Source organism: Mixophyes fleayi, chromosome 4 (genome assembly GCF_038048845.1).
Source record: "Mixophyes fleayi isolate aMixFle1 chromosome 4, aMixFle1.hap1, whole genome shotgun sequence".
Classification (NCBI taxonomy): domain Eukaryota; kingdom Metazoa; phylum Chordata; class Amphibia; order Anura; family Limnodynastidae; genus Mixophyes; species Mixophyes fleayi.
The window spans coordinates 28,048,960-28,121,048 of NC_134405.1; the positions used below are offsets into that span (position 1 = coordinate 28,048,960).

The window sequence follows — 72,089 nt, forward strand, 5'->3', positions numbered from 1 at the left end:
TGAGCCAGTGTCAGCTATGCAGTGATCATAAAGAGTACATCAAATAAGATGCACAGTATACCAGTAGAGATGTATAACCAGTGAAGATGTACAGTACGGCAGTGTAAATATATATAGCAGTAAGGATGTACTATACAGCTATATAGATGTATTACAGTGAGGATGTACAATATGGCAGTGTAGATGTATAACAGTGAGGATGTACAGTATGGCAGTGTAGATGTATAACAGTGAGGATGTACAGTATGGCAGTGTAGATATATAGCAGTAAGGATGTACAGTATGGCAGTGTAGATGTATTACAGTGAAGATGTACAGTAGGGCAGTGTAGATGTATTACAGTGAGGATGTACAGTATGGCAGTGTAGATGTATAACAGTGAGGATGTACAGTATGGCAGTGTAGATGTATAACAGTGAGGATGTACAGTATGGCAGTGTAGATATATAGCAGTAAGGATGTACAGTATGGCAGTGTAGATGTATTACAGTGAAGATGTACAGTAGGGCAGTGTAGATGTATTACAGTGAGGATGTACAGTATGGCAGTGTAAATGTATAACAGTGAAGATGTACAGTATGGCAGTGTAGATGTATTACAGTGAGGATGTACTGTATGGAAGTGTAGATGTATTGCAGTGAAGATGTACAGTATGGCAGTGTAGATATATAGCAGTAAGGATGTACAGTATGGCAGTGTAGATATATAGCAGCAAGGATGTACAGTATGGCAGTGTAGATATATAGCAGTAAGGATGTACAGTATGGCAGTGTAGATATATAGCAGCAAGGATGTACAGTATGGCAGTGTAGATGTATTACAGTGAGGATGTACAGTATGGCAGTGTAAATATATATAGCAGTAAGGATGTACTATACAGCTATATAGATGTATTACAGTGAGGATGTACAATATGGCAGTGTAGATGTATAACAGTGAGGATGTACAGTATGGCAGTGTAGATGTATAACAGTGAGGATGTACAGTAGGGCAGTGTAGATGTATTACAGTGAGGATGTACTGTATGGAAGTGTAGATGTATTGCAGTGAAGATGTACAGTATGGCAGTGTAGATATATAGCAGTAAGGATGTACTGTACGGCAGTGTAGATGTATTACAGTGAGGATGTACAGTATGGCAGTGTAGATGTATAACAGTGAGGATGTACAGTATGGCAGTGTAGATGTATTACAGTGAGGATGTACAGTATGGCAGTGTAGATGTATTACAGTGAGGATGTACAGTATGGCAGTGTAGATGTATAATAGTGAGGATGTACAGTATGGCAGTGTAGATGTATTACAGTGAAGATGTACAGTAGGGCAGTGTAGATGTATTACAGTGAGGATGTACAGTATGGCAGTGTAAATGTATAACAGTGAAGATGTACAGTATGGCAGTGTAGATGTATTACAGTGAGGATGTACAGTATGGCAGTGTAAATGTATAACAGTGAAGATGTACAGTATGGCAGTGTAGATATATAGCAGTAACGATGTACAGTATGGCAGTGTAGATGTATTACAGTGAAGATGTACAGTATGGCAGTGTAGATATATAGCAGTAAGGATGTATTGTACGGCAGTGTAGATGTATTACAATGAGGATGTACAGTATGGCAGTGTAGATATATAGCAGTAAGGATGTACTGTACGGCAGTGTAGATATATAGCAGTAAGGATGTACAGTATGGTAGTGTAGATGTATTACAGTGTAGATGTATTACAGTGAAGATGTACTGTAGGGCAGTGTAGCTGTATTACAGTGAGGATGTACTGTATGGCAGTGTAGATGTATTACAGTGTAGATGTATTACAGTGAAGATGTACAGTAGGGCAGTGTAGCTGTATTACAGTGAGGATGTACTGTATGGAAGTGTAGATGTATTGCAGTAAAGATATACAGTATGGCAGTGTAGATATATAGCAGTAAGGATGTACTGTATGGCAGTGTAGATGTATTACAGTGAGGATGTACAGTATGGCAGTGTAGATGTATAACAGTGAGGATGTACAGTATGGCATTGTAGATGTATTACAGTGTAGATGTATTACAGTGAGGATGTACAGTATGGCAGTGTAGATGTATTACAGTGTAGATGTATTACAGTGAGGATGTACAGTATGGCAGTGTAGATGTATAACAGTGAGGATGTACAGTATGGCAGTGTAGATGTATTGCAGTAAAGATGTACAGTAGGGCAGTGTAGATATATAGCAGTAAGGATGTACAGTATGGCAGTGTAGATGTATTACAGGGAAGATGTACAGTATGGCAGTGTAGATGTATTACAGTGAAGATGTACAGTAGGGCAGTGTAGATGTATTACAGGGAAAATGTACAGTATGGCAGTGTAGATGTATTACAGTGAAGATGTACAGTAGGGCAGTGTAGATGTATTACAGGGAAGATGTACAGTATGGCAGTGTAGATGTATTACAGGGAAGATGTACTGTATGGCAGTGTAGATGTATTACAGTGAAGATGTACAGTATGGCAGTGTAGATGTATAACAGTGAGGATGTACAGTATGGCAGTGTAGATGTATTGCAGTAAAGATGTACAGTAGGGCAGTGTAGATGTATTACAGTGAGGATGTACTGTATGGAAGTGTAGATGTATTGCAGTGAAGATGTACAGTATGGCAGTGTAGATATATAGCAGTAAGGATGTACTGTACGGCAGTGTAGATGTATTACAGTGAGGATGTACAGTATGGCAGTGTAGATGTATAACAGTGAGGATGTACAGTATGGCAGTGTAGATGTATTACAGTGAGGATGTACAGTATGGCAGTGTAGATGTATTACAGTGAGGATGTACAGTATGGCAGTGTAGATGTATAACAGTGAGGATGTACAGTATGGCAGTGTAGATGTATTACAGTGAAGATGTACAGTAGGGCAGTGTAGATGTATTACAGTGAGGATGTACAGTATGGCAGTGTAAATGTATAACAGTGAAGATGTACAGTATGGCAGTGTAGATGTATTACAGTGAGGATGTACAGTATGGCAGTGTAAATGTATAACAGTGAAGATGTACAGTATGGCAGTGTAGATATATAGCAGTAACGATGTACAGTATGGCAGTGTAGATGTATTACAGTGAAGATGTACAGTATGGCAGTGTAGATATATAGCAGTAAGGATGTATTGTACGGCAGTGTAGATGTATTATAATGAGGATGTACAGTATGGCAGTGTAGTTATATAGCAGTAAGGATGTACTGTACGGCAGTGTAGATATATAGCAGTAAGGATGTACAGTATGGCAGTGAAGATGAATAGCAGTAAGGATGTACAGTATGGTAGTGTAGATGTATTACAGTGTAGATGTATTACAGTGAAGATGTACTGTAGGGCAGTGTAGCTGTATTACAGTGAGGATGTACTGTATGGCAGTGTAGATGTATTACAGTGTAGATGTATTACAGTGAAGATGTACAGTAGGGCAGTGTAGCTGTATTACAGTGAGGATGTACTGTATGGAAGTGTAGATGTATTGCAGTAAAGATATACAGTATGGCAGTGTAGATATATAGCAGTAAGGATGTACTGTATGGCAGTGTAGATGTATTACAGTGAGGATGTACAGTATGGCAGTGTAGATGTATAACAGTGAGGATGTACAGTATGGCAGTGTAGAAGTATTACAGTGTAGATGTATTACAGTGAGGATGTACAGTATGGCAGTGTAGATGTATTGCAGTGTAGATGTATTACAGTGAGGATGTACAGTATGGCAGTGTAGATGTATAACAGTGAGGATGTACAGTATGGCAGTGTAGATGTATTGCAGTAAAGATGTACAGTAGGGCAGTGTAGATATATAGCAGTAAGGATGTACAGTATGGCAGTGTAGATGTATTACAGGGTAGATGTACAGTATGGCAGTGTAGATGTATTACAGTGAAGATGTACAGTAGGGCAGTGTAGATGTATTACAGGGAAAATGTACAGTATGGCAGTGTAGATGTATTACAGTGAAGATGTACAGTAGGGCAGTGTAGATGTATTACAGGGAAGATGTACAGTATGGCAGTGTAGATGTATATCAGTAAGGATGTACAGTATGGCAGTGTAGATGTATTACAGTGAGGATGTACAGTATGGCAGTGTAGATGTATTACAGGGAAGATGTACTGTATGGCAGTGTAGATGTATATCAGTAAGGATGTACTGTATGGCAGTGTAGATGTATTACAGTGAGGATATACAGTATGACAGTGTAGATGTATTACAGTGAGAATGTACAGTATGGCAGTGTAGATGTATAACAGTGAGGATGTACAGTATGGCAGTGTAGATGTATTACAGTGTAGATGTATTACAGTGAGGATGTACAGTATGGCAGTGTAGATGTATAACAGTGAGGATGTACAGTATGGCAGTGTAGATGTATAACAGTGAGGATGTACAGTATGGCAGTGTAGATGTATTACAGTGTAGATGTATTACAGTGAGGATGTACAGTATGGCAGTGTAGATGTATAACAGTGAGGATGTACAGTATGGCAGTGTAGATGTATTACAGTGTAGATGTATTACAGTGAGGATGTACAGTATGGCAGTGTAGATGTACTACAGTGTAGATGTATTACAGGGAAGATGTACTGTATGGCAGTGTATAGCAGTGGAGATATAGACTAATGAAGATAAACAGTATTGCAGTGAAGCAGTCCAGCATTGACGATGTGTCATACGACAGTGGATATGTACACTAGTGACGATGTATCATATTACAGTGGATATGTACACCAATGAACATATACAGTATGACAGTGGATATGTAGCTGTGAAGATGTATAATACAGCAGCAGAGATATATACATCTCCATTGTATAACATTAAAGCTGTACAGTATGGAAGTGGATATATAGAGCAGTGAGAGTTTTCCTTCCTCCGTGAAGGATCTCCACAAGCCCTCCAGCAGGCTGTATGAAGCACATGACAGACGTTTCTCTGGGGCCACAAGCTTTCAGCAGAGTAAGTTGCACCTCACTTCTGCTCTACACTGCGTAGCTCAGCACTTGGTCTCTTGCCCATGAACCCCCGAGGGGTCAACACTTCCTGGCAATGTAAACTCCAGGCTCCTCATACGGTGGAAAGTAACCTCCATCTGGGCTGGGACAGTGGCGTTAGGTCCAGTCAGATCAGGCCTCCTTGGATTCTTCACACCTGTCATTCTTGGGGAGAGGGACAGTTTGTGGTGGGCTCCTCAGATACTCCCCCTTCTATATTCCAGCAGCTTGACACCACCTTCTTCATAGCATGGGAAGTAACCTCCATTAGTGCTATGAATACTTATAGTGGGCTCATCTGTAATTTTTCACCTATATCCTGCAGACAGGCCTCTGACACTGATGTCTATTAGATGGGTAATGTTATAGGCAGGAGTAATTGGGTTCATTCTTCTAACTCTCACATGTGTCTCTCATAGTGTACAGCCAAGCTCTCAGTGGCCGTCTCTTTCATAGATCACGTTCAACTTCAACTATGGAATAAGTATTTACAGTCTCAAGATCTCACATGAATGTCTCCTAGTCTGTACTCATCTTCAGCTGCCTTCTTAGCAGTCCTTATTTCATAGTCTAAACAGGATCTACTTTAATCTTTGACTTCTCTTTCTGTATCTCTATCTCAGATTCTGGGGCCTCAGCACATTCCTCTCTCTCGATCTCTCAGCATTGTCTCTCGGAACTCTCCATTTGGAACCCTGACCAGTCCGAACTCTTGAGTCTCTCCGTGGAACTCGACACTCTCATATCTCTGTACTCTTTAAACTGCATACTGCTGATTACCCTCTTCATTACACAATACCTTTATAACTGTTAACTTAAGACTCTAAAACCTTATCTATGAAATGAACACAATGACAACTTAATTTGGGCAAAAATGAACAGGTCACGGTTTATTAATTACAAATTATAAATGGTGATGACGAGAGCAATCCAATCAGCTAATGACTAATAGCAATACCGAGCAGTGTATGGTCCACAGGCCGTAACCACTGGTCCCAGGACCTAGGCCTTTACTAAGATCGGCCGGTGCTAAATCTGACTTCATTGTGACTACTCCCCTCTGGGCTCACAAGGATGTACACACACAGAGCAGGTCGAGGGGTTCCTCACACAGAGGCCCCAAGAGCCAGGGTGCTTCAAAAGGAGTAGTGACGTGCGGCCAATCAGCGATAGCTCCGTATGAATTAGCCGCTGATTGCAAAAGCTCCTCCGCCCACTGTGCCTCCTTCAACATAGGAAAAGGAAATATAATTAATTAAAATTCCAGAACCGGGAGGGTGGGAGGGAATTAGTGAAGTAAAGAGGGAAAACGTCCAGTGAGGGAAAAATATATAAACTCAGCAGAGTCCCTCCCCCCTGCATTCATAGGCTGCAGCATGTCACCTGACTTAGCCCTGTAAGGTAAGCAGGGGAGGGCTGGAAAATTTCAGCCAGGGGAGCAAGACTCGACTCGGTATCCTATTTTAAAGGCAAAAAAATGCAGGTGGTCCAGTGACCCAGCGTAAGGTAGCCCACTATGATGCCCCCCAGCCCAGCCTGCCCCTGAAGGTAAGTGCCTGATTCGTGACAAGCAGATGCGTTTATCTGCATTCAGCTTAAGGCCTCATTTGTCAATAGTTCCAGTTATGCAACTGCTCTTCCGACAACCCAGACATCACAGTCTACCTCACCACAAGTACTGTTCACACATTTAAAAAAACAACCACAATTGTCATAATAATTAATAGAATGCGGTTATTTGTTGTAAACAGGTTGGACATGTTCAAGGTTGGGATGATGAAGATGGGTGTAATCAGATAGATAAATTCTATGTGGCGTCATGATATTGTATCAAGAAACATACAATAATATATTCTCAATGCAGTGCTTCCTATACATTTGTAACAGTGTCAGTATGTATTAGGCTGCCCGGACCTTACACAGAGCAGCCACTGTTGTTCATGGTTTGCAGTCTTCTTTTATCTATGTCTGTTCAAAACTCTCCCCGTCCCTCTCTCTCTACCCCACCTCTCCCCTTATTCACAGCTTAGCTCAGGCAGATGCATGACTGCACTAGCATAGAACGCTGTTAAAGCTACCCTTTAAATAAACACAAAGTGTGACATTATGTTGGATAACAGTGGTCACAGCATTTGTTTCACACTTATACAATCATCACATTTTGATATAAATGGCAACCACAAGGGACTTCAATTGAATAAATTATAAACCAGTAGCTGTCATTAACATTTTAAACATTTCCCAGCTTGCTATTAAATGGAAAAGCTATTGGCAATGCCACAATTAACATGGGAAGATAGTCAAACCAGACATCCGCCGCACAGATTGGACATGCCAGGCGGGCACTTAACTCCTTCACAACACCAATTATCACCATTAATCCACCCTGTGTCCTAAAAACACTCTACTTCCAATGAGTCAAATATTAAGCAATTACTATATTAAAACTAATATCCAGGAGAACGCAGCCTATCAAATCTTTGACAGTACTGAGGCACTTCTTAAAGGCAGCTAATCTGTCTTCTGAGGCGGCTACATTGTGAGCTGAGGAAGCCATAGTGTGACCTCAAATGTGTGTTTATGACAAGTGCACGTTAGCTTAATTTTTATATATTACACATCGCAAAGCCTTGACTTAAACATGTTATATACCTGATACTGAATTGAACTTGCGCCAGTTTGCATAGTGTAAGTTGTGCAAATCCGCACTGCTCGTGCCCACAAAGAGAAAGCACGCATATGGGCCAATGCAGACGTCCATTTGTCTGACACTTGCCCCTTCTTATGATTGGAGAGGTGGAGCAGGGGAGGGATGAGTTGTACAAACTCAGTCCAAGTACAGTAAGGGCAGACCTGCAGAAACACCATACTTGCCTACTCTCCCGCAATTTTCGGGAGGCTCCCGAATTTCGTGCAGACCTCCCGGAAAAATAGGCGACCATCCCGGATTCTAAAATTTGCTGAAATTCATGGCATTGAATATCGGGGGTGGGGCTTATTTCAGTCATTTATCCATGACCCCCGTTATTCAATGTTGTGAATTTAGGCATTTTATAGTGGGGGCGTGGCTGTGATGATGGAAATACATCGCCACATCCCCTCCTACCCCTGTCACTTGACCTGTCCTCCCAGAGGACAGAGTCACAAAGTAGGCAACTATGAGAAACACACATTTACACTGGGTAGGAGGCATAATTTTTGCACCTGCTACAGGGTAGGCACAAATACTCGCTGATGATGAGGACTTGCTGCAAACCAGGAACATATACTGCTGACGTGGAGCCGAATGCATCTTGGGATGTGTATGGCTCTGCCTATGTGCGGAAATCTGCAGTTTTAGCATGCTCCTTTACTTGAGTATTTCATGCCCATTTTACACCCATCTCTTTATCAGACCCATTATGAGGAAAGATAAGAAATAACTTATGTTAGGATCCCGGTTGTTTTCTCCATAAACCTCTCCTCTCATATCCACAGCATTGCCCAGGTTTAGTCAGCTAGGGGTGTACAATGCCGACAGGCCATTCTCTTCTCATGTGCCCCCGTCATCCACAGCGCTGTGTCCTGGGCTTGTTGCCAGTCACAGCTGGTTGAGTGCATTAGGCTGACATGAGCTGTTTATGTGACCGTGGCCAGAACGATGAGAGGTGTCTCATGGACTCTCCATACACTTGTTTATACTCAATTGTATTAGCTGACATAAGCCTAACTTGTTGCGGTGCACTGGTAAACCGGCTTCCTGCGTTCCGGCCAGTGACTGTGATCTCACTTCTGTAGCCTGGGGCACGGGCGTAACTAGGAATGTCTGGACCACATAACAAAACTGCGCATCATGTTAAAGTCATACCCACCATAATGTCTGCTCCCCTCTCAGTCAGTATTCAGCAGGGTAAAGCGCTAATGACATTAGTATCCATCTGGTATGTTATTCTGATTTACATATACAGCTATTTCCTCCTCATTATTATCCAAATAATGCAACAAATATACAAATGTATTATGAAGACATATTATTGTTTATACTTTAAGGCACATCTCTGGACGCGGTGCAGTTCACCTAAATGGGCAGCACGGTGGCTCAGTGGTTAGCACTTCTGCCTCACAGCACTAGGGTCATGAGTTTGATTCCCAACCATGGCCTTATCTGTGTGGAGTTTATATGTTCTCCCCGTGTTTGCGTGGGTTTCCTCCGGGTGTTCCGGTTTCTTCCCACACTCCAAAAACATACTGGTAGGTTAATTGATTGCTATTAAATTGCCCATAGTCTCTCTTGTTCTGTATGTTAGGGGATTTAGATTGTAAGCTCTAATGGGGCAGGGACTGATGTGAATGAGTTCTCTGTACAGCACTGCGGAATTAGTGGCGCTATATAAATAAATGATGATGATGATGTGCACAATTTGCGTATATTCTCCCAGGTGTCACACGATTAGAGATGTTTGAAAATTTCAAACCAGGCCGAAATTCGATAGAATATCATCGGTACAATGGCAACAAACATGTTTGCAATACAATCTCCTATTGACCCCAATTGGAATTTGTGGTTTCAAATATGGGTCACTGAGCACCTCAACGCCCACTTGTGCTGTTGATAGGAGTAAATGTTTTGTATTACAAATTTAAGTCAGCAGATGGAGAGGCAATCAGTATCCTGCAAAATAGATGACAGTCCTAAGGGTAAGAAAACTACGGCAGTCCCCTTAGGCCCCGAGCTTTTGAAAGCCCTGTCCTCTCTAAAGGGTAATGAAATATCGCAGATTTCCAGAAACTGCCCCATGTTCACCAAACTGTTTAAAAACTGCAAATATGTGCTCTCACTTTTGGGTGCAGGAACAGTTGGTCCTATCTTAGGGATTGGTGTTCCCAGTAGGATGAGCAGGTGGAATTCAGTCGCCAATAAAACCGCCAGTGATAAATTTTACACTAGCCCCCAGGTTTTTTTTTTTCTCATACACTAGCCATAAATACTTTGGTCTGCTTTCTGCTGTAGCCACCAAGACTGGACTATGCCTACTGCACTAGTCCAGCAGTGGCCAACTCGCTGCTTTTGAGCCACATGCAAAGCTTTGTACTTTAAAATATTGCCCTCGGCCGGGAGCGTGACTGCAGCATGGTGCTCTGGGCGACGGATTGGCCAGATTGGGCCCCAGTCTGCTGATGGGCATGTAGAGACGTCCAATGCCATGTGGGGAGATCAGATCACATGTTAGGAGGTTAGGTGGGCTTGTAAGGGGCATGTGGGGAGGCTAATGGCCTGTGAGGAGGCTGATGGCATGTAATGAGGCATGTATGGGGCATGTGAAAAGGTTTGTGGGGCATGCTGGATAGCTGATAGGGGCATGCGGGGAGGTCTGATAGCATGTGGGCAGTCTGATTGCATGTAGAGAGGACTGCTGGGCATGAAAGGGGCATGTGGAGAGTCTGCTGGCATGTGTAGAGGTTTGATGACATGTGGGGAGGCTGATGGGCATGTAAGGGGCATGTGGGGAGGCCTGATGGCATGTAAGGGGCATGTGGGAATGCCTGATGTCATGTAAGGGCCATGTGGGGAGGCCTGATGGCATGGAATGCCATATGGGGATGTCTGATGTTATGTGAAGGCCATATAGGGAGGCCAGATGGCATGTAAGGGCTATGTGGGGAGGCCTGATGTCATGTAAGGGTCATATAGGGATGTCTGATGTCATGTAAGGGGCATGTGGAGATGCCTGATGTCATGTAAGGGGCATGTGGGGATGTCTGATGTCATGTAAGGGGCATGTTGGGAAGCCTGATGTCATGTAAGGGGCATGTGGGGATGTCTGATGTCATGTAAGGGGCATGTGGGGAAGCCTGATGTCATGTAAGGGGCATGTGGGGAAGCCTGATGTCATGTAAGGACCATGTGGGGAGGCCTGATGGCATGTAAGGGGCATGTGGGGAAGCCTGATGTCATGTAAGAGGCATGTGAAGAGGTCTGAGAGGCATGTTATATTTTTAATATATGTGTGTACGAATGTGTGTATACTGTGTACATGTATATGCACATATATAAAAGGTGAACTTGTCTCTTTATGGGATCTATAGCTATTTTTTTCCTCCTAGTCACCCCTGCACTGGTCACTATGATTTAGGTCTGTATTGCGCACTATCCATCAGCTCAGAGAGTACAAACTATCAGACCAGACCTGTAGTGTACAACAGCCATCACATGGATATCAGTACTGAATACTATCGACCATATCAGGGTTTGCTTTGTAGCCACAGGGTCATCTTTTCCATTGGGCACGATGGGCAGGTGCCCGGGGGCTCCACGGGTAAGGGGGCCCCATAGGCACGGCTCTTAATTAGAATAAATAATCCTGCAAGAAAAAACCTACAAAAAAAACCTTCAAGGGTCACTGAGCAAGTACATCTATCTATCTCTATCTCTATCTCTATACATCTATATCTATATATAAGTAGGGGCCCCGGTGCACTGCTTAGCCCGGGGGCTCATAATGTTGTTAAGATGGCCCTGTGTAGCCATACTACCCAGCTTGCTGCTGCACTGGCCAAGATTTGTAGAAAGGCCTTATAGGCGCAGGCCTAAGTCAGCAGAATTGAACGGACATCATTTTTATTTTTTTATTTGTAGGCTAATAATTAATTCCTTATATAGTATTAAGATTTGACATCGGGTTAAATTAGGGCTGAATTATTCCCTTGTATTAATTAAATAGAGATAGGACACAGCACAGAAAGGTGTCCGAGGGGTATCGCAGTCTGCCCATCTATCATCTGATTGGACACAGACAAGCAGACTAAGCACAAGAAGAAACACAACGTTCTAAAACAATTACCAGGGCACCTAGATGCCTGTGAGACCGCGTGCGTCATACACATCGATGAGCCTTGAAGAACTGCAATATCCATCATCATCACGTTAACAGAGTTGGATCGTTAGGTTTTCCTTTTTCCATTTTGCTTAATCCTCCTCAATAAATAGATTAATATTAACTGATAACGCCTGCAGAAGAAGAATGGATGGTAAGAATTGCCTCTAACGTGCAGTAAATGAGGAATTTTATAATTATAATAGGATAATACTTAAAAATAGGGACAATTCTGGGACCAGAAATTTCCATGTACCAATAAAAATTACCAATCCTAGAAGTTAGACTTGGGATGGAAGTTTTTTTTTATTTTATAATTTCAATATAAATGTCATTCTCATTATATATAGAGCTTGCTGTCTGTATTGTGCACATACAAGTGATAGACGCTATATAGGATTATCATTGTCTCTACGGGGGATTTAAATCCTCTGCATAGGAAATTTCCATCCTCTTTGTATTTAGTATTAACATAATTAGTATATGGGATCTCTCTATAGGATTAGGCGGCTATTTATAGAGAATCTATATATAGGATTGGCGATGGTATTCAAGCATAACGTGCACATTTAAAACTGTTCTCTCTCCCCTATCTGTTTCTTGCCCTACATAAATGACTGATATGTAAAAATATGCCTACCACTAGAGGGCGCCCATTCTATTGCTTGTCTGCCCTCTATGAAGTGTTTAAAGTTTTAAATAATATTGTCAGTCTCTAATATTTGCATTTGTCTTTTTGTACAGACATTGGGTGCTCGATGGCGTTTAACGCTACATGAGTTCCATATTTGTTAAAGATACAAGACGACCTTTCAAATAGCATCAACTTGTATTATATATTTAGTGTCCCTTTAAATGACACGTTATGAAAGCAATGCGATTATGAGATTTGTTTGTCTCTGTACTCAGGGGAGTGCTGGCAAATATTATCCCGGGGGGAGAGGGGCGAGACTCTGCTCAGTAACTTATTAGGATTATTTTAAAGGAAAAAAATGCAGATAGCCCAGTGACCCAGCCGAAATTAGCCCGATATCAGCCAGATTCAGGGGGCAGATGTCCCCCATACCAGCCAGCTCCTGTCTGTACTGTACTGACCTAATATCTCTAGGACACCTGTTTTGTATAGCAGACAACCAGTGGTTCTCCAGCAGCTGTGGAGCTACAAGTACCAGCATTCTGAGTCAGGTAGTGCCAGGCTCTATAAGTCCACAGAACCACTTGTATAGCTTGTGTCTCCTACCTATCCCCTCATTGGCGCAGTCTTCTCTCACTATTCTCCAGTCTGTGCCAATTTCTCCCCTCCTAGAGACTTACAGATTGCTCAAACCCCCATAGACCACATCAAGCTGACACAGCCAATAAAATCCTTTAGAGAGGAGGTGGTGAGTGACCACATTGCCTTGTGGCCTGGTGGTCCAGTCTGTCTGACCCCAGGGGAAGGACGAAACGCTTATATATTAATAGGCTGATAAAGCCACGCGTCCTCTGCTTGTCTGCTACTTCTTTCTCTCTGTCGCTTCTTGTCTCTGTGTCTTGTGAATGCCCTGTTAGTGTCTGCCCACTTCTGTACCCCCGCTCTACATCTCAGCCTCAGTCCTTTGCTCTATCAGCGCTGCAGATCACCCCTCTAAAAATAATGTGGATCCAGTTTGCCCCGCTCAAGGTCCCAATGAGCAGGAGGCTGCAGACGGCCGCTGTCTTGCAATGGACCTTCTCATTCCTGGCTATGGGTGAGTTCTGCAGAACATTGCACCTCTTTCTATTTTGTGACAGATTCTTATTACATTACTATGTCAGTAACCGCTGTACTCATAGCATGCCTACACTCTGCCTGGCTTCCCCTGGCAACCAGGGTAAACATATTGATACAGACCCAGCCACACACTGCTTGCACGTGTCAGCAAGCTGTAAACCTATGGTACAATGTTATATTTAGTGAAGTGATGTTTGCACAACTATTGAAGCACTCCATATAACCTACTAAAATGTGGCTAATTGCTTTAACTTTGCACTATACTTGTGCAGCTAAATGCAAATGACTATTGATTGCACCGAGCCATTTTAGGCTCTGAGTGGCTCCCTGTCGTATCCTAAGAAATAAATAAACTATATCTGGTGTGTATGTAAAAAGATCTGTCCCGATACGTTATGCTTAATCTAAAATGTGTTTAGCTCTTACAAGTTCCTGACTTGTAATGAAATCTCTTTGAAAGTTATAGGAACTTTCATGCAAAGTAACATACATATAAGTTTATTGGTTCTTCAGATAACTGTAAAAACTATGCAATGTACAAGAAGGACAATCAAGTCAACTCCACCTGTAGCTGTGCAGAGTCTTTCTTCCTATACTATCTTGTAGCAAGAGTAACACTGAGGATGACAACAGAATCTCCCCTTCTCTCTTTAGCTCAGTGCTGTATTCTCCTCTGCATTCTCCTGGTGTGCTCGCAATACTGGTTCCTGGTTCTCCTCTATACGGTCTGGCTGTATATAGACTGGGAGACCCCATCCCGAGGGGGTCGGAGGTCGCAATGGGTCCGGAGTTGGACTGTGTGGAAATACTTTGCCGATTACTTCCCTATCAAAGTGAGTAGAATAGACCTGTGACAAGAAAAAAATCGTCCTCAGGTATTCCCATTTGATGGTGGTGGAAAACTTTCAGGGTCGCTGGTGATGCTGAGTGGTTTATTGAATTATTTTTGATGCCATAGGGCTGATTTCGTATTAAATTGCAAATAAATACTCTAAAATCACAGCAACCAGTCACCAGTTAGCTTTTATCTGTCTAGCGCATGGTTGACAATGAAAGCAAACGTCTGATTGGCCGCTCTGGTTTTAGTGCTGATTTGCTTCACTCAAGTAAATAACCCTCAGTGTCTTAGGTGCAGTATATCAATCAGATCTTATTGGTTATTACGAGCTATTGCACATTCACCCTCTTCTAGTAAATAGAATATTTTGGTCACATTCTGCACCAGTATTATATACAGTTGGTCAGTTAGATCTGCTTGAAACGACGTGTGGCTCTCCAGCCGTTATCAAACTACAGGTCAGAAAAGAAGAAGAGAAAAAAAGCTGCTCCTATTGGAGGTACTCCAAGTCTAAATTAAGCCTGGACAAGCGCTGTCTCTCAAGGTGTTGTGAAACTACAAGTTCCAGTATACCCTGCCAGCTATTGTCTGGTTATCAGAAGGCAAAGCATGCTGGGGCTTGTAGTTTACAGCTTGCCCATGCCTGCTTTAAATCAACACCGGTCACAAAATCAAAAGTCCTAAACTTTATTATCATTCAATAAATACGACATACACAATCAATCATATGGGTTGTCATTAACTATACAAGTGAAATATTGGTAAACTAATTGCTTAAAATATAGTAAATGTGCTTGTGATAAAAAGAGTCCTAAAATGTATTAATTGAACTAATGAGTCAGTCCTCACCAGAAATATTCTAAAATGAACTTCTTATATATATATATTCCTTTATTGGTATTATATTTTTAGGGCCCTGGATGTATATGAAATTCTGACATATAGCCCTCGTAAACCCTTCACCAGAAAGAGTTAGTCAGAGAAAAACCTTTATTGCAGTGTAATATTTAAGAAAATTTTCCTCAGATGTGAAACATAGTGTATAGCATACTTAACCACTGGAATGTCTCAGAAGACTTCAGAATTCCAGGTAGGTCTCCCAGACTTCCAGGATAGCAGGCCATTATCGTGCATCCTGCCCACTTGGGAACCTCCTTGACGTGATTGAATCGTGGGATTTTGACCCATCCCCAGGAACAAAATGACATTTTGCATCATTGCATAACGGTGGCGGGGTCAAGATGACGGGATTTGCAGTGTCCCGCTCCCTTGCATCCTCACATTTCACCTCCCCTCTGCGATCTCCCAGAGGGATAGAGTACAAAGTTGGTAAATAGGATGTATAGTATATAGCGAGAGGACCTCAGAGAATAGTTTGCAAAAGGGATGCACGAACCAACTGTATTAATAATTGAGATGCAATGTAATAGATAGTAAGCCAGAGAAGAGGATACAGACAGAGTAAACTCTATCAATGTAATGAGAAGTTAGCAGCGAATAAATAGCACAGACAGTGGACTAATTAGTAAGGATTGAGGGATGTGGGAGAAATCACTGATAAAGAGGCGAAAGAGACAATCAATATAGATTACAGGGGCGGATCTAGACAACTGCTTTACCCAGGGCGATTTTAGGGGGGGCGATTTAGGCCCCGCCCCCTTTCTGATTTCTAAGGCTGCCGGCGGCTGCACAGTATGTGCAGGTCCGCTCGGCAGTGACAGTGTGCTGCCTGGCTGCTCTGATTGTGTTTAAAACACAATCAGAGCAGCCGGATAGCACACTGTCACAAACTCCACACAGGTCAAGGTCGGGAATCGAACTCATTACCCCAGTGCTGTGAGACCGAAATGCTAACCACTTAGCCACCGTGAGATAGACACATTCTAGTAATTAAGATATTAATTGGTGGCTTAATTGAAAGCGATACAAATATATTCATTGTGACACACCCTAGCTGTGCATTTGAAAGGTCCACTTTTTGCTGGGGTTATCCAATCGGTTGATATATGATTATGAGCAATATATCAATAAAGTATTAAGAAATTCCCCCTCTTGTAATTGCATAGTGAGCCACGTCATCTGAATAATATTTGGTTAAATATTATACTGCAATAAAGATTTGTCTCTGATTAAAACTATCTGGTGAAGGCTAGAGGAAGGATATATGTTATAATTTTATATACATCCAGGGCCCTAACAAAATATATATATAAGAAGTTCCTTCATGAGTATTTCTGGTTATAAAGGAAGAGGCCCACTTTTGATTTTGTGATTGGTGTTCATTTAGAGCGGAGTACCTCTAATAGGAATAACCTTTTTTCTTTTGTGAATGTTACATGTATTCAGGAGAGAAATTCCCGCATAAAATGATAAGAATTTATGATTCAATCATTTATTGAGTCTATTTATAACTTATAGTTCCACAGCAGTAAGGATGCCACAGGTTGCCTATCTCTGATGAAGATAATGAGTTTCCATCTAAACGCCCTCCATAGACAATAAATGCACACAACTCTATCTACACATTGTAGAAAGTTACCCTAAAACTTAAATTACATTTTACCAAAACATACCATTCCTTCTAAATATTAATAATTTCCTGTAAATGGCCTCTCTTACAGTTGGTACGGACGGCTCCATTGGACCCTCGCTATAATTATATATTTGGATTCCATCCTCATGGGGTTCTCGTGGTTGGAGCATTTGGCAATTTTTGCACTGAGGGTACTGGATTCTCGAATCTCTTTCCTGGTCTCACTCCCCATCTGCTAATGCTGCCGGCCTGGTTCCGAGTCCCATTTTTCCGGGAGTACATCATGAGTGGCAGTATGTATCCATTCTGATTATTAGTCATTAGTATTTATCTGATTGCCAGAAAATCTCTCTCCCCTTTGTCATTCTCACATTCTCTCTGGCTCCCAATGACTCTCTCAAACTCTCTCTGACTCACCGTGATTATCTTGCACACTCGCTGGCTCCCTGTGACTCTCACATACTCTCTGATTCCCTGTGACTCTCTCACACACTCTCTGGCTCTCTGTAACTCTCTCACACTCTCTCTTGCTCCCTGCGACTCTCTCAAACTCTCTATGACTCCCCAAGACTCTCTCACACACACTCTCTGACTCCCCATGACTCTCTCACACTCTCTCTGGCTCCCCATGACATTTTCACTCACTCTCTTCCTCCCTGTGACTCTATCACACACACTCTGGCTCCCTGTGATTCTCTAGCACACTCTGTAGCTCCCCATGACTCTCTCACACTCTCTCTGACTCCCTGTTACTCTCTCACACTCTCTCTGGCTTGCCTTGACTCACTGGCACACTTTCTGGATTCTCGTTACTCTCTCACACACTCTTTTTGCTGCCAGTGACTGTCACTTACTCTCTGGCTCCCTGTGACTCTCTCACACTCTTTCTGGCTGCCTGTGACTCTCTCACACTTTCTCTGTGCCCCATGAATCTCTCACACAATCTCTGGCTCCACATGACTCTCTCACACAGTCCCTGGCTTCCTGTGACTCTCTCACATTTTCTCCGGCTTAACTTGGCTTTCTCATACAGTTTCTGGCTTCTTGTTACTCCCTCGCACACTCTCTTTGGCTGGCCGTGGCTGTCACACACTCTCTGGATCCCTGTGACTCTCTCACACTCACTCTGGCATTCTATGACTCTTTCACACTCTCTCTGATTCCCTATGGCTCTCTCACACTCTCTCTGGATCCCTGTGACTCTCTCACACTTTCTCTGGCTCCCTATGTCTCTCTCACACTTTCTCTGGCTCCCTATGTCTCTCTCACACACTCTCTAGATCCCCGTGACTCTCAGACACTCTTTGGCTTTCTGTGACTCTCTCACACTCTCTCTGGCTTCTTGTTACTCCCTCGCACACTATCTTTGGCTGGCCGTGGCTGTCACACACTCTCTGGGTCCCTGTGACTCTCTCACACTCACTCTGGCATTCTATGACTCTTTCACACTCTCTCTGATTCCCTATGGCTCTCTCACACTCTCTCTGGATCCCTGTGACTCTCTCACACTTTCTCTGGCTCCCTATGTCTCTCACACTCTCTCTGGCTCCCAATGACTCTCTCACACACTCTCTGGCTATCTGTGTGTCTCTCACACACTCTTTGGCTCCCCATGACTTTCTCACACACTCTCTGGCTCCCTGAGACTCTGACACTCTCTCTGGCATTCTTTGACTATTTCACATTCCCTGTGACTCACTAGCACTCTCTGTGGCTTCCAGTGACTCTCTAACACTCTCTCTGACTCCCTACGGCTCTCTCACACTTTCTCTGGCTCCCTATGTCTCTCTCACACACTCTCTAGATCCCCGTGACTCTCAGACACTCTTTGGCTTTCTGTGACTCTCTCACACTCTCTCTGGCTTCTTGTTACTCTCTCGCACACTCTCTTTGGCTGCCTGTGGCTGTCACACACTCTCTGGCTCCCCATGACTCTCTCACACTCTCTCTGGCATTCTGCAATTCTGTCTCTGACAGATTATGACTACAGATGAGTGAAGTTACTGCGCAAGCTGAAATTTTGGTCAGGAACAGGCTATCTTGCAGAGATGCAATGTTCCATGCCATTCCACTCTGTATTTATAAATTCGGCATTCCATATTTCAATGAATGTATAAATAGAGACTATAAATAGAGCTAGGACGTGATGTCAACTCACTCTGCTGTGTGTTGTGGTTTGGGTAGGACTGGGATTTCCTTGTGGAATGAAAATGATAGGGGGAATGCAGCAGAGAACACTTACGGCCAAATTCCACCCAAGATATGTGCAAAATTTAATGTCCAAATGCAGAATAAGTCGAATATTATCCTTAACAGTCTTGAAGATTTCATTCATCTCTACCTATGACACTTTCACAGTGACTGTCTCCCTAACTGTGAGGGCCTCTTTCTATGGTTTTATGGGACGTTTTCTCTGTTTCTGGCTGCCTTTGACTATACTTCTCTGTACGTTGATGTCAATCTCTCTGGCTTCATCTGACTCTTAGGGGTATATTTACTAAACCTTCTAAAAAGAAAATGTGGAGATGTTGCCCATAGCAACAATGATAGCTAAAATCCAATTGGATGCTTTGAACAACACCTTCACTTTTCCTTTTAGAAGGTCTAGTAAATATTCTCTTTAGTCTCCTTAACTATGTGTATCTGAGTATCTTGGTCTCACAGAAAATCCTCATCACTTATTTCAAATCAGTCTTATCATAACTCTTTAACCTTGCACCCTCCCCCTTTATTTCCAGGTCTTGTGTCCTCAGACAAAAGCAGTGCCTCTCACCTCCTCTCACAGAAGGGTGGAGGGCATGCTTTGGTGCTTGCAGTAGGAGGCCCTCCTGAGGCTCTGGATGCAAAGCCTGGAGAGCTGACCCTTCAAATACTGAAGAGGACCGGGTTCATTAAACTGGCCCTGACCCATGGGTAAGGAAATTGGGAAATGTGGAAGCAGGGAGAGAGAGTGTAGTATTCTCACACCCTCTGAGTAGAGCTTGTCCAACTCTCTCATTCCTCCTCTCAGAGCTCACCTAGTCCCAGTTCTATCATTCGGAGAAAATGATCTCTACTATCAGGTGAATAACCCTCCAGGATCTCTGCTTCGAACCATGCAGGATAAGTTGCAAAGGATTATGGGTCTTGCAATTCCCCTGTTCCATGGGCGTGGGGTGTTCCAGTACAGCTTGGGGCTGCTACCACACAGAAGACCAGTATATACAGTTGGTAAGTTTCATAGAATACATTTCCTGAATGTAAAGTATTAACAACTAAAACAAGTTACTATGATCCATTTGAAAAAAAAATAATCATATCATTCAAACAAAAAATACAGTCAAAATTGTGCAACCAACTTTTTTTTCCTAAACATTTATACTTTTTTTTCTCAATCTTCATTTTCTCTCCTATTATATTTCTTCCAAATGGAAATGAAAATCCTGATCAGATAAATGTTTCCCTCAAAAACTGGTAATGATCATTTATGATCTTGGCCAAAAATGTTCCCCCATGGGGCACCACATTGTCCATCTGAGGCTTCCCAAAAAGTTGGGAAGAACAGAGTACAGTAGCAGTCCGTAACAATGGAAATGAATGTTGAAGACACCTGTAGAAGGGACAGAAACTGGATAGGCAATGCCTACACTTTACTTTGGTAGAATGCTCAGATCTCCACACCAATCGAAATGCGTTAACAAGGCCATAGCTATTTATCAGTTTTCCACTTTTCTCCAGACTAGTAGATGGCTGAGGTTCCCAATCCTGTATGAAGCAGCAAACCCCATACTCACTCTAGGGATCTCTGCCAGAGAGCTGTAGGTGGGGAAATGACAAAATAGCTTGTGGTAGGACTCATTCCCTCATCCACTCAGGAGCCTGCAGTCATTTTAATCAGTCTGACCCCTCTTCTCCAGCAAACTTCTCAAGTACAAATGAGTATTTGACCACAGGACACAGTGGTAGACATTTAGATGGTTGGTGCCCCAATGTGTTGTAAATTCTCCCCAAAAGTGGAGAAACATTTTAACCTTGGAACAAGTCACTTGATGGTGTCCTCTGAAGAGCTTTCCCATGACAATGCTTACTTCTTATTGTCTGTTTAATGTAGATTAGTGGTGCTCAACCCTTTACTTACCTGATGCCCCAAATGAAAGTGTAACGTTATTCCATACCTCAAATGAGGCAGTTTTCAATAGAATGTATTGCATCTAACAATCAGGGAACGCCAACAACAGATTGTAGTACTTCACATGGTGTCCCTGAGACAAAGGGCAATATTTCTCTGGGACATAGCAAATGTTTTTCAGCTATATTGTCTCTTTTCATTTAGTTTGCAGTTTGATCTTTTTAATTAATAACTTTCCTTCCCTTTCTTATTTTCCCCGCTATTTTCAACCTATTTACTACCTCTCTCCTCCAGTGGGATCTCCTATACCAGTTGCAAAAACGGCCTCTCCTTCTTCAGAAGAAATATCTTCTTTACATTCACTATATATCGAGAAACTAAAGGAACTCTTTGAGACCCACAAGACTATATACGGCATTCCGAAAGAGTGTCAGCTTGTGCTGTGTTGAGACTACGATGCAGATTATGTCACAAAGGTACCCTTTTTAAAAACATTATTATTATTATATCTACACTCTATGGAGCTTGGGACCACAGAACGACCCTGGAGGACCTCATCTTGTCAATGACTCTGTCCATGGTACCCTCTAAGAAGGTGACTTGGAATGTACAGAACAATCCACCAATTTCTTGTGGTTTTTACGTAATTTTTCAGAAAGCTACTGCCACCCTGTGCCACTCACCACAAAGAAACCCTTCGCCAGGCAGTCATTTTAGCTACATTGCTAGTTTTGTCTACAGACTTCAGATGAACAATTTGCATATCCCCAATTTTGGGGATTTTTTTTGAGCAACAAACCCATCCAAGAACCTTATCAAATTAAGATGAAATGTGCAAAATAATCTAATCCAGTGTTTCTTGGAGACCTCTAACAGTGCATGTTTTCCATACATTCCAGTTGGAGCACAGGTGTATTCATTAATGATTGGCTCATTAGTTATTGTGCTAAGAGACCAGGAAAACATGCACTGCTAGTAGTCCCCAGACACTGCCTGACCTACTCTACCTTTGTCATTTTTTTTTCTAATGAATAATCTCCTGTACTAATTATAGAAAGTGAAGAAGACAGCAATTTTTTTTAGGGAATAATGCTTGGTATGTGAGATCTGGGAATTTAAATAAATCTAAAAATAACCAAAATATTTGTCCTGTATTTACCAAGAACATAATACCAGAGCCAGAATGAGCTCACTTGGGGTCCCTTGTAACCCAGGATCTGCAAGTAGGATATTAGGATCTTACTGTATATTATTTATAAGGACAGATTTGTACATATAAAAATTTATTGAAAATGATCACTATATTACAAATGAAAGTGCATAGCAAGAAAATGTTCTGGGATTTATCCTGTAGATGGAAATAAAGTCTATTTTTAGAAACCATGTGCACTGGTTGTTTGTATAAATCACTCGTACTTTATTTGCAGTCATTTTTAGAGTGCGACAAAATGTGGGCTGTGTCGTGTCATCTGCTGCCGTAAAATAAGAGGTAAAGTGAAAGTAAAAAATGACTTGTATTGTATTTAAAAATAAAATAAAGTTGTGAGTGGTTTTGCCAGTATTGCCATTAAAACTGAGGCACTTTATTAGCCTACGGAGGCAGCTGCCTAAGGCAGCATTGTTCATAGATCAGCGGAAATGCCCACAGTGCGCAGTGGTCGGCCAATTAGAAGCTGACGGCTGGTGCCTCAGTGTCATGTGACGTGAGACATTGGGCACCAGCAGAGGACACAGTGGAGGAGGTGGTATTGATGGGGTAAAAAGCACTGCTGGGCAAAACAGGAGGTATCAGTAACCATACAGGAGCAAGGACTACAGGATATTATTATTATTATCTTTTATTTATAAAGGCGCCACAAAGGGTCCGCAGCAACTTACAAGACATATACAGAAAGCAGTTATCCATAACACATAACATGATACATGAAGAACAAAATACTGAATGAATAAATAATCAGGTAACAAGGTAATACAGATCAAATTATATGAGGGACAGTGAGTGAGAGTAATGGTAGTAATCAGTAGTCCTAAGCTTAAAATAACAGCTCTAGAGAAGAAGGCCAAGAGGTACAGGGGGTGATGGAATAGAAGAAGGAGAACACAAGGAAAGAGGGCCCTGATCCTGAGAGCTTACATCCTAAAGGAAATAGAACTGAGGGATGCATTCAGCCCAAGGTGAAAATAAAAGCTGAGGTTTGTACATAATGGTGTGGCTCACTGAGGGTTAACGAAGCAATAAGGTGCAGTAATAACCAGGCATAGTGTCATAAGGGGAGGAGCAGAGGAATTAAAAGAACTGGGAGGAGTGGGAATAGCTCTCTTGGTTCCAGGACAGGAAAACCCTCCCTCCTATTACCGACTCCTGGATCCGGTTCGCTCTATGGGTGAGATGTCTCATTACCTTCTGTTTTAAAGATGCAAAAACTGGTTATCTCACAGGGAGGTGCTGAAACAGCAAAGACAAGAGGTTGGGCCACGGGTGCATGTTAAGCCCCGTAAGTAGGTTGGGTCATCCTGGAGCACGAGCCGTGGTATGGTACAGGTGTGCTGGTGTAGCCCTGAAAATGAGTTGTGTCGATTTGGAGCGCTGGCCTTGGTTATTGGTACAGGTGCTGGGTAAACCCTGGATGTAGGTTGGGCCGACCTGCAGCGTTGGCCTTGGTTATTGGTACGGGTGCTGGGTAAGCCTGGGAGGTAAGTTAGGATGATCTTGAGCGCTGGGCATGGTATTGGTTTGGGTGCTGGTTAAGCCCTGGAGGTAGGTTGGGCCAAACTTGAGCGCTGGCCGTGGTATTTGTACTGGTGCTGGTTAAACCATGGAGGTAGGTTGGGCTGACCTGGAGCCATTGCTATGGTATTTTGTATGGGTGATGGTTAAGCCCCGGAGGTATGCTGGGCAAACCAAGTGCGCGGGCCTTGGTTTCAAGCGTTGGTGCAGTTTTAAGGTGGCAGGTGGACACTGTACAAGATAAACACAGAGGGCCTGAGTTATTAAGGGGAGCGACCATAAAAAAGGACTAACTTTGCACCCGGGCAAAACCATGTTGCATTGGAGGAGGAGGTAAACTTATAATGTGTGAACAGATTTATAATTGGGGTAGGGCATGTACTAGAACAATTTTAAATTTTAGTGTACAAATAAAGCTATCAAGTATTTGCGTGCTAGATGAAAAAACATCCAGTATTTATCTTATGTGCAAAATAATAAACTAATTTGCTCCCCTAGCATTGTAACATGGTTTGTCCCAGAGAAAATGTACTCCTATTTTTGCCTTACTTTCCTTAATGACTCAGACCCAGTGGGTGAAGCACACATTCATAGTAGCAGCTTTCGGAACCCATTTCCTTCAGGATTCGGCTTAGGTGCGGTGCAAGCGCAGCTCATCTGGGCTGGCTTGTGGAGCATTACGTTATCCCAGAGGGGTGTGGGTTCCGGGGCGCCTGGGGGACGGTTGTCCTGTTAACATACAAATGCTAAAGGCGCTTACGGATAGGCAAGGCACTACAGTGTTCTCCTACCACCATAATAGCAGTTATTTAAATAAAAGAGTTTAATTTGCCAACAAAAAGTCGGTGTGGTGTCTTTTATTAAAGCACATAAGGTTTAAGGTTAAGACAGAAGGGTTTTTGTTATGTCATCAACCGCATTTTAAGGGGGAGATACAATAAGGTGGTACCCACTGGGGGACAGGGGTACGACTCCTTGCCACAAATGAAGAAAGATTCTTACATGAATCCATCACTCTTTTGGTAAAAAAAGTTATTCCTTATATTACCTTTCAGTCTTTTTCCCTCCAAACGTGTCTCCTTATTCTAGAAATTCTTTTATTCTGAAGTATACGGCCATCCTGAACTATTAATATTGTCACGTTTCTATCACTCCCTTCTGTGAGGTGAGCGTGGGGGAGACCATATAGAGGCGAGTGTGGAGGAGACCGTACAAAGATGAGCGTGGGGGAGACCGTACAGAGGTGAGTGTCGGGGAGACCGTACAGAGGTGAGTACTGGGGAGACCATACAGAGGTGAGTGTGGAGGAGACCGTACAGAGGTGAGCGTGGGGAAGACCATACAGAGGTGAGCGTGGGGAAGACCATACAGAGGTGAGTGTGGGGGAGACCGTACAGAGGTGAGTGTGGAGGAGACCGTACAGAGGTGAGCATGGAGACCATACAGAGGTGAGCGTGGAGGAGACCGTACAGAGGTGAGCATGGAGGAGACCGTACAGAGGTGAGTGTGGGGGAGACCGTACAGAGGTGAGCGTGGAGGAGACCGTACAGAGGTGAATGTGGGGGAGACCGTACAGAGGTGAGTGTGGAGGAGACCGTAAAGAAGTGAGCGTGGAGGAGACCGTACAGAGGTGAGTGTGGAGGAGACCGTACAGAGGTGAGTGTGGGGGAGACCGTACAGAGGTGAGTGTGGGGGAGACCGTACAGAGGTGAGCGTGGAGGAGACCGTAAAGAAGTGAGCGTGGAGGAGACCGTACAGAGGTGAGTGTGGGGGAGACCGTACAGAGGTGAGTGTGGGGGAGACCGTACAGAGGTGAGTGTGGAGGAGACCGTACACAGGTGAGCATGGAGGAGACCGTACAGAGGTGAGCGTGGAGGAGACCGTACAGAGGTAATCATGGAGGAGACCGCACAGAGGTGAGTGTGGGGGAGACCGTACAGAGATGAGCATGGAGGAGACCGTACAGAGGTGAGTGTGGGGGAGACCGTACAGAGGTGAGTGTGGAGGAGACCGTACAGAGGTGAGTGTGGGGGAGACCGTACAGAGGTGAGTGTGGGGGAGACTGTACATAGGTGAGCGTGGGGAAGACCATACAGAGGTGAGCGTGGGGGAGACCATACAGAGGTGAGTGTGGGGGAGACCGTACAGAGGTGAGCGTGGGGGAGACCGTACAGAGTAGGGATGTGCACCGGCGACTTTTGAGGTCTCGTGTTTTGTGTTTTGGATCCGGATTTTCGTTATTTTTGGGGTTCGGATTTGTCTCGCAAAACACTTGACGAAAGGTCTCGGTTCGGATTTAAGGTTTTGGATTCGGATTTTTTTTGAAAAAAACATAAAAAGTTTAAAAATCAAGTTTTTGGGCTTATTTTCACTCCTAGGCTATTATTAACCTCAATAACATTCAATAACAAGCATTTCCACTAATTTACAGTGTATTCTGAACACCTCACAATATAGTTATTAGTCCAAAACGTTGCAACAAGGTATCTTTCTGGACTGCGTAGAGGAGTGGGTCACCACAATATATATTAAAAACCCTGAACTTTTATGATTCGCACCAATAATTGTACCTGGACTGCGTAGAGGAGTGGGTCACCACAATATATATTAAAAACCCTGAACTTTTATGATTCGCACCAATAAATGTACCTGGACTGCGTAGAGGAGTGGGTCACCACAATATATATTAAAAACCCTGAACTTTTATGATTCGCACCAATAATTGTACCTGGACTGCGTAGAGGAGTGGGTCACCACAATATATTAAAAACCCTGAACTTTTATGAATCGCACCAATAAATGTACCTGGACTGCGTAGAGGAGTGGGTCACCACAATATATATAATAAGAAAACCATCAACTTGTTTGATTCGCACCAATAAATGTACCTGGACTGCGTAGAGGAGTGGGTCACCACAATATATTAAAAACCCTGAACTTTTATGATTCGCACCAATAATTGTACCTGGACTGCGTAGAGGAGTGGGTCACCACAATATATTAAAAACCCTGAACTTTTATGATTCGCACCAATAAATGTACCTGGACTGCGTAGAGGAGTGGGTCACCACAATATATATTAAAAACCCTGAACTTTTATGATTCGCACCAATAAATGTACCTGGACTGCGTAGAGGAGTGGGTCACCACAATATCTTAAAAACCCTGAACTTTTATGATTCGCACCAATAAATGTACCTGGACTGCGTAGAGGAGTGGGTCACCACAATATATATTAAAAACCCTGAACTTTTATGATTCGCACCAATAAATGTACCTGGACTGCGTAGAGGAGTGGGTCACCACAATATATTAAAAACCCTGAACTTTTATGAATCGCACCAATAAATGTACCTGGACTGCGTAGAGGAGTGGGTCACCACAATATATATTAAAAACCCTGAACTTTTATGATTCGCACCAATAATTGTACCTGGACTGCGTAGAGGAGTGGGTCACCACAATATATATTAAAAACCCTGAACTTTTATGATTCGCACCAATAAATGTACCTGGACTGCGTAGAGGAGTGGGCACTGGGCACCACAATAAAATATATAAAAAACCTTCAACAGATCTGCATTACACTACACATACGGCTGCTCCTCCATCCTCTCCATCATATACATGTTGGAGTTTTAGCGTGTGACAACCTCTTGTTTTTGATAATGTCAGTGCATTTTGAATATTTTTCAATTTGCCCCACACCACTGAATGTACTTTATCTATGATACGCAATACGCATCTATCTATCTTGACTGCGTAGTGTGGTGGCCCCGGTACACAATTTGGTACCGAGGCCACAATATAATTAAAAAACCCTCCACGTGTCAGAATTCCACCAAACAAGTATCTGGACTGCATAGTGGGGTGGCCCCGGTACCCAATTTGATACCGGGGCCACAATACCTCCTCCAAACATGGTACAGACAATTCGTCATTGAGATCCCAGACAGACAGGGTCAAAGTGGTTATTGTTTGACTTTGTAAACCCAAAAAACTGTCCCTGTTGCACATAGTCGTGCAATGAAGACTGACTTTTTCATTTAAAGGCACGATCTTTCAAGTGTAGTGTTTGTAAGTCTAAGTCATATTATACTTTTGGTAAAATTGGTTTATTTTGTTCCTCTTTATGGTAATTAGTAATAGAATTAAAGTATGAAATAGAATTAAAGTATGAAATAGAATTAAAGTATGAAATAGAATTAAAGTATGAAATAGAGTGGTATAGAGTTGTAGTGTGGTATAGATAGAGTGGTCCACACAATATAATAATAAAACCCTCAACTGGTCTGAATTTCACCAAACAAGTATCTGGACTGCGTAGTGTGGTGGCCCCGGTACACAATTTGGTACCGAGGCCACAATATAATTAAAAAATTGGGCATCAACTGTCACCGTTGTTTAATATCTGATACACCTAAATATGGACTGCACAGTGGAGTGGCCCCGGTAGTAAATTTGGTGCCGGGGCCACAATACCTCCTCCAACTTCCAAGTGTAGTGTTTATAAAGACAGACAGCGTCGAAGTGTTATTAGTTGACTTTCTTAACCCTAAAATTGTCCCTGTTGCAAATATTCGTGCAATGGACAGTTACTTTTTTATTGAAAGACTCAAGCTTTCAAGTGTAGTGTTTATAAAATATAAACAACAATACAGTAGTTTTAGAGCACGTCAATACCTCTTGTTTTAAATTATGACACGGCATTTTACTTTTGGTTTAATTTCTTGTATTTTTTTAAATTTGGTTTTACTTTTTGAACATGGCAAACGACTGTTGATTGGTCATATAATGCCAAAAAAAAAGGTCCAAGATGGAATTGTCCTTGGGCCCTCACACCCACCCTTATGTTGTTTAAATAGGACATGCACACTTTAACAAACCAATCATTTCAGCGACAGGGCCTACCAAACAACTTTGGCTGAAATGATTGGTTTGTTTGGGCCCCCACACCAAAAAAGCTATTCATCTCTCCCTGTACAGACTAAACAGGCTCTACTGAGGCAAGATGTCGTCCTCATCCTCAACCTCTGATTCCTCTCCCCCTACAGTGTGTACTTCCTCCTCATCACACATTATCAATTCGTCCCCGCTGGACTCCACAACCACAGGTCCCTCTGTAGTATCTGGAGGGCAGTGCTGTACTTCATTGAGGAATTGATTATTCATTTTTATAAACATCATTTTTTCAACGTTGTGAGGAAGCAACCTCCTTCGCCGCTCACTGACCAGGTTCCCCGCTGCACTAAAAACTCTTTCCGAGTACACACTGGAGGGGGGACAACTCAGGTAAAATAGAGCCAGTTTGTACAGGGGCTTCCAAACTGCCTTTTTTTCCTGCCAGTAACAATATGGACTGTTTGACATGTCTACTTGGATGGTGTCAGCAAAGTAATCATCCACAATTTTTTCTATTGTGACAGCATCCAATGCAGCGAGAGTAGACATGTCTGCAATGGTTGGCAGGTCCTTCAGTCCGGACCAGATGTTATCAGTATCCCCGCCAGTGCCTCTTTTGGGAAAACTGAGCTTTTTCCTCGCAGCCATAGATGTGGAAGAAAATGAGGGTGGAGCTGTTGGCATGTCACGGTCCTCTTCAGAGGACAATCTCCTGACCAGCAGGTCTTTGCACCGCTGTAGACTTGTGTCCGCCGGAAACAGAGACACAACATACGCTTTAAACCGAGGATCGAGCACGGTGGCCAGAATGTATTCCTCTGACTTTAAAAGAGTGACCACCCTCGGATCCTGGCAAAGCGTACGAAGGGCTACATCCACATAAGCTACATGCTTGGTGTAATCGCAATGGCTTACCAGCTCCTCCCTCACTTTCTCCAGCTGCTTCTGCAACAGCCTGATCAGGGGAATGACCTGACTCAAGCTGGCAGTGTCGGAACTGACTTCTCGTGTGGCAAGTTCAAATGGCTGCAGAACCTTGCACAACACGGAAATCAGTCTCCACTGCGCTTGACTGAGGCGCATCCCCACTCCTTTGCCTATGTCGTAGGTGGCTGTGTAGGCCTGAATGGCCTTTTGCTGCTCCTCCATCCTCTGCAGCATATAGAGGGTGGAGTTCCAGCGCGTCACAACCTCTTGTTTGAGGTGATGGCAGGGCAGGTTCATGCTTTTTTGATGTGCCTCTAGTCTGCGGTAGGCACTGGCTGAATGCCGAAAGTGTCCAGCAATTTTGCGCGCCACCGCAAGCATCTCCTGCACACCCCTGTCACTCTTGAGGTAATGCTGCACCACCAAATTAATGGTGTGGGCAAAACATGGGACGTGCTGGAAATTGCCCATATTTAATGCCCGCACAATGTTACTGGCATTGTCTGACACCACAAATCCCCATGAGAGTCTAAGTGGGGTAAGCCACTGGGAGATAATTTCCCTCATTTTCTCTAATATGTTGTCAGCGTTGTGCCTCTTATTAAAGCCTGTAATGCACAATGTTGCCTGCCTTTGCATGAGCAGCCATTTTGTAGATGCTGCTACTGATGCAGCTGTTGCTGTTGCTGCGGAAGGGGATGCATCTACCCAGTGGGCTGTCACAGTCATATAGTCCTTCGTTTGCCCAGAACCACTTGTCCACATGTCCGTGGTTAAGTGGACAGTGGGTACAACCGCATTTTTAAGAGCACTGAGGACACTTGATCGTACTTCTCTGTACATTTTTGGTATCGCCTGCCTAGTGAAGTGGAATCTCGAGGGGATTTGGTACCGGGGACACAATACCTCCATCAACCCTCTAAATCCCACTCCACTGATGGCGGACACCGGGCGCACGTCTAACACCAACATTGCAGTTACAGCCGCAGTTATACGCTTTGCAATAGGGTGACTACTATCGTATTTTGTGGTCATGGCAAACGACTGTTGGACGGTCAATTGTTTTGTGAAAGACTTAGCGGTCTTACGACTTCCCCTCTGGGAAGATGACCGACTAACAGCAGCAACAGCAGCAGTGGCAGTAGTAGGCGTACCGCTGCAGGATTCCTCGGATGAATCCCGTATTGAGGAGGACTCAGTCTGGCTGCTGACTTGGGCTGCAGGACTGAATCTGATGGAGATTGTGGAGGAAGTTGACGAGGAGGGTGTTGCTGGTGTGTATCCAACTGGACCACGGGATTTAGGTGTCCCTGTACCGATGAGGGTCCTAGCCCCAGTTCCTGAACTAACCACTGAACTATGAAGGTTATTCAGGTGACGTATAAGGGAAGATGTTCCTAGGTGGGCAAGATCCTTACCCCTGCTTATTTGAGCTTTACATAAGCTACATATGGCCATACATTGGTTGTCTGGATTTGGATAAAAATAACTCCAGACCGAAGAGGTGCATTTTTTGGTCTTCTGACCAGGCATGACGATGGGCTTTTTCATCCCATGGACATCAGCTGTTTCCCCCCCTGGTGCCTCATTTACAATAACCACATCACCATCCTCATCATCAAGTTCCTCCACAGCGCCAGCTACATCATCAATAGCCTCCTCCCGAGCCACCTCTTCCCGTACAGTGATGGGAAGGTCAGGCTTGACAACCACCAACACCCTTGGACTCGCCTTGGGGATTTGTGATAATTTCTCTTTAGAAGGCAGAGTTGTTTGCTGTTTTGTTGCTGACAGCATAACTCTCTTCAATTTTTTGTAGGGGGGGGAGGAGGAGGAGGGCTAAGATCCGTGGGTGAAGCTGAACCACTAGTCATGAACACGGGCCAGGGCCTAAGCCGTTCCTTGCCACTCCGTGTCGTAAATGGCATATTGGCAACTTTACGTTTCTCCTCAGATGATTTAAAGTTTCTCTTTTTGCTACTTTTTCTTAACTTGGGCTTTTTGGATTTTACATGCCCGGTACTACGAGATTGGGCATCGGGCTTGGAAGACGACGTTGATGGCATTTCATTGTCTATGTCATGACTAGTGGCAGCAGCTTCAGCATTAGGAGGAAGTGGGTCTTGATCTTTCCCTACTTTATCCTCCAAATTTTTGGTCTCCATTATATGTAGCACAAGATACTGCAGAATGTGTGAACTTGGTAATATTGCAGTACCAATGGACTTATACTGCTGTATTGGTTTTGCAAATTTGGTTATAATTATTATATATTTTTTTTTTTTTTAAATTTTTTATTTTTTTTTACTTTTTTTTAATTTTTAAAAAACTTGGGAATAGTGGGGAAAAAACTATGCCCTTAGAAGCACAGAGCACAGGACACAGCACCACTGGACTGAACAGGACACGGCACAGGACCCAGCAGCACTACGGAACTCAGCAGGACAGAGCACAGGACACAGCACCACTGGACTGATACTGCAGAATGTGTGAACTTGGTAATATTGCAGTACCAATGGACTTATACTGCTGGATTGGTTTTGCAAATTTGGTTATAATTATTATATATTTTTTTTTTTTTAAATTTTTTATTTTTTTTTACTTTTTTTTTATTTTTTAAAAACTTGGGAATAATGGGGAAATAACTATGCCCTTAGAAGCACAGAGCACAGGACACAGCACCACTGGACTGAACAGGACACGGCACAGGACCCAGCAGCACTACGGAACTCAGCAGGACAGAGCACAGGACACAGCACCACTGGACTGATACTGCAGAATGTGTGAACTTGGTAATATTGCAGTACCAATGGACTTATACTGCTGGATTGGTTTTGCAAATTTGGTTATAATTATTATATTTATTTATTTTTTTTTTACTTTTTTATTTTTTTTTACTTTTTTTTATTTTTTAAAAACTTGGGAATAATGGGGAAATAACTATGCCCTTAGAAGCACAGAGCACAGGACACAGCACCACTGGACTGAACAGGACACGGCACAGGACCCAGCAGCACTACGGAACTCAGCAGGACAGAGCACAGGACACAGCACCACTGGACTGATACTGCAGAATGTGTGAACTTGGTAATATTGCAGTACCAATGGACTTATACTGCTGGATTGGTTTTGCACATTTGGTTATAATTATATATATTTTTTTTAATTTCTAATTTTTTATTTTTTTTTACTTTTTTTTTATTTTTTAAAAACTTGGGAATAATGGGGAAATAACTATGCCCTTAGAAGCACAGAGCACAGGACACAGCACCACTGGACTGAACAGGACACAGCACAGGACCCAGCAGCACCACTGACCTCAGAAGGACAGAGCACAGCACACAGCACCACTGGACTGATACTGCAGAACACAGCACAGCACAGCACAGCACAGCACAGCACTGCACAGCACAGCACTAAACAGCACAGAACTAAACAGCACAGAACTAAACAGCACAGAACTAAACAGCACAGAACTAAACAGCACAGAGGACCACCTAACACACCCTCCCTCTACCCTGATCAATGCCCGAGTGAAGATGGCGGCGACTAGCGGGGAATTTATAGGATCCGAGTATCGCGAGATCCGACAACGGGATTATGAGTCAGAGCCTCAGTTTCACTTTTGAATTTGGCGCCAATACCCGGATCTGTCTCGGATCCGACTCGGATCCGCAACGTTCGGGTGGGCTCGGATTTCATAAATCCGAGTGCGCTCATCCCTAGTACAGAGGTGAGCGTGGAGGAGACCGTACAGAGGTGAGCGTGGAGGAGACTGTACAAAGGTGAGTGTGGAGGAGACCGTACAGAGGTGAGCGTGGAGGAGACCGTACAAAGGTGAGTGTGGGGGAGACCGTACAGAAGTAATCATGGAGGAGACCGTACAGAGGTGAGCATGGAGGAGACCGTACAGAGGTGAGCGTGGAGGAGACCGTACAGAGGTGAGCGTGGAGGAGACCGTACAAAGGTGAGTGTGGAGGAGATAATACAGAGGTGAGTGTGGAGGAGACCGTACAGAGGTGAGTGTGGAGGAGACCGTACAGAGGTGAGTGTGGGGGAGACCGTACAGAGGTGAGCGTGGAGGAGACCGTACAGAGGTGAGTGTGGGGGAGACCGTACAAAGGTGAGTGTGGAGGAGATAATACAGAGGTGAGTGTGGAGGAGACCGTACAGAGGTGAGCATGGAGGAGACCGTACAGAGGTGAGCGTGTAGGAGACCACACAGAGGTGAGTGTGGGGGAGACCGTACAGAGGTGAGCATGGAGGAGACCACACAGAGGTGAGTGTGGGGGAGACCGTACAGAGGTGAGCATGGAGGAGACCGTACACAGGTGAGCATGGAGGAGACAGTACAGAGGTGAGTGTGGAGGAGACCGTACAGAGGTGAGTGTGGGGGAGACCGTACAGAGGTAATCATGGAGGAGACCGTACAGAGGTGAGCATGGAGGAGACCGTACAGAGTTGAGTACTGGGGAGACCATACAGAGGTGAGTGTGGGGGAGACCGTACATAGGTGAGCCTGGACGAGACCACACAGAGGTGAGTGTGGGGGAGACCGTACAGAGGTGAGCATGGAGGAGACCGTACACAGGTGAGCATGGAGGAGACAGTACAGAGGTGAGTGTGGAGGAGACCGTACAGAGGTGAGTGTGGGGGAGACCGTACAGAGGTAATCATGGAGGAGACCGTACAGAGGTGAGCATGGAGGAGACCGTACAGAGGTGAGCGTGGAGGAGATAATACAGAGGTGAGTGTGGAGGAGACCGTACAGAGGTGAGCGTGGGGAAGACCATACAGAGGTGAGCGTGGGGGAGACCATACAGAGGTGAGTGTGGGGGAGACCATACAGAGGTGAGTGTGGGGGAGACCGTACAGAGGTGAGCATGGAGGAGACCGTAAACAGGTGAGCATGGAGGAGACCGTACAGAGGTGAGCGTGGAGGAGACCGTACAGAGGTGAGCGTGGAGGAGACCGTACAGAGGTGAGTGTGGAGGAGACCGTACAGAGGTGAGCGTGGGGAAGACCATACAGAGGTGAGCGTGGGGGAGACCATACAGAGGTGAGTGTGGGGGAGACCGTACAGAGGTGAGTGTGGAGGAGACCGTACAGAGGTGAGCGTGGAGGAGACTGTACAGAGGTGAGTGTGGGGGAGACCGTACAGAGGTGAGTGTGGGGGAGACCGTACAGAGGTGAGTGTGGGGGAGACCGTACAGAGGTGAGTGTGGAGAAGACCATACAGAGGTGAGCGTGGAGGAGACTGTACAGAGGTGAGTGTGGGGGAGACCGTACAGAGGTGAGTGTGGGGGAGACCGTACAGAGGTGAGCGTGGAGGAGACCGTACAGAGGTGAGCATGGAGGAGACCGTACAGAGGTGAGTGTGGAGGAGACCGTGCAGAGGTGAGCGTGGGGAGACCGTACAGAGGTGAGCGTGGAGGAGACCGTACAGAGGTGAGTGTGGGGGAGACCGTACAGAGGTGAGTGTGGGGGAGACCGTACAGAAGTGAGTGTGGGGGAGACCGTACAGAGGTGAGCGTGGAGGAGACCGTACAGAGGTGAGCGTGGAGGAGACCGTGCAGAGGTGAACGTGGAGGAGACCGTACAGAGGTGAGCGTGGAGGAGACCGTACAGAGGTGAGCGTGGAGGAGACCGTACAGAGGTGAGCGTGGAGCAGACCGTGCAGAGGTGAGCGTGGGGAGACCGTACAGAGGTGAGCGTGGAGGAGACCGTACAGAGGTGAGCGTGGAGGAGACCGTACAGAGGTGAGTGTGGAGGAGACCGTGCAGAGGTGAGCGTGGAGGAGACCGTACAGAGGTGAGTGTGGGGGAGACCGTACAGAGGTGAGTGTGGGGGAGACCGTACAGAAGTGAGTGTGGGGGAGACCGTACAGAGGTGAGCGTGGAGGAGACCGTACAGAGGTGAGCGTGGAGGAGACCGTACAGAGGTGAGCGTGGAGGAGACCGTACAGAGGTGAACGTGGAGGAGACCGTACAGAGGTGAGCGTGGAGGAGACCGTACAGAGGTGAGCGTGGAGGAGACCGTGCAGAGGTGAACGTGGAGGAGACCGTACAGAGGTGAGCGTGGAGGAGACCGTACAGAGGTGAGCGTGGAGGAGACCGTACAGAGGTGAGCGTGGAGCAGACCGTGCAGAGGTGAGCGTGGGGAGACCGTACAGAGGTGAGCGTGGAGGAGACCGTACAGAGGTGAGCGTGGAGGAGACCGTACAGAGGTGAGTGTGGAGGAGACCGTGCAGAGGTGAACGTGGAGGAGACCGTACAGAGGTGAGTGTGGAGGAGACCGTACAGAGGTGAGCGTGGAGGAGACTGTACAGAGGTGAGTGTGGGGGAGACCGTACAGAGGTGAGCGTGGAGGAGACCGTACAGAGGTGAGCATGGAGGAGACCGTACAGAGGTGAGTGTGGAGGAGACCGTGCAGAGGTGAGCGTGGGGAGACCGTACAGAGGTGAGTGTGGAGGAGACCGTACAGAGGTGAGTGTGGGGGAGACCGTACAGAGGTGAGTGTGGGGGAGACCGTACAGAAGTGAGTGTGGGGGAGACCGTACAGAGGTGAGCGTGGAGGAGACCGTACAGAGGTGAGTGTGGAGGAGACCGTGCAGAGGTGAACGTGGAGGAGACCGTACAGAGGTGAGCGTGGAGGAGACCGTACAGAGGTGAGCATGGAGGAGACCGTACAGAGGTGAGCGTGGAGGAGACCGTGCAGAGGTGAGCGTGGGGAGACCGTACAGAGGTGAGCGTGGAGGAGACCGTACAGAGGTGAGTGTGGGGGAGACCGTACAGAGGTGAGTGTGGGGGAGACCGTACAGAAGTGAGTGTGGGGGAGACCGTACAGAGGTGAGCGTGGAGGAGACCGTACAGAGGTGAGTGTGGAGGAGACCGTACAAAGGTGAGTGTGGAGGAGACCGTACAGAGGTGAGTGTGGAGGAGACCGTACAGAGGTGATCGTGGAGAAGACCGTACAGAGGTGAGCGTGGAGGAGACCGTACAAAGGTGAGTGTGGAGGAGACCGTACAGAGGTGAGTGTGGGGGAGACCGTACAGAGGTGAGCGTGGGGGAGACCGTACAGAGGTAATCATGGAGGAGACCGTACAGAGGTGAGCATGGAGGAGACCGTACAGAGGTGAGCATGGAGGAGACCGTACAGAGGTGAGTGTGGAGGAGACCGTACAGAGGTAATCATGGAGGAGACCGTACAGAGGTGAACGTGGAGGAGACCGTACAGAGGTGAGCGTGGAGGAGACCGTACAGAGGTGAGCATGGAGGAGACTGTACAGAGGTGAGTGTGGAGGAGACCGTACAGAGGTGAGTGTGGGGGAGACCGTACAGAGGTAATCATGGAGGAGACCGTACAGAGGTGAGCGTGGAGGAGACCGTACAGAGGTGAGCGTGGAGGAGATAATACAGAGGTGAGTGTGGAGGAGACCGTACAGAGGTGAGCGTGGAGGAGACCGCACAGAGGTGAGCGTGGAGGAGACCGTACAGAGGTGAGCATGGAGGAGACCGTACAGAGGTGAGTGTGGAGGAGACCGTACAGAGGTGAGTGTGGGGGAGACCGTACAGAGGTAATCATGGAGGAGACCGTACAGAGGTGAGCGTGGAGGAGACCGTACAGAGGTGAGCGTGGAGGGGACCGTACAAAGGTGAGTGTGGAGGAGATAATACAGAGGTGAGTGTGGAGGAGACCGTACAGAGGTGAGCGTGGGGAAGACCATACAGAGGTGAGCGTGGGGGAGACCATACAGAGGTGAGTGTGGGGGAGACCATACAGAGGTGAGTGTGGGGGAGACCGTACAGAGGTGAGCGTGGAGGAGACCGTACAGAGGTGAGCGTGGAGGAGACCGTACAGAGGTGAGCGTGGAGGAGACCGTACAGAGGTGAGCCTGGAGGAGACTGCACAGAGGTGAGTGTGGGGGAGACCGTACAGAGGTGAGCGTGGAGGAGACCATACAGAGGTGAGCATGGAGGAGACCGTACAGAGGTGAGTGTGGGGGAGACCGTACAGAGGTGAGTGTGGGGGAGACCGTACAGAGGTGAGTGTGGGGGAGACCGTACAGAGGTAATCATGGAGGAGACCGTACAGAGGTGAGCATGGAGGAGACCGTACAGAGGTGAGTGTGGGGGAGACCGTACAGAGGTGAGCGTGGAGGAGACCGTACAGAGGTGAGTGTGGGGGAGACCGTACAGAGGTGAGTGTGGAGGAGACCGTACAGAGGTGAGCGTGGAGGAGACCGTACAGAGGTGAGCGTGGAGGAGACCGTACAGAGGTGAGTGTGGAGGAGACCGTACAGAGGTGAGCGTGGGGAAGACCATACAGAGGTGAGCGTGGGGGAGACCATATAGAGGTGAGTGTGGGGGAGACCGTACAGAGGTGAGCGTGGGGAAGACCATACAGAGGTGAGCGTGGGGGAGACCGTACAGAGGTGAGTGTGGAGGAGACCGTACAGAGGTGAGCGTGGGGAAGACCATACAGAGGTGAGCGTGGGGGAGACCATACAGAGGTGAGTGTGGGGGAGACCGTACAGAGGTGAGTGTGGAGGAGACCGTACAGAGGTGAGCGTGGAGGAGACCGTACAGAGGTGAGCGTGGAGGAGACCGTACAGAGGTGAGTGTGGGGGAGACCGTACAGAGGTGAGCGTGGAGGAGACCGTACAGAGGTGAGCGTGGAGGAGACCGTGCAGAGGTGAGTGTGGGGGAGACCGTACAGAGGTGAGCGTGGAGGAGACCGTACAGAGGTGAGCATGGAGGAGACCGTACAGAGGTGAGTGTGGGGGAGACCGTACAGAGGTGAGTGTGGGGATGACCGTACAGAGGTGAGTGTGGAGGAGACAGTGCAGAGGTGAGCGTGGAGGAGACCGTACAGAGGTGAGCGTGGAGGAGACCGTACAGAGGTGAGTGTGGGGGAGACCGTACAGAGGTGAGTGTGGGGGAGACCGTACAGAGGTGAGTGTGGGGGAGACCGTACAGAGGTGAGCGTGGAGGAGACCGTACAGAGGTGAGTGTGGAGGAGACCGTACAGAGGTGAGCGTGGAGGAGACCGTACAGAGGTGAGTGTGGAGGAGACCGTACAGAGGTGATCGTGGAGGAGACCGTACAGAGGTGAATGTGGAGGAGACCGTACAGAGGTGAATGTGGAGGAGACCGCACAGAGGTGAGTGTGGGGGAGACGATACAGAGGTGAGCGTGGAGGAGACTGCACAGAGATGAGGGTAGGGGAGACCGTACAGAGGTGAGCGTGGAGGAGACCGTACAGAGACGAGCGTGGGGAGACCGTACAGAGGTGAGCGTGGAGGAGAATTCCCTCTGCCAAACTATAGATTAGGGTTGTGTGGCCCTCAGAGGCTTTCTTAGTGGCCCCCACCCTGCCAGACATCTTACATAGACTCTATTGCAGGACATCACTTTTTTGTTTATAAATGTTCAGCCTTCGACAGTCCCTTCATAGAAATACGTGGACAGCACTGCTGCAGATTATTGGGTATTTAAAAAATAAAATGTGATTTTTAAAGATATATTGGGCCCTTAGTTTTGTGATCTCAGGGGTTATTTTAGTAAAACTGGGACCTAAAGGAGCAATGTATATAGCTAAACAAATAAAGTTTTATTGTACAAGAATAGAAGTGCACACACTATTCAGTGACAATTATACACTTCTATAAACTGTGTTTATAGGGAAACAATGGAGATGACCATAAAGATAGTTTAGGCCAACAGTGGCCACATTGTCTAGACACAGTTATGAGAAGAGCACCTTTATGACACAATTAAGGGCTCATTAGGAAAAGAAAAGAGCTGTCCCAGAAACAACTTTAATGTAGACAAGTCATGACCTCCAGTTAATCCCTGTACTTCAACAGAGAGTACAAAGTTCTATCCTGAACATATGAAATAAGCTACAACTGTTTAATTGGAAAAAACACATTTTTATAACTTGGACTTAACTTTTTATTGCAATTTTGCAGGCAAAATAGTCCTGCCAATAGCTGGCACACATTTTAAAGTTTAAAGGCCGTATAGAGACAGAGGTTAATAGGGCAGCGTTCTGCTAACACTAAATTGCTGCTAAGTGGTTTGGAGTGCTCTGCTGGTATTAATGTACGGCTGGGTACACACTACAGGTTTTTCATCCAATTACTGTGCCAATCACAGGATAAACGACAGTTCGGAATGTTATCACATTAGTGTGTACACTGCAACGATGATCGATTATCAGTCCAAAGCATATCGTATCGTTTCATTTGATTTTATAACCAGACTAAAAATCTCGCTCAACGATGGAACGATGTTGTTCCAATCTTGCAGTGTGTGTGCAGTCAGGACCAGCAGTTTCCATAGATCTCTATGGAGTGTGCAGAGACCTGGGGGTAAATGTATCAAGCTGAGAGTTTTCCGGCGGGTTTGAAAAACCAATCAGATTCTAGCTATCATTTATTTAGTACATTCTACAAAATGATAGCTAGAATCTGATTGGTTGCTATGGGCAACATCACTTTTCAAACCCGCCGGGAAAACTCTCAGCTTGATACATTTACCCCCAGATCTGAACTTAAATCTTGTAAAAAGTGATTTGTGTGTACACATGAATCGGGATGCTGATCGGGACTTTTGATTTTTTTCAGTTGTTAGTAAAATTGTTAACGATATCGGGAGAAAGTTACCGTAATGTGTATCCAACTTAAGGGGTTAAATGAGACATGTGTTCATGCTCTAAGGCAAGATCATACTTGCCAACATCACGTTGTGGAGTCCCGGGAGATGCTGGACAGGGGGCATGGTGGAAGGGTAGAAGAGGGCAGGGCACGGTCTATTGCATCATTTTGGCCTCACCCCTACAACAAAAATTATATTTTTGTTGCAGGGGGTGGGGCCAAAATGCTGCGGTTCACCGTATATAGCGTCAATGAGGATATAATACTGTCCACTTCACTAGGAAGTGGGTAAGATGCGGGAGAATTGTCTGCTCTCCCGGGAGTCCGATAGACCTACCCGGATTCTGGGGTTTCCTCCCCGTGCTCCGGTTTCCTCCCACACTCCAAAAACATACTGGCAGGTTAAATGGCTGCTAACAAATTGACCCTAGACTGTCTTTCTACCTGTGTGTGTGTATGTATTAGGGAATTTAGACTGTAAGCCCCAATGGGGCAGCGACTGATGTGAGTGAGTTCTCTGTACAGCGCTGCGGAATTAGTGGCGCTTTATAAATAAATGGTGGTGATGATGATAATGAGAGTCTCCCGGATATTCTGGAAGAGTTGGCAAGTATGGGCAAGATATTGTGCTGGATTTCTGTGAAGGGTTAAAATTCAAATGCACTCTGGCTCAGAAACGGTTAAAATAAAGCACTGGAGATATGAGGCAGAAGAAGGGTTAAATGAGTCATTTCTGCTCTAGTGGAGGGCAACAGATAAGGTAAGAGAGCACATGTGGATTCAGGCTGTGCAAAAGTTACATAATAACCTATTTATTGCAGATATAATGGCTAAAGAAGAAATGGGCCGCTGGTATTGGGCAGGAGCTGTTTGAAGAGATAAATGTTTGGTGCTCTGGTGATCCAAGGGTTAAATCTCCATGTGTTCCTGGGTCACAGTCCTTCTACTCCATCAGTAACATGAACAAAGTGCAGATAGTGAGATAGTGGCAGCTTTCTATACAGAGCATATCAACATACACACACACACACTGTGACATTGATTTGCAAAAATACAAAGACACACACACCCCAAAGAAGACACATATGCAGCAGACAGTCTGACATACTTACAGGTTGATGGTCACGCGCAAAGAAATATACACGGGGAGAGAAGGGACAGCTGGTAGGTGAGTTATCTGCATGTATGTGATATGTGTAATATTCATATAATATGTGTTGATGTACTTAATGTGTGTCCAGGGCGTGATTAAGGGTCCAGGCGGCCCTAGGCTAATATGATCATAGCGCCTCTTGCCTTGGACGCCAGGCTAATGCGCAGAAGTTGAAACAAACCCATCGATAATTTAAGATCCGTCTTCCTTCACCCACCCTTTCACACTGGCTCAAAGCCAGTGGGGAAAGGTTCCTGAATTGAATAAATGACACCACAAAACCCTCGTTCATCAGTTTCTTGCATTTAAAAAAATTATATCTTAAATAACTGTAGTCCTGATGTATTTTATAACCCAATGGGAGGAACAACCAAATAGAAATGATCAAAGATGGAATTTTTGGGATTTACCATCACAGACAGCAAATTACAAGTGACCAGCATAGGCAGTGAACTGCGATTGGCTAGTGGTGAAGGGCAGGTTGTCCATAGTGTGCGGGTGGGTCATTTTACTAGAAGAGCGCTGACTGGCCTTGGCTGGTATTCGCTACATCCGATGGACCACATAAGTCTAGCACTGTGGTTGGCTGAGGGTTTGGGGGAGAGGTACATGCTGTCTGTTTTTTAATAATTTTTCATTTAATTTTAAGCAGTGTACTGTACACTGAGTTTTATTACGGGCAGCACAGTGACCTAGTGGTTAGCACGTCTGCTCACAGCGCTGGGGTCATGAGTTTGATTCCCGACCATGGCCTTATCTGTGTGGAGTTTGTATGTTCTCCCTGTGTTTGCGTGGGTTTTCTCCGGGTGCTCCGGTTTCCTCCCACACTCCAAAAACTAGTAGGTTAATTGGCTGCTATCAAAATTGACCCTAGTCTCTCCCTCTCTGTCTCTCCCTCTCTGTCTCTCCCTCTCTGTCTGTCCCCCTGTGTGTGTGTGTGTGTGTGTTAGGGAATATAGACTGTAAGCTTCAATGGGGCAGGGACTGATGTGAATGAGTTCTCTGTACAGCGCTGCGTAATTAGTGGCGCTATATAAATAGATGATGATGAGGTGGTGAGTCTGAAAATGTGCAACATAACTGTGTACCAAGTATACATCTTTAAGTACATGTAGTATTAAACACTGTGATATCACTCACTGTGTACAGGGTATACATCTCTATGTACGGGTGACATCACTCACTGTGTACAGGGTATACATCTCTATGTACGAGTGACATCACTCACTGTGTACAGGGTATACATCTCTATGTACGAGTGACATCACTCACTGTGTACAGGGTATACATCTCTATGTACGAGTGACATCACTCACTGTGTACAGGGTATACATCTCTATGTACATCACTCACTGTGTACAGGGTGTACATCTCTATGTACGAGTGACATTACTCACTGTGTACAGGGAAAAGATTGAACTTGATTGATCTTTGTCTTTTTTCAACATCACTAACAATGTAACTATGACCAACTTTTGACAGATACTTGTTTATATGTAATTTACTTCTATGACATATCTCTGTACAGGCGATGCCAGTCCCTGTCGTTGTGAGTCCGTGAGCGAGTGACAACACTTCATGCTTAGGTATGAAGGTATCCTATTATTACGTATTGGGGACAATTCCACTTTTGTACTATTTTTTGTACTTTTGTATTTCAAAAGACCTTCCCGCTCCTCCGAGACTCCATTCCTCTGTGGCACCCTTGGTGAAACTGTGTCTCCACAAAGGAGTAACTGGTACTTCACAATACTGTTCTCTTGCATGCCATGTCAGTCCCATCTCCTCCACTCCCCCAATCCAAAAATGAAAATAAGGATTGATAGTTAGAGACTTCCAGTGGCAACAACTGTCCTGGGAAAGCAGAGAAACTAGAAACCTTATGCATTTCACAAGTGGTTTCTGCAAATGGGAGAAATGTGTGGGTACAGTAGCGCAGTGCAGAGATCCTCACGGACAATAGGGATATAAACGGCTCGGCAGATCTTTCAAGAATACGGAGTATGAATCCTATTAATGGATCTCTATGTTATGGTATTTTCCTGGAGAAACTGCTCATGTGCACAACCCCTAAAGAAAAAAGTGGAAAGAAAACTTGCAAAGTAGTTTTAGTGCAACTTCAATATGTTTATAAGTGACACAATTCAAAGTCCAAAAGTGATTAGATAAAAGTGAGGTAACTTAATTACTCTAATTATCTCCAGGGTCAGCTTGGTTCCAAAGGATTGCTGTTGAAGTGCTTATATGCCCAAATTCAACATCTGAATGTCTTCTTGAACCTTAAGATATACCTTAACGTAAGGTAAAGCAATATTTTAAAATCTCCTTATATTATGCTGACTTTTTATAACATTTATAAAACCTGATTACCCCCCTTGTAGACAAATACTTTCCTATTTATCTTGGCAGAACATGCACACTGCAATAAAGGATTGTACAATTATAGCACAGACAACAATTAGATTGCACTAGGATTATAATTTTCCAACTCCCTTCATTTTAAATCTGTACAGCTTGATTGTGTTCATTTAATGAAAGCTGGTTACATATCTTCCATACACTGAAATAATGCTGATCAAATCAAAACCAATTTGTCTGTCAGAGTGAGCACAGCACGTTCCTCAGTGTATGACACATATTACTCAGCAATAGCTAATTAAATGATATTACATGTTGGTGAGCAGATAGTCACAGGTTAAGCAATAAGTAAGATTTGGAATGGGTATATTGATAGGATAGATAGATAGATAGATAGATAGATAGATACAAAATCAGGAGAACAGGAGGCAAAAAGAGTCATAGAAGTCAAAAACTGTGGTCTGGGAGAGCAGGAGACAAGGATAAACAGCTGAGGTCAGTGCGGGTGGCAGTCAGGATGTGCGGTAACAAGCAGAAGTCAGTACGGGCAGCAGACAGGATAAGTTGTAACAAGCAGAGGTCAGTGCGGGCAGTAGACAAGATAAACTGTAACAAGCAGAGGTCAGTGCGGGCAGCAGACAGGATAAGTTGTAACAAGCAGAAGTCAGTACAGGCAGCAGACAGGATAAGCTGTAACAAGCAGAGGTCAGTGCAGGCAGCAGACAGGATGACTGGTAACAAACAGAGTTTGAGGCAGTTGAACGGAAAGAGTAGTCCAAAAAACAAATAGGGGCAATAATAAGCTGACAACAATATTCTACAGAGCACAAACTCATAGGCAAGATAACACTATAACAAGCAATGAGTGAATGACCCAGACAGCCTAATAAACCAGTAACCAATCCCAACAGCGCATCAGTTCAGCCCTCTCATCCCTGATAAGCAACATATCAGTCAGAGAATGTCAAGACAACCTACACACATTTTAAATAGACAGGGAAGTAGTGAAACACCCGAGTCTATCACTGTTCCCAACCCAGCCTCTGTCCACAATTCTGACACAGTAAAATCGTGTTTGGGAAAATCGTGAACGGATTCAGACCGGGAAGGCCATATTGTATTGCTGATGGTCAGGAGCAGGTGTAAATAGCGGTTGACGATGATGATAATAATGACGGTCTCGGCATTAGTAAACTGCTTGTGATTGGCTGTTTGTGAATCCCCTGATGAAGCTGATTAGTGCTTTCTTTGTTGCTCTTGTTTATATTGGGCCATTATGTGCTTGTCAAAGCAAAAAATAAATAAAAAATTATACACAAGATGGGAAGTCTCAGCTGTTTTAGGGATGCCTAATAGAAAATTAACTGAAATGGATAAGAACATGGGCACATGTGGGACATCAGTATCTCTGTGTGTACCGAGTGCTGCTTTTTTGAGCATAAATCACTCCCGTTTTGAAGCCAACTCTGCCTCGGGCCCAAAACCTTTGTTCTTCATGTCTACTTTCCTCTGTGTGTTGGATGGTTAAGCAGATAAGTGTATCTCTGCTAAAAGAATTGGGAATGGTGGGAAAGTAGCTAAGAGGAGGAAGGGTGGGAGCTACTGTCTATGTATTTACTTTATCTCAACTTGTTTGACTGTTACACTGTAATAAAACAAGCCCACTTTAGTATAATTAGTAAAACAAGTGTTAAGTCCCTTTAAATGAGGAGAGGATTGCCCATCATTTAGCATATACAAGTTGCGTCAGTCATCATGGCCAAAGGATCAAATAGGGATTGAGGTTACCGTAGGTAAAAATGAGCAGACTGGATGGCCCAAGTGGTTCGTATTGGCCATCAAATTCTATGTTTCTACGTCATATGTGAAGTTGACAAATGATAACACGACAAGTGATTGTATGTGCAGGTGACTCAGGGACAAGATTTGGGATGGAGGACTCTATGAGAAAACATATCCTGGCCATCAGTGTTTTTCAATGGATACTGACCTTTCTTCTAATGGGTAAGTGGGGGAAGAGACGAGGTAAAGTATACCTGTCAAGCAATTTTATAAAACTGAGCATAAGTAAGAGCCTAATTGCAACACAACACATACAACTCTACATAACTGTGGCCCCTTCCTTACTCTGTTATAGATACCTTAGATACCATTTACATTGTGTCAGACTGTGACATGTGATCACTCAGAGCCAATGCACTGAGCGCTGGCAGTTTGATGATGTCACAGGAAGTGTCTCAGGAACACATTGAGCATGCTCCTGCCAGTATATGGGCTATTCGCTCTGCTGGTTAATACTCATAAATATTCGTAGTGGTCCAGGAAATGGGTAACTTCATGCTGGCATGTGAAAAGGTGACTATAGAATAAACTGTACAGAGGGAATTTAACATATACAGAGGAAGACAGAAATTGTGTGTATTCAGGGCACTCAATGGCTTATTTTTCTTACATCAATTAATATAAAATATGCATTATTGCTTTATTGATATACATTAAAACAGAGAGTTATCAACAATTCAATTTCTCATATATTCTCTATATTAGCAAAATATTTAAAATAAGGAATTGTGAAAGTGCTATAAATTGATAAGATATCCACTGTTAAAATGGCAGCTACTATTAGATAATATATACAATCAAATATTACACTAACTATAGCATTACTAAGGCTTTTGAATTGCATTGGAATTGAGTGGAGGTGAATATATTCATTATGATAATTTATTGGCAATAAAATCATAAATGAAGCACACACACGGCTGTAAGAAATTTTATTGCATTAGAAGATCAATAATATTTAAATTTACCAATAGTTAGGGTGTTGTAACTCAATCAAAACCACTTTATGAAGAAACGAAGTTTGAACAACATTTAATATATATCTATGTGAGTAGCGATGTGGTTCGGTTGCAATATGCTGCCATTTTAACAGTGGATATATTATCAATTTATAGCACTTTCACAATTCCTTATTTTAAATATTTTGGCAGTTTAGAGAATATATGGGGAATTTAATTGTTGATAACTCTCCATTTTAATGTATATCAAAAATGCATATTTTATATTAATTGATGTAAGAAGAATAAGCCATAGAGTGACCTGAATACACACACACTTCCTGTCTTCCTCTGTCTATGGTGATTTACAAAATTGTATGGGTGCATCCCCCTTATAATAATATTATACTAATCAGAAGAAATAGAGGGGCTATTGGTTTTCCCCAGTGCGGTGTGAAACTTCTTGGAATTTCACATATGTCTAGTTATGTTATCTTTATGAAAATTACGAGTCCGGTAGACGGTTCTCCATGAAGCTTCCATTGCATAGTTGCCAAGATTTTGAAAACAATAATGTGACCACTACTCCTTGAAGAATGGACACCCCCCTTCTTGTGTCTTAATCGGAAAAGCCAATCTAGGGAAGTGAAAGTAAGAAAAACATTTTTAAACAGGAATTATGTATAGGTTATTAAAGGTTTCCATACCATGGGATTTTTAGACCAAATGACTGTGTTAAGTATGACTGAACATATAATAAAACATACCAAGCACAAAGCCGAAATATTTCAAACATCAATAAAAATAATCAACAAATAAGCCAGTTGAATGTATGAACTGAATTTCACATAGAGGTGCATTTGCTTGATAGGAGCCTCACATCACTGCTCTGCTGCTTGGGAACCCAGCTCCTTCCACTCTATAACTCTCACTCTGTGATGTTCTGCTTCCCTCTATTTCCCTTCTCACATCACTGCTCTGTGCTGCTGGGGGACCCTGCTCCTTCCACTATATAACTCTCAGTCTGTGGCTTCCTGCTGCATCCATTCCCCTCCTTACATCATGTCACATGCAGCTCTGTCCTCACTAACACACCATTCATCTCCTGATATCTTTTGTGCTGCTGGGGACCCTGCTTCTTCCACTATATAACTCTCAGTCTATGACGTTTTGCTTCCCTCTATTCCTCTCCTCACATCACTGCTCTTTATTGCTAGGGACTCTGCTCCTTCCATTATATAACTCTCAGTCTGTGGCTTCCTGCTGCCTCTATTCCCCTCCTCACATCATGTCACTGTGCCCCTCTCACATGCAGCCCTGTCCTCACTAACACATCACTCATCTCCTGATAGAATCTGTGCTGCTGATGACCCTGCTCCATTCATTATATAAATCTCAGTCTGTGGCTTCCTTTTGCCTCCATTCCCCTCCTCATATCATGTCACCGCCCCTGTCACATGCAGCCCTGTCCTCACTAACACATCACTCATCTCCTAAAATAATCTGTGCTGCTGTGGGACACTGCTCCTTCTACTATATAACTTTCAGTCTGTGACTTTATGGTTCTCTGCTATGTGCTGTTGGGGGACCCAGCTCCTTCTACTGTCTATCTCTCAGTCTAACCACTTCCTTCAACCCCTCTCCTCACATCATGACATTACCCCTGTTACATGCAGCAATTTCCTCACCAATATAATTACATGAGCTGTGATTATTCCAAAGATCTGATAGCTACAGGTTTCTCTATTTCCTTCTATTTGAAAACAGGGGATGAAGATTAATTAGATAAAGATGTTCATGTCCTAGTCAAATGTTCCATAATCATCAACCCCCCCCCCCTCCAAAGACAATAAGCAATGGAGCATATGAAATTTTGGGCATTTATCGGACATTAAACTATTACTATGTTTGTTTCTTTGTTATTACATAACCCTTCTGTCTTCTTTTAGGAATCTTCTTCACCCTACTTCTGCTCTACATGCTCTTCACATCTTTCTGGCTGATTCCCGTGGTCTATTTCACCTGGCTGCTATTCGATTGGGAGACTCCAGAAAGAGGTATTATCAATATTTATTTCATTAACCTAAAAGACACACCCACCAAAAACAACAGATATAACCCTCTTGGTTTCTTCTCATTCATAACTTTCCCTCTAAATTCTGGTAAGAGTAAAAAATTTAATCTGAGAATTCCACCCTGTGAATCTTGCAATCTATAGACATTTCTTACAAATTCAGTTTATCATACTGTTGTATCCAGTTATTATTTTTTTTACTCTTACTTTGGTTATTTTGTCCTCCCACAGGTGGCCGTAGAACGGATTGGGTGAGGAGGTGGACAGTATGGAAGCATTTCAGAGATTACTTCCCTATAAAGGTATCTTATCACATCCCTAATGTTATGTACTGCTCACCCCTCTCATTCTTACTAAACGCCTTCTCTCTATTCATTTTACACAATGTTTTCTTACTATTATTCCTTTTTGCTCACCAGGGGCAGGTTGGGCATCTGTCCTACAGTGGGCTTCCATGGGCTAGCTCACTGGGCCACCTGCATTTTTTCCCTTTAAAATGATCCTAATAGGTTGCCCACCTACTAATACCGCTTTCATACTGCCGCCCCGGCTCAGAAACACCATTCAAAATGCACCTCGGACCCGGGAATTTCCCGGGTTGACCCCATTCATACTGCACAAGTCTGTGCCCTGGCAATTTGTGAGGGTCATCACCAGAGCAGTTTTCATTGGCTGAAAAATGGTGATGTCATTGAAAGGTGACTGGTTTTTTGACGCATAAAGATGATGCAAAAGTGGGTGGTGGTGACATCATCCTCCAGAGACAGGCAGACAGCCAATCAGCATGTTTTCTGTGCAACCCGGGTTGAAAAACCCGGGTTGCACCATTCATAGTGCAGGCAACCTGGGTCCGACCCGGGAATTACCCCTCGATAAATCCCGGGTTGAAGACCCGGGTTTTTAGACCCAGGATTTTTGACTTGTACCATTCATACTGCACCAAGACCCGGGTCGTTTGAGCTCGCCCCGGCAAAAACCTGGGATTTTGGTGCAGTATGAATGGGGTATTAATCTTCAGCCACTTTGCTCTATGTCTTGAGAGGCCAGATCTTGTTTTCTTCAAACAGCGGTTTTGGGTTTTTTAAGTAAACAGATTCTTTTGGTCACTGCTAATTGATATAATGTGTTAGAGAACAAGGCTACAGTACAACATTAGGGTTAAGGTCACATTGGTGGGGCTCGATCCCACTTGGCAAAGCAGGAGTGGAATATGTACTTGAACTAATGTTAGATGTAGGGTAACGCCCTGTGTTAGTTTGTCTGTGGGATTTAAATCAATGGTAGGGTTATGTGTGGTTTAGGAAAACAAATGTTCAATTAAGGGTGTTTTCTTTTTAACATGTTTTTTTACATTATTTTCAATTTGACTCAGGAGATCTTAATTAGCTAAATATAAATAATTGAAAGAGAAGACTCTCCCCATTGTTTCTAGTATTTAAGTTATTTTATCGTTTACCAATAATCATTGTCTGCTACGATTTGTGTGGTTCCAACTCACAAAGCAAATTATTGGCAAAAGCATAAGAATAACAATTAAATAAATAAGTACAGCCGATACATACGCCGCGCTCTGCTGGATCCAGCTTACAGTCATTCAATACTGAAGTCTGCGGTCAAAGAGACTGAATGCTGGTTCCAGAGAGCAATATATATACATTTGGTGTTACAGTAAATACAATGCAGATGACTTGGCATGTTTCCATAGGTTCAGGCTCCAGGCCAGTCCAGTATAGTGTAGTTCATAGGTCAGTTCAAACGACACCTTTCAAGGGTGGGGGTCAGCTCTCCAATCAGATGCATACTAATCTTCCCGCTGAAAGCTAGTTCAAACTGGTCTATTTACATTACACACACACAATACCATTCTGATCACTAATTCCCTATAGTCCATATCTTACATATTCAAGGTGCAATCCTTTATACGATTGGACCGGATCACTAAGGATAAATAGGGGATTAGAGAATTAGAATGACACCAAACATGATATCATAACATGTTTCCTGTAACCTGAACCTTAGATCTCACTAAAGTGCTTCTAACATTATCATATTTAACTATAAATTCAATAACATTTGTTCAGAAACAACTGTGGGTTGTAACTATTATAAAATGATCTATGTACAAGTGAATGTGTAAGTGTAAGTGTATGTATGCGTTGTTTATCGAGCGATTGTGTCATAACATGTGGTGTACTAATCGCAATCGCACGGTAAAACAATATTAATCAATATAGTTTCTTTCATCCAATTATTTGACTTTGACACTAGGGTATAGCGATACGGAATTTGATGCCTCTATATAAGTAAATGTGGATGATAGGGTCCAACAGGACTGAAATAGAAGCTATTTTAAGAGGCCCAACTATCTAGACTACATTACAAATAAGTCTGCTAGTTGGCCCAACGCAAGAGGTCTTTTTGCCCTTTTATTAAAATTGTCCTTCTAGGGGCTGGGTTGCAGAGACATTGGTAGCTCTGAGTATCGGCAACAGAACGTATGACCCACTGGTAATCTCTGGCTATTTCTCCTCTTATGCTTTCTCTCTGCTACTGCATTTGAGTAATCTTTGTGCTTTCATATGGCTGAAATTGTTTTTTGCTTTTTTTCCATTGGACCTCAACAGCTATTGAAGTCTTCTCCACTCAGCCCAGACAGGAACTATGTTCTTGGATGCCACCCCCATGGTATTTTCTCGACTGCCCCCTTCTGCAACTTTGGTACTGAGGCCAACGGTTTTTCCGAATTGTATCCGGGGGTCCGACCCTGGCTGGCCGTACTTGCTGGGATCTTCAGGTTGCCTATTTACCGAGATTATGTCATGTCTGCAGGTGAGGAGATCACAGATATGTAAAGAGTTTAATGACCAAAGCCGGATTAAGATTGTGGGGGCCACAGGGTAAGTGGCGTGTGGGGCCCTGTGCTGCAGTTTTTGCTACCAAGCAGCACGGGCCACAGAGACATAGAAAACATCAAGCTTCCAGTTTGGATCTTCTTAGTGGTCTGTGTGACGACACCGTCATGTCCTGCATCCTTGCAGCCACTAGTGTTGGATATTTTGAAGGGTGTTATGGCTTTAATCTGGCACTAGTCACTGCATGCCCTCCTTTAAATGTCATTTTCCCCTGTCTGCTTCCTATCAGTCTTTCCCCCCTTTTTATTATATATAATATATAATATATATAATATATCCTATATCCTAGCATAGAACGGGTTACCTCAGAGTGCACACACTCGCTTCCCTCTTGTCTTGCTGTGATCACTAGACGCAGATCTATTATTCACTTAGCAGTGGCCAAACCCAGGTGTCTCCCTACTTTCTGCAGGCCTACACAAGCAAGCGAGCATCAAGCATCACTTATGTTTCCGCCTGGCATCTTTCTCTTATCGGCTTGGTGTGAAGTGTAATCCCCAACCAGCACCGAACAGGACTCCCTTTCTCTCCCCAAGCTTAGAGTTCTGATAGCTCTCTAGGCACCAGGCTCGGCTTTCCTGGGAACAGATTCCTCATGGGTGACATTATTGGAAGGGCATGGTTCTTGGTATTCAGGATCACTTTGTTTCTCCCAGGGTTTCCTGGTGACTTGGTTCCACTGAAGACGCAAATCCTGGGAAACAGAAGGAACAATAAAGGAAATAACCAGATAAGACAGGTGCAGGGGTTGGCTAACTGTGACTTTAACCCGTGAGTAGAAATGGGTAGAAGTTTCTAGCTATGGACCCATCATTCGTACCAATTGTAGAAGCTTTACACTCACGGAATAACTATTTTAAACATGTGCAGTGAATTGGATACAGAACTTCATAGTACCCACATGACAATTTGGGCCCATAGACTCTTTAGGGCCGTAACTAGGCCCGTGTGAGAGGGATGACTTTCCAGGGTGCAATACTGAAGGGGGCGCAGTTTATTACTATTTTAGGCTAATTTAGTTAAAATTGATGCTCGGAGGGAGTTTTCCTTCTCAACCCAGGCACTAAAATTTTAGGTTACGGCTCTGAGACTCTTTATTACCATCTAGGTCAGGGGTGTCCAACCTTTTAGCTTCCCTGGGCCACATTGGAAGGTGACAAGTTGTTTTGGGCCGCACATAAAATACACTAGCACTAATGATAGCTGATCATCCAAAAAAACCATAGAAAACATTGCTAATGCTCCTTGTTGTTGCTCTGTGCTTCAATGACATGCTAATGGCTGCTGTCAAACATCAAGTGATATTGTTACAACATTTTATGAAGGGCTTCAATACAGCAGTCATTAAGACAGGAAGATAAGGTCCGTGATGCTCCAGGACCAGGTGAGTTTATGCACTGGTCAGCGTCCCTTGAAATAATAAAAAAAAAAACCTTAACTTACCTTTTAACCAGCTTGTTCTCTGATTCTCTTCTCTTGTTTTTTCCGTTTCACTGCTGCTGATAGTTCGCGCGGGTGACTCCTCTGTGCTGTGCTCCGCAATGGATGTCGGACGTGATGACGTCACGCCCGACATTCACTGCGAGCGCCGCACGGAGGAGGAGACCAGGGAGGGACCGCGTGACCACAAGGTAAGTATTTTCTTATCTTTTTCTTTTTTTGCAGGATTTTTTTTTTCATTAACAGCGCTGCCCCCTTGTCACAACCAAAACTCCTTCTGGGCCACATTTACAGGCATGCTGGGCCGCATGCGGCACACGGGCCGCGGGTTGGACAACCCTGATCTAGGTGAAAGAAGATGCCAGAGAGGCTTATCCATAATTTACAAAGGCTCACCCTCTACCCCTCACCACAATCCTATAACAAGAAATACTAAGGGTTATCAAAAAATCAGTCCCTTTAGGACAGTGGAAGACAAGACAAGCACACGTAGCTGAACCTCGGCAGTAGGGAACAGAGAAATATAGGCTATGTAGGCACCAGGCTATGTAGACACTTATGCTGATGTATTTGGATCATTTACTGTCTTCCATCTCTCCAACTCTTCGTTTTGCATTTGGTTCCTGACCTTCTCTGTAGTATTGCTTTCATCCATTTTTGTGTCTCAATTGACACCATTGCAATACATTTTTTTTTTCTGTCTCATAATCTTTTCTCTTCCCTCTCTCGTAGGAATAGCTCCTGTAAGTAAGGACAGCTTAAAATACCTCCTCTCCCGCTGTGGAACAGGAAACGCCGTTTTCATCGTGGTGGGGGGAGCGGCAGAGTCCTTGCAGAGCAATCCGGGGGAGCATGTAGTGACACTGAACGGAAGAAAGGGATTTGTTAGACTGGCCCTGGAGAATGGGTATGTAATAAAGGCCAGATTGTAGTCAGGGATTAAGGAGTGATGTGCTGTTACAAACCTTATTGGTAAATAATGCTCAGTCCTTTAAAAGGTTAAAGAGTTATGATTTGCAATATGCAAGCAAATAAATTGTTTTCTGCAATAATCCATAGGTAGGTTGGATAGGATTCCTGTTGTGTTCTTAAATAATTTTGATAGAACAGTCAACTATGCAATGCAAAAATGCTTCCGCTACAATATATACTGAAACTTTTACATTTGTTCTCTAATCTCTTTTTACTTCATTACCTGTTCTCTCCTGTCTGCCAGTGACCTATGCCTATCATCCTCCCTTATCATCAACTTCCTTTCCAGTCTCCAATACTTCTTTAGTGTTGCAACTATACTCTGAAAAACACCATATCAACCAATAAGAGTTTCTAAGCATGTCCTGTAGACATATCTTTTCAGGTATTCAACCTTCAGACAACTTTAATTTACCAGTGTATACATTGTTCACCTGCAGATTTTAGTAAATATGTTGCTTTATCTTGGTGGATTCCATCTCATTTTTATTTTTAATCCAGGTATTTTTATCATCCATGAGCTGTATATGTATGTTGCCATTGGTGGGAAGTGACATGTCTAAATTACAATAGGGGCATGGCCACACACACCAGGGTGCGTTTAGCACTTCTGATGCGCAAGGCCACCAATCATCTTCCTCTCCTCCCATAAAATCTCACATGCATTGCGCATTCTAGTGTAAGGTCCTGGGAATGCAGCCTATCAGTAAAACTAGGAACTAGCGACATCACTGGATCACCAGATCATGATAGAATTTGAGAGTTCATGCAAATGAATATATGCTGCAGCGCACAAAATGGCTGCCTCCACTGGGCATTGGCAACCGACGTGCTCTAATTGGATATTGATTGAAAACAAGTCTGATTAATTATAATATTTATTATTTTATTTCAGGGCAGACCTTGTTCCCGTGTATTCTTTTGGCGAGACTGATATCTATGACCAAGTCCACTTCCCATCAGATTCCTGGAGACGGAAGCTGCAGCTCTTCTTCCAAAAATCTGTGGGCTTTGCCCCCTGTCTTTTCATAGGCACAGGGGTGCTCAGTGAGGGTACCTGGGGTCTTAACCCTTTCCCACGGCCCCTCACCACTGTGGGTGAGTATTATTTATATTATTTTGTTTTATCTAAAAAGCGCCACAAATGGTCCGCAGTGCTGTACATAGGCGGTGAGTATACAATAAAAACATAATAATACAATGACAGTCAACAATGAATCAACATAATATAAACAGAGAACAGAGAATTGCAGATCCAGCTATTGTCAGCATAAATGATAAGTAGCACCCACGTGAAGCAGGCCTGTGCCCATCAGCACGGGCTGGAGGAATAGGGCTGGGGATACAGGCTTAAAGGTGCAATGGTAGAAATGAAAACACAAAGAAAGAGGGCCCTACTTGTGAGAGCTTGCGTCCTAGAGGGAAGGGGGAAACACGAATAAGGTGGCACTGAGAAGACAGTACAGATGGTAGCAAAGGAGCTAGGAGGAAGCGGATAGACTTCAAGAGGGCATGTTTGAAGCCTTGGAAACTTGTGGCTAATCTAATAAGGTGCAGGAGTGTGTCACACAAGACAGGAGCAGAACAGGCAAAATTCTGGTGGCGGGAGTGAGAAGAGGTAACCAGTGTGCTAGTGATGAGGCGGTCACTGGCAGAGTGGCGGGGGCAGAATGGAGTGTGGGTAGACATTAGTTTGGAGATGTAGAGCAGAGTGGCTGTAGATGAGGGTGAGGAGGGTGATTCTGTAGGAGGCCGGAAGCCAGTGTAGCGGCTGGCAGGGAGGGTCAACAGAGATAGAACAGTGAGAGAGGAAAATAAGGTGGGCAGTGGAATTGAGGATAGAATGAAGGTGTCTGAGGTAGGGGAAGGATAGGCCATGGTAGGTTACAGTGGCCAATGCGAGAGATTATGAGGGAGTGAATGAGAATTTGGTTGCTGGCACTTTGAGAAAGGGAGGGATCCAGGAGATGTTCTGGAGGTGAAAGAGTAAGGAATTGGAGAGAGACTGAATATATGGAGAGGGAGTATTCATCCAGTGGACTTGTGAGACGGAGGATAGTGTAGTGCCTTCAACAGACAGAGAGAGGAGGGGAGGTGAGGAGACTCTAGAAGGGGTTAAGACCTCCAGAATAAAATGACCAAAAGACAACTAGAGACATGAGAAAGAAGGGGAGTGAGAGATCAGTGGGGGAGAGATACCTTCGAGTGTATCTGTCCTCCACTGAGAGATTCACCGTGGAGGGAATAACTCTCTCGATCTGTCCCAGGACTACGTGTATATGCCCAGTCGGCCTCCCCGTTCGTTCCACTCCTGAAATCGTGGACTGTAGTCAAGGTGCTTTGTGCTTGAAGATGAATTGCTGCATTCTCTGGCATATGGATTGTTTCTGGGCATGCACACAGCGAATGTACACAAAATACGGCACATATCTGCATTTACGTTCTTTAATGAATCAGGCCCAAAATGTTTTTTTTTGTAGCTTAGTAAAAAACAGTTTTATCTCCATGTCCAATAGGTCGGTAGCCCATTTTTGCCCCCACTGATAAGACTGGGGCTTATTTAATAGCATAAAGCTGTGTGCACATTGTAACCAATCAGCTGTTTGCTTTAATTTTTTTAAACTACACTAGAACAATGACACACAGAGATGGCTTAATATTATTAAATAATGTATTATTGTCTCTAAAGATAGAACTAATAGGGTCTCTATTGTATGGATGAGGGTGCTGCGTAACGATAATCATTAATCAATTTCCCCATATCTTTGTTATATTAGGAATATTAGTTAAGTATCAGTGGACAAGAACTGGTTTTGGGCTTTGGAGGTGCTAATTTGCATAGTACAGTAACCGATAGCAACAAGTCAGGCATTGGATTCCATTTAGTCCACTCAACCTTGCACTAGGGAAAAAGCTTATTGTGGATTGGCTGCTTGCTATATATGCCTCAAGCACTGTTAGTAAATGTGCATATGTCAGTGAATGTGAGTGAGATGCTCTGTGCTATGCAATCATGTAATTATATACATGGTGTATTAGTGATTTGGTGAGATCCACTGCACTGTGTCTGGATGAGAGCATTGGAAGTGTGTGAGAAGATTTTCTGAGATGACTATTCTATGGGGTAAATGTTCTGCAGATCGTCTTGAAGGAATGTCCTGGAGAATTGAGTTTGTCTGTGTAAGTGTATGGGTGTTCTACTTGTGTTGGGGTGAGATGCTCTGCAGAATACCTGGGTGAGATGTTCTACACTGTGTCTGGGTGAGATGATGTGCAGAATATCTGGGTGAGACCATCTACGCTGTGTCTGGATGAGATGCTCTGCAGAATATCTGGGTGAGACCATCTGCGCTGTGTCTATGTGAGATGATCTGCAGAATACCTGGGTGAGACAATTTGAACTGTGTCTGGCTGAGATAATCTACGCTGTGTCTGGGTTAGATGCTCTGCAGAATACCTGGTTGCGACAATCTTCGCTGTGTCTGGGTTAGATGCTCTGCAGAATACCGGGTTGCGACAATCTTCGCTGTGTCTGGGTGAGATGCTCTGCAGAATACCTGGGTGAGACTACCTAATTTTTTGTCTGGGTGAGACTATCTCTGCTGTGTCAGGGTGAGATACTCTGCAAAATTCCTGGGTGAGACTATCTATGCTGTGTCTGGATGAGGTGCTCTGCGGAATACATGGGTGCGACAATCTACGCTGTGTCTAGGGGTGAGATGCTCTGCAGAATACCTGGGTGAGACAATCTGCATAATTCCTTGGTGAAATGATCTATACTGTGTCTGAGTGAGATCACCTGCAGAATACCTGGGTGAGACTAAACTGTGTCTGGGTGAGATGCTCTTCAGATTACCTGAGTGACACGATCTGCACTGTGTCTGGGTGAGATGCTCAGCAGAATACTTGGGTGAGACGGTCTGCGCTGCGTCTGGGGTTGAGATGCTCTGCAGAATACCTGGGTGAAACTAGCTATGCTGTGTCTGAGTGAGATGATCAGCAGAATACCTGGGTGAGATGATCTGCAGAATACCTGGGTGACACGATCTGTGCTATGTCTGGGTGAGATGCTCTGCAGAATATCTGGGTCAGACCATCTATGCTGTGCCTGGGTGAGAAGATCTACTCTGTGCCTGGTGAGACGATCTGCAGAATTCCTGGGTGAGATGATCTGCAAAATACCTGGGTGAGGCTAGCTACGCTGTGTCTGGGTGATATGCTGTGCAAAATAACTGGGTTAGATGCTCTGCAGAATTCTTGGGTGAGACTAGCTATGCTGTGTCTGGGTGAGATGCTCTGCAGAATACCTGGGTGACACGATCTGTGCTGTGTCTGGGTGAGATGCTCTGCGGAATACCTGGGTGAGACGATCTGCGCTGTGTCTGGGGGTGAGATGCTCTGCAGTATACCTGGGTGAGACGATCTGCGCTGTGTCTGGGGGTAAGATGCTCTGCAGTATACATGGGTGAGAAGATCTGCGCTGTGTCTGGGTAAGATGCTCTGCAGTATACCTGGGTGAGAAGATCTGCGCTGTGTCTGGGGGTGAGATGCTCTGCAGTATACCTGGGTGAGACGATCTGCGCTGTGTCTGGGTGTGAGATGCTCTGCGGAATACCTGGGTGAGACGATCTGCGCTGTGTCTGGGTGAGATGCTCTGCAGTATGCCTGGGTGAGAAGATCTGCGCTGTGTCTGGGGGTGAGATGCTCTGCAGTATACCTGGGTGAGACGATCTGCGCTGTGTCTGGGTGAGATGCTCTGCAGTATACCTGGGTGAGACGATCTGCGCTGTGTCTGGGTGAGATGCTCTGCGGAATACCTGGGTGAGACGATCTGCGCTGTGTCTGGGTGAGATGCTCTGCAGTATACCTGGGTGAGACGATCTGCGCTGTGTCTGGGTGAGATGCTCTGCAGTATACCTGGGTGAGACGATCTGCGCTGTGTCTGGGTGTGAGATGCTCTGCGGAATACCTGGGTGAGACGATCTGCGCTGTGTCTGGGTGAGATGCTTAGTGAGTGTAATTCTAGGTTATGGTAACATTAGATGCAGATTCTGTGTCATCTGGTTACACAGATAGCAAGGGACCCAGAAAAGAGAGATATATATATTTAGAGGACAATGTGATAGAGAGGGTGAGAGGAACCGATACAAATTGAGGGTGATGGAAAGAAAAGAAGGGGGGAGTGAGTGCGTTTAAGGATGGGGGGATGGTTGGAGGAAGGAGAGTAGAAAAGGAAGAAAGGAGCAGAACACAAAGATGGAAATAGAGCGGGATGGAAAGATACAGAGGAAGAACAGGCAGAGATGCTGGGAGGAAGAGGGGGAGGGGGGTAGATAGATGGGGAGGGGGAGTGACAGAAGGGGGGGGGGTGTAAGAAGAACAGATGGAATAGACATAGACCAGGGAGAAGGGATACTAGGAAAGGACAGAAAATGAGAGGAGACAGAATACATACATAGTAATGACAATAAAGGGGGTGGGTTCGATCAGAGGAGAACGTGGGCTAGAGGCTGTGCAGAGAAGTATACAGGGGGTGAAACTGCAATCACCATCATTAATGCAATTGATACTAATTCTGCACTAACCCCTTACAGTACCTTTTCATACCAATGTTAATTAAACTTCTATTGATTGCAATCCATCTGGTTTTAAATATTTACTGTGTAATTAATATGCATACTATGACCATCATGCATATTAATTAGACAATCTATATACCCACCTCATGTTGACTCTGTGCTCCTTCCATCCCACCTAATTAACCCCTATATTTCTATGACCCCACCAATTAACCCTTCTGTTACCATTCACTGCAGTGGGAAAGCCGATCCGTGTCCCCTACTGTCCGGTCCCCTCAGAGGAAGAAGTGTCGCAATATCACACACTCTATATAGAGGGACTGCAGCAGCTTTTCGACGAGTACAAGGTCTCCTGTGGACTCTCTCCCTCGGACACTCTGCAAATTATCTGACCCCCCTGTGCAGGAAAGAAGAATCAATGCTCTGCGGGAGGGAGAGGGGAAGAAAAAAAAAGTGTTGTGATGTTCTGCAGATGTAAATATGATACCCAACTTAAGATCCAATTAGGGAAACTAAAATATAGAGAATAAGGATTCAATATAACTCAATAAATCTTATATGTGGCATATTCATGCATTAATTTAACAGAAGGGCCACAGGAAAGAAGAGGAGGGACACAGTAGCCCGTTACCTTGATTGCAAAAATAGATCTTGGTATCATTCAGCAGTTTCTCCTAAGTTGTAACAGTTTTCATACAATGTTGAATAAAGTGTAATTTAGCCCAGATTGGTATTATTACAAGACCGGGTTTATAGAATACACATAAGGAAGCATTGTATGTACTCTGTCAGATACAATACCTCATTTTATGTAGAGATGTACAAGACCTGTCTTAATGTTGTTAATAAAACTCAACTAAACTGTGTCTCTTCACTATCTATACAATGGATGCCTCAGGGAGCTATCGTGATAAGTCATTCATCCAATGTAAAAAACTTCTGAGGTGTAGCACGAATTGTAGATCCTACCAACCTACTGGACCAGTCATAATCACCATACTACACAGCATGACAGGCTGTGGAATGCTTGGAAGGTCAATCCCTATGACACAGTGATTAGGTGGCCAAATCCCCTCTGGCCACCCAGCCGATATACCGCTCCCTCCTTTCCATTAGATAAAGGTCTCTTTCAGTAGCTGTCAGGGCTTCCCCCACTTATCTTAGAATAAGTATGATCTGGAACAGGAGTAAACTCTGACAGACACCTCTTCACTAAGGGTGGAACTTTCTCAAAGGGAAGACAGAGAGAGGAGTTAATACAGGAGTAACAAGTTAAAGGCCACTATAGTGATGAAGATTGAAGCAAGGCTAAACGTATAAAGATATGTATGGTGTAGAAGGGTGGTTCGGGGACAGTTTAGTTATAAATAATAATAGTCTAGGAATTATTATGATTACTATCATTATTATTATTATTATTGACTTATTTATATGGCACCACAAAATTCTGCCGCTCTATATAGTGCGGAAATATAGCAAGGATGTAGAGGGCCAACAGACAAAAAAGAAAACAAGTGAAAGCAAAAATACAGCACATTGAAAAAGCATTAATTCAAGGTTAGCATGACATGCTGTATGTTACTGTACTTATGGCATAAGGTAAAGTACATAACAAAGAACTGTCCTACAGAACATGCAAGAGGCAAGATAGGAGGACATACAGTTGGATGAGGTTGGAGCACACAAGAAGGCAGGAAGAGAGAGGGACCTGCTTGTGAGAGCTAACAGTCTAAAGAGTAGAGGTGCGCCTGAGAGGACTTAGGTGGGAGACTGATAGGATATGATGAACAGGTGGGTTTTTAAGGAGCATTTCAAACTTTTAAGGCTAGTGGAGAGTTTGATTGGGTTCCATTGAGTTTGATTGGGCATTGAAGTGTATCGTATGGATGAGGGGCAGCACAAGAGAAGTCTTGGAACCAGGATTGGGATGTGGTTATCAGTGTGGAGAGGAGGCGACTTTCATAGCAGTACGGAGAGTACGGGATAGAGCACAAAGTGAGATGATAGGTGGCAGAGGGCTTGGTAACTGAGGTTAAGGAGTTTTATTGGATTCTGTAGGGAGCAGGGAGTCCATGCAGAGGGTGGAAGAGTGAGGAGGGAGAAATGTAGAGAAGGGAGAGGAAAATCAGAGGAAGTTGCAGTAGTGGAGGCTGTAGATAATGAGAGTGTGGATAAAGGATTTGGTCTAAACTTGCTGACAGGTTTGTAAGAGATGCTGGTTGTGAGGAGTGAAGGATTAGGTGGAGTGATGGGTGACACTCAGGAAGTGGACATGAGGAACAGAGGAGAGAGTAGTGTTGTCCGCAGTGAACGAGACATGGGAGAGGGATTGGAGTACCCTCCCCTGGGAAAATAACCTACTCCTTTCTAAAGCTGGGTACACACTACAGAATTTTCCACCAACTTTTTATGCCGAACGATCGATGGTCCGATCGCTCGGTCCATGGACTGCATACACACTAGCCTTGTTTAAGATGATAAAGGGAAGAGCGGACATCCTTTTAGCGACTTTTTACAGCCATGTTGTCGTGAGCAATGATTGCAAGTATTGGAGGATTGTCGTGGATCGGTCGGAAGTTTATACACACTACACAACGGAAACGAGATTGGAACGAAAATATTTAATGGTATGACCAACCAAATGAGGCGAAAATCGTCCATTTGGCCAGACTTTCGACCATTGTGTCACTGCACACACTGACTCGACTTTTGAATGAGCAGTCGTATGTCGGCTGGTTGGGCCGACGATTGGATGAAAACCATGTAGTGTGTACCTAGCTTTTTATCTATGCAGTCTCACAATCTAAAACAAGTTTTCCTCTCTATACGGCTCTACATTGTCTCTGACGCCACTGTTAATCTTCTCTGTTAGAACCTTCCCTAGCTCCCCGTCATACACGGTACAATTCAGAATATTTGTCTTAAATGACAAAGCCTTCAGCAGCCTCACTCCTCCTTGCTTTCCCTCACTAATCACCAGGTACTCTCCCAACTTAACCTCCACTCTATACAGTAACATGACCTTACGCCTCCAGGGTGGCACTTGTGCAACATATGTTCTCTGGAACCCAAGAAGCTAATTATGTCAGCGTATATCCTGACCCTTTATTACTTGCCGCACTCACTAGAGAGCATCTCACACCACAATCTGACCTACAATACACACTCTCTCAACTTACATGTTCTCCTATTCTTTTACTAAGCTCTCTGAGCTGGGCTTTCACTCCTATAGTCTCATGTTTGTGTGAACATTATAATCATACCATTGATACAATACAGTGTATGTAATGCTTACTATGTGGCAGAACTTTTTTAGAAATTAATATTATTATAATGGGCAAAGGAATTATGTAGGGATAATGGTCTATAGGTTGACATCAATTAAAGGCTGATATAGGTTTGAAGGTTGAAGTAGGACTTAAAACTCAATATTGATAAAAGTCTAAGGGCTAGATTTACTAAACTGTGGGTTTGAAAAAGTGAAGATGTTGCCTATAGCAACCAATCAGATTCTAGCTGTCATTTATTTAGTACATTCTGCAAAATGACAGCTAGAATCTGATTGGTTGCTGTAGGCAACATCTCCACTTTTTCAAACCCGCAGTTTAGTAAATATACCCCTAAAGGTTGATGTAGAGGGAAAGTTGATCTATGGAGAAAGCACTAAGGGTTAAGATCGATCTATGGTAAAAGGTCATCATGGGGTTACAGATTGCTTTGGGAATAACGCTATAAAGGTTCATATAGAGACAAAGGGATAAAAGTTGATGCATGAAGGGATAAAGACCTAGGAGATGTTCTAAGAGTAACGAGTTAAATATATAAAAATGAAAAATGTGATAGGTGAATTCCCCAATCCTCAAAATATTTGCATGCAAATCTTCTCCAATATTAAAGGGTTTTTCTATTCCATAGAGCTGTGAGGAGGATTGCGGCATTATCCAGCTTTAGGCACCAGGGATTTTGAGAAGTTGATCCCCATATTTGTTACTCGGTGGGTTTATTAAGTGGAGTTGTTAAAAAGAGGATAACCCCTTTACCAGCATGGATAAGATTGAATATACACTATGTACAGAGTAAGGTTTTGATGCAGTTTAGCCGTCCAATCAGCGCACTGACAACCTACCAATGAACAGTGTTCTTTTTTCAAATTTGTTCTAGGCTGTTATGAAAAAATTAATAATTGCCGTTTCTTTTAAGGGAAAAAATTATATGGTTTAATTTTTATACTTTAAGCCTTTTACAATGTATGGTTATTATATATACTACTTCTATTTTTATGTGATGTTATAGTTTGATACAGGATATAATTGTTTTACATTTGGATTACCTTTTTATGTGAAGATATATCTGTTTTCCATTTATTTTAATTCATTGTCACTTTGCAAAGGCCATTAATTAAATGAGAGCCTAATTAGCATACTGAACAAGGTTTTTCAGATTGCCTGTTGAAGGGTAAATCTCCGAAACGCGTAGCAGGAACACAGGCAGTGGTTAACCTGGTTCATGACTATCCTTTTTAGGACTGTGTCTTTTTGCTCATTAACTAATTGGCCAATGTAAGTGCCATTTACTTTGTTCTATTGAAACTCTGCACATGATCTATGTCTTTGTCTAGGGATTTCCAATTACAAAACCGAAGCTTGGAGAATTGTCAATACTAGGAAAAGATGAGTACATCTCAAAATGCAACACAACCCCACAGTATTCTTACTTGGGAATTAGAGTGTTCGTTATCAAGAGAAAACAATCTTTCTACAATTATCATTGAACGGTTAGATAGGAAATGTTGTTACTAGATTTCTTTGGAAAAGGAAACTTTAATTACCCTAATATGTTTCATCTGTCATCAAATTACATAAATAATGATGAGCAGTGATGTCATAGATAATGTTTGAAATGTTCTAAGTGTTCTCATCACTGTTAGGGAACATTTCAATATTCTTATTTTTCCAGAAGGCTGAAATGCAGGGCCCCATAAAGACATGAGGAGTAACTTGCACCTGTACCCCAAGAATGTTTCACTCACTGTATTAATATTTTCTCCAGGGCAAAACAAAGCAAAGATATTCCATTTTCTACTCCATTCCACTACACATGAGCGATTGCATTTGAAAAGGGAGAGTCTTCTCTTTTAAACATTGGGTTGATATTCTTTTTCAAACATTAGGGGGCTGAGAGCGAAGCTTTCTTAGGGTTTTATCCTATCGGGCCCCATTTTCAAACCTGTTCTGTTGTAGCCCCATGACAAGTGCTCATTTGGCAACTTTATTAATAATGCCTGTGGCAGAGGTTCTGCGGGGGCGGGACTTCAGGAGTTTCTGTTTTTCAAATGCAGAGATATCACGGGGGCAGGCGCAGCCCTTCAAGAGTTTCTGTTTTTCAAATAGACAACTTTATTCTATTTTTTATGTCTCACCACAAATACAATAAAGTTTATCAGCATTGTTTACAGGAGTGGCTGGGTATCATTCTCTTATCGTATCCAGTTAATAGCCTTCTTCACATACCTGTATGTGCTTTAAAATATGTGGGGTCAGGAAAGGGTGCAATAGACACACTCATATAGAAGAGCACAAACCAAGGATAAATATATACCAATAACATAACATGAAGTGAAATATAATGAAATGAAATAAAATAGAATCAAATAAAAGAAAGAAACACAGAAATAAAATGAAATCAAGTAAACCAGCCGCTGTTAGTCATCCATCTATTTCTTTCTTTTTTTGGGTCTTTTGACATTGAAAATAAATTCTTGATAAATATGTCTGTGAGGCACTGAACTGGGAGTAATCCTTCCAGTTCTGAGTTCAGGGATAGTTGGTAATATTTGTCTTGTCACAGAGCAGCTGTCGGGAATAGATTGGGTGATCATTAAATATTGATCTTTGTAAGTCCAAGGATGTAGAAACATTTAATACATTTTTGACATGTATCAGGTGATAAGGGATTGACGAAGCTTTCCACACATTGATAAAACTTTGCATCCTATTTTCTTCCTGCAGTATGGATTTCAACCATCCCAAATATTCTTTGAGACTTTTCTTGGAAAAGTTGAAGCGTGAAAGGTTATGGTTATATCCATATGGTTTTCCCAGGTACTGTTTCCATGTCGGGTAGCCTCTTCATGAAATTAGCAGAGCTCCACCATGTGCTCAACAGACAGGAAGGGGATGTCGGTCAGTTACACATGAAGGGTCTGATTCATCTTTGGATGTAAGTCCATTTGCGTGGTCCATCTTGCGTGAGATAGCTCCACGCATGCTCCAGAACAGGACGTGCACCAATGAACGCAATTGCATTCGATTCGTGTCTGAACCAGAGATGCTCACTGACCCCCATGAAGTGGTTTTGGTTTTGGTTTTAAATCTGGATTAGCTTCGTGTTTTGGCGTCAAAACCGCCCTCGTGTGTTTTGTTTTTGTTTTTGGATTTTTAGAAAAAATCCTAAAATATGCTAAAATCACATAATTTTGCTCTTTTTTGTTCCTACATTATTATTAACCTCAATAACACTAATTTCAAGTCATTCGCAGTCAATTTTGACCACATCACTGATCACAATATTATTTTCATACACTTTCGGACAAATACTGTAGCGACCTGGCTGGATGGTAAGCGACAGAGCAATGACACAAACACACGGCAGTTCCTAGAACATCTAGGACACATTGGCACACAGCAGTGGCAGAAAAGAAAAATGGGGGTCCGTCCTCCCACGCACCCACCGTTATGTTGGATCTTAAAAAGGAATCCAAAAATTGCGAGATCCAACGCTTCACGATGACGTTTTGCCTCCTTTTCAAATCTGAAAAAGCGCAAAGGGGCTCGGTTCTCGGATCTGCTAAGTTCGGATATATTCGGTTCTCGGGAAACCGAGCCTCAGCATCTCTAGTCTGAACGCAAATGACACTTATAACTGCCTATGACTTGACTGGTGGACTGGGGGTGAGAAGGGTCTGACACATGTAAGGGAGTGCTGAGGAAGTGCTAAAGCAGATGTGGCTGATCCAAGTTCTAGGTTTCACTTAAGTATGTGTTTCTTAGCCGTATCATTTGCTACAGGGTAGGTGCAAGTGCCGACTGATAGTGATGACTGTCACGGCAACTAGATATATGCGTGACCCTAGGTAGCACAGAAGATGTGTATGCAAGTAAGATAGACTATAAAAATGCACTATATGTACAGAACATCCTGATTTATGTATTTACTTAGAAAAAAATGGAAACATTTTTTTTTTTTTACAAATATTTTTTTCATGATTAGAGAATTGGGAGTTGTTCATTTGTTTTATATACATAAAAAAAAATTGTTTTGCATGCGTTCCGACTTTATATTGCACATGTGTTATGTCTGTCCACATACAGCATTCAAAAAAAAGATTCAAAATCTTGAGTTGCGCTTGGATTTGAATACGGGAGTACGAGTGCGTAAGCTGCTAGCATGTTTTTAAGTGCAAGTTGCGTTCAGGCCATGTCCGAAGATGAATCAGGTTCGCTATGTCACCATGTTTGTTTTCCTGTGGTGTTGTCAGCTTATCTGAAGACCGCCTGTTGGCCTGTAGGTGACAAGATCAGGGCAAGCTTCAGTGATTTGACCCACCATGGAATGCGTTGCCTACCATAGCGGATTGAGAGCAATGGATAGGGGCCAATCTCAAATTATGGTATAGTGCACTGTGTCCTCTTTGTGCTCAAATATTTTCAAAGTATCACATTTGGTTTAATTTTTACCTTCTGTCAGTACATTAAATGTGAAATCCTTTCCATGGAATTAACACGAATCCAGAATGTTACTTACCCGAGGTCCAGTGCGCCACCTAGTGTCTGCCATCGTTGAGCAATGCTCTTTCACTCCTCCTATTAGTGTCAATAGATAGACGATATCTTCCTGCCTAGGCGGAAGCTAGAAGAGCATCGAGTTCGATTCCCAAACATGGCCTTATCTGTGTGGAGTTTGTATGTTCTCCCCGAGTTTGCGTGGGTTTCCTCCGGGTGCTCCGGTTTTCACCCACACTCCAAAAACATACTGGTAGGTTCATTGGCTGCTATCAAAATTGACCCTAGTCTCTCTCTTTCTGTCTGTGTGTTAGGGAATTTAGACTGTAATCTCCAATGGGGCAGGGACTGATGTGAATGAGTTCTCTGCACAGCGCTGTAGAATTAGTGGAGCTATATAAATAAATAGATGATGATCCCTGCAGAAAACTACTTTATAATGGCAGCAAAGTGTATGAATTTTTGAAATCCCTGTCCGTGGTGCTGAAATGGGTGCTCAAATAAGTCGTAACTTAACCTTCTCACAAAGTGTCTCTCACAAACAGTACCAGTTTGGATTTGTTAATTTGACATTCTTCAAACAAACATGTAGACATAATTCCTATGGGACCGGATTCCAAACTAGTCTCCCAGTTTGCATTTATTTACATCAGTTAAAGCTGCATAGTTGGCCGGTAAAGCCAAAACAAAACATATGTGCTCTACAGTACAAACTAATAATATAGTTATGCATTTAATTAGTGTAACAAAAGGAGGCATTTAGCTGGCAATATGCAGAGAAAGCAGGGAAGTAGAGTAAAACATTTGTGCAGTAATGCACCTAGATTGAATGTAAAGACCTATGTAAAGCAATAGTTTAAATTTGGTTTAACTTACATGACTTGAAATCCTTCCTCTCAGCAAACAGACAGGGTGTGTCTGTTTGAATTACAGAGCCAGTGATGGGCGTTTCCTTTTAAAGAGAAGGTGGGTGTGTCACCTGTCCATCAAGCTAAGGCTGGGGGGAGGAGTATCAGGTATAAAAGCTTGTTTATATCATTTGTGCATGGAGACCAACGCTGGGTGAGCTGGCTGGTCCTGAGAGAGAGCTGGACTGTGTATAGCTAGTGTTTAGGGTCTCCATGATTGCTGTGCAAGTATACGGTGTCAAAACATTTACCATCCTGACAATAAAGAACCATAAAAAGGAAGAAGTTGTTCGCGTGTGCTTCTGCAGTAGCGGGCTTTAGCCACATTAGTATAATATTTTTTCCAAGTTCCTACTTTCCTTGCACAGGTAAGTTTACCCCAAATTATTTATCTTGTAAGCATCATTAATGATATTGAAAGGAGAAATATTACTGTTTGAAAACAAATGATTCACAGTTTGAGTCCCATCTACAAAATCCTAAAAACTTCAGGATTAGGGGAACTGATTCATTAAGGAAAGTAAAGCAAAAAAAAAAAAAAAAGAGTAACTTTGAACCTTGGCAAAACCATGTTGCAATGCAAGGGGTGCAAATGAGTTTATTATTTTGCACATAAGATAAATATTGTCTGTTTTTTCATGAAGGACGCAAACACTTGATAGCTTTATTTTTACACTGACATTAAAAGTTGATCTAGGACATGCCCTACCCCAACTATAAATCTGTCCTCACATTTTAAATCTACATCCCCCTCCAATGCAACATGGTTTTGCCAAGGCTCAAAGTTACTCATTTTTTTGCTTTACATTCCTCAGTGAATCAGGCCCAATGTGTTTGTCAGCAAAACAAAAAGCTAAATAGTTCTGACTCTCTCAGACATGGGAAATAAGAAGTTGAGTTTAGTAAACCAACTCTATAAATGTGCTGCAAACTATAGAAACAAGTCAAATATTTGCTTTTGCTTTCTAGAGTCTACTAGACAAATATCAGATCTGGCTGCTCAGATTACATCACATTGATGTAAATTTCCCAATGTCCCTAATCAGGCAGAATAGTTTGGCTTTTGAAAATAAGTAATGACTCAGCAGAACATCCAGATAAATAATTATATAGGGATAACCTCAGTACCACCTTGTATGACGTCCCCAGAAAAAGACTTTGCTGTGCGCCTCTGCAGTATAGTGTATCAGAAATGACCTCCCAAGTGTTCCTGTCAACACTTCTCAAGAGCGTTCTGTTGAAAAATCCCAACAAATACAATTTTAGTTAAGTATAATATCTTATGAGTCGCATAAATAATTTTACACTTCGACTACTACCTATTATGATGCAGTCAATTTTTTATTTATGGCTCTTGTGAAAACTTGGTTGCAGGGAGAGCGGGCAGGAATTAAGTGGCTATCCAGTATTGATTTATGTTTATTAACTCATTTACACATTATTTGGGGGATAACCAATGTCGTATTTTGCTAGAATTCAACCGCCAGCACTGAACATATGTTCAGATAACGGACGGGAACATGGGCAGAAAAGTGTTTCTCTGCTGATTTTTGATCAATCTTTCCATTGGTGAAGCTTCGCCTGTCAATAGTCCAGTGGATCCCAATCATATGGGTTTGCCATAAGGCAATAAAAGTGCTTCCACCACTTTCTGTCCATAATTTTGAAAGTAGGAGTTTCTTTTGCATTATTCCCATCAAAATAGATCTTGGATTGCTAATAGATTTTGGACCTCATTTAGAGTCGGACGCAATGTGCATCTAAGACGTGTAGGAGTGAGAGTGTGCCGCAGCTTGGTAGTGTTTAACGAGTAGCATGCAACCCTAGTTGCATCCCACTCGTAATACCCTACCGAGCTGCGAGCAGTTCCTGCAACTAGCTATCTACTTGCGCCACCTAATTCCTGCCGCACAGTTTTAGCCCTTTTTTGAGGTGTGTTGCGTCTGCGCCTCACTGCATCTAGGATTTACATACGGGGTCACACCTTCACAATTCCGCGTTATGCCCTTTCTCTCATAGTAAGCCAGAAGCTGACGCAAGTGTTAATTGCGTCCAAGATGCAGGCGGATATTATTATTATTATTATTATCCTTTATTTGTTAGGTTCCACAAGGTTTCTGCAGCGCCGTACACAGTACAAACAGTAGACTAAACAGGGTAAAACAGTACAAACCAATAAACAGAAATACCAATGCTTCAGAAACTCCAGGCTGGCTGATGAAGTAAACAAGGAGCAGAAGAACGGTAAGGAGACAGAAGGGTAGAGGGCCCTGCTCATGTGAGCTTACATCCTAAGGGAGGGAAAACAGACTGGCACAGGGGGAGCCAGATAAGGCACGGGGGAGCCAGATAAGGCAAGGGGAGAGCGAGTGGAGTATAGAGAAAGGGGTTATGTGGATGATTGGTAGGCTTTGAGGAAGAGGTGGGTTTTTAGCGCACATTTGAAGGAGCACAGAGTAGGAGAGAGGCGGATGGAACGAGGGAGGTCATTCCAGTGAAGGGGGGCAGCACAGGAAAAGTCCTAGATTCTGGAGTGGGAAGAGGTAATAAGAGTGGAGGAGAGGCGTCGGTCATTGGCTGAGCGCAGGGAGCGGGCGGGAGTGTGAATGGAAAGAAGGTTAGAGATGTAGGGGGCAGTAGAGTTGGAGAGAGCCTTGTAAGTGGTGGTGAGGAGTTTGAAAAAGATTCTGTAAGGGAAGGGAAGCCAGTGTAAGGCGAGACAGAGAGGGGAGGCAGAGGAGGAGCAGCGTGAGAGGAAGATGAGTATTGCGGCCGCATTGAGTACAGAACGGAGAGGGGAGAGATGGGAGTGTGGGAGGCCGGTGAGGAGGAGGTTGCAGTAGTCCAGGCGGGAGATAATGAGTGCATGGATGATAGTCTTGGTAGCATCCTGAGAGAGAAAGGGATGGATGCGGGCGATGTTGCGTAGTTGGAAGCGACAAGTTTGGGCAAGGGAGTGAATATGGGGGGCAAAAGAGAGAGAGGAGTCAAGGGTGACACCCAGGCAGCGGAGTTGGGTGACAGAGGAGATGGTGGTGTTGTTGACAACAATAGAGAGGTCATGGTGAGTTGGGAGTCTGACAATGAGGAAAGACAATGAGTTCCGTCTTAGAGATATTGATTTTGAGAAAGCGCGCAGACATCCAGGAGGAGATGGCAGAGAGGCAGTCAGATATACGAGAGAGGAGGGTGGAAGAAAGATCAGGGGAGGAGATGTAGAGTTGAATGTCGTCAGCATAAAGGTGATACTGAAGACCGAAGGAGGAGATGAGAGCACCAAGGGAGGAAGTATAGAGCGAAGAGTAGAGGGCCGAGGACAGAGCCCTGTGGGACTCCTACAGGGAGAGGGTAGGGGGAGGAGGAGGAGCAGGACATGGATACAGAGAAGGAGCGGTTAGCGAGGTATGAGGTGAACCAGGCGTGGACAGATCCGGAGAGGCCGAAAGAGAGAAGAGTTTGCAGCAGGAGGGGGTGGTCCACAGTGTCAAAGGCTGCGGAGAGGTCAAGGAGGATAAGTGTGGATAAGTGACCCTTGGATTTGGCCGATAGGAGGTCATTAGTAACCTTGGCCAGGGCAGTTTCGGTGGAGTAAAGAGGTCGGTAGCCGGATTGAGGGGGTCAAGGAGGGAAAATTCTGTGAGGTGTCTGGCGAGACGGCAGCAGACGATCCGCTCAAGTAATTTGGAGGCATAGGGGAGCAGTGTGATGGGGCGATAATTAGCGAGAGAAGTGGGGTCAAGATTGGGTTTTTAAAGTATGGGAGAGGTAAGAGCGTGTTTGAAAGAGGAGGGGACTACACCAGAGG

The 72,089-nt window shown here is 44.0% G+C and overlaps 2 protein-coding genes and 1 long non-coding RNA gene across 3 annotated transcripts; 2 read left to right on the forward strand and 1 right to left on the reverse strand.

The window, feature by feature from the left end:
- The first annotated feature begins 13,297 nt into the window (after window positions 1–13,297).
- Window positions 13,298–22,494, forward strand: LOC142149726 (2-acylglycerol O-acyltransferase 2-B-like). The gene is made up of 6 exons (XM_075205032.1): window positions 13,298–13,608; window positions 14,286–14,464; window positions 17,091–17,295; window positions 19,741–19,915; window positions 20,013–20,212; window positions 21,405–22,494. The coding sequence occupies exons 1-6, from the start codon at window positions 13,515–13,517 to the stop codon at window positions 21,557–21,559; spliced, it is 1,008 nt and encodes a 335-aa protein (XP_075061133.1). The 5' UTR covers window positions 13,298–13,514; the 3' UTR covers window positions 21,560–22,494.
- Window positions 22,495–45,769: 23,275 nt separating this feature from the next.
- On the forward strand, window positions 45,770–60,422 carry LOC142151152 (diacylglycerol O-acyltransferase 2-like). Its single transcript, XM_075206512.1, has 7 exons — window positions 45,770–45,842; window positions 48,568–48,675; window positions 48,924–48,994; window positions 51,317–51,521; window positions 53,777–53,951; window positions 54,912–55,114; window positions 59,833–60,422. Exons 1-7 carry the CDS (start codon window positions 45,770–45,772, stop codon window positions 59,985–59,987), a joined length of 990 nt encoding a protein of 329 aa, XP_075062613.1. The 3' UTR covers window positions 59,988–60,422.
- On the reverse strand, window positions 50,185–60,012 carry LOC142151153 (uncharacterized). The gene is made up of 3 exons (XR_012691155.1): window positions 59,821–60,012; window positions 53,812–53,907; window positions 50,185–52,298 (listed from the first exon to the last, which is right to left on the reverse strand). It is a non-coding gene; the product is annotated as an uncharacterized LOC142151153 (long non-coding RNA).
- Window positions 60,423–72,089: the final 11,667 nt, after the last annotated feature.

Excerpts from the sequence above, each read along its gene's own strand:
- LOC142149726 (XM_075205032.1), top strand. The coding sequence starts at position 13,515 with ATGTGGATCCAGTTTGCCCCGCTCAAGGTCCCAATGAGCAGGAGGCTG. Across the intron at positions 14,465-17,090 it reads CCGATTACTTCCCTATCAAA|TTGGTACGGACGGCTCCATT; the intron begins GTGAGTAGAATA and ends CCTCTCTTACAG. Across the intron at positions 19,916-20,012 it reads AAACTGGCCCTGACCCATGG|AGCTCACCTAGTCCCAGTTC; the intron begins GTAAGGAAATTG and ends TCCTCCTCTCAG.
- LOC142151152 (XM_075206512.1), top strand. The coding sequence starts at position 45,770 with ATGGAGGACTCTATGAGAAAACATATCCTGGCCATCAGTGTTTTTCAA. Across the intron at positions 45,843-48,567 it reads ACTGACCTTTCTTCTAATGG|GAATCTTCTTCACCCTACTT; the intron begins GTAAGTGGGGGA and ends GTCTTCTTTTAG. Across the intron at positions 48,676-48,923 it reads TTGGGAGACTCCAGAAAGAG|GTGGCCGTAGAACGGATTGG; the intron begins GTATTATCAATA and ends GTCCTCCCACAG.